This window comes from Lagopus muta, chromosome 7, assembly GCF_023343835.1.
Source record: "Lagopus muta isolate bLagMut1 chromosome 7, bLagMut1 primary, whole genome shotgun sequence".
NCBI lineage: Eukaryota > Metazoa > Chordata > Aves > Galliformes > Phasianidae > Lagopus > Lagopus muta.
The window spans coordinates 14,097,870-14,169,699 of NC_064439.1; the positions used below are offsets into that span (position 1 = coordinate 14,097,870).

General features: G+C 41.4%; 2 protein-coding genes across 3 annotated transcripts in view; both read left to right on the plus strand.

The window, feature by feature from the left end:
• Positions 1-5,943: 5,943 nt before the first annotated feature.
• On the plus strand, positions 5,944-47,563 carry ITGB1 (integrin subunit beta 1). Of its 2 annotated transcripts, XM_048952310.1 has the most exons (17): positions 5,944-6,196; positions 23,874-23,943; positions 24,179-24,264; positions 25,650-25,872; positions 27,808-27,978; positions 28,243-28,481; positions 29,387-29,542; positions 30,656-30,751; positions 31,615-31,704; positions 32,472-32,612; positions 32,734-32,936; positions 34,720-34,958; positions 36,345-36,567; positions 37,822-38,054; positions 39,596-39,762; positions 40,474-40,554; positions 46,355-47,563. In XM_048952310.1, exons 1-16 carry the CDS (start codon positions 6,188-6,190, stop codon positions 40,546-40,548), a joined length of 2,421 nt encoding a protein of 806 aa, XP_048808267.1. In that variant the 5' UTR covers positions 5,944-6,187; the 3' UTR covers positions 40,549-40,554; positions 46,355-47,563. The 2 variants fall into 2 exon arrangements, with proteins under 2 accessions (XP_048808267.1, XP_048808268.1); XM_048952311.1 differs by lacking the exon at positions 40,474-40,554 and having other exon boundaries at positions 5,946-6,196.
• A 24,013-nt stretch (positions 47,564-71,576) lies between these two features.
• EPC1 (enhancer of polycomb homolog 1) overlaps positions 71,577-71,830 on the plus strand; it is a 59,381-nt gene continuing 59,127 nt past the window's right edge. Inside the window, exon 1 of the mRNA XM_048952295.1 lies at positions 71,577-71,742. The gene's annotated coding sequence lies outside the window, so the exon portion shown is untranslated. The remainder of the gene's footprint in view (positions 71,743-71,830) is intronic.

Genomic DNA, 71,830 nt, shown 5'->3' on the forward strand with positions numbered 1-71,830 from the left:
TAGGAACAAGAAAATTTATAACATTTGTGCTAGAAAGAGAACAATATATGGAGATCTTTGAGGAGCACAAGTGAGAGATTCTGGCTGTGAATCATTGGTATGTTAGTCCAAACATCATTACTGCCAAAGTGTCTCAGATATGAGTCTAGGGAATAAAAAAACTAAAAAAAATAGTGGAAGAAATGATTTGAAGAAACATGGCCAGGAGAATCAGTCTGAGTGTGTAGGAATGGGGAGGATAAACACGGGATTTCAGAAGAATTTCAGAACAAGACTCGGTCTTCTACTTGACAAAAACAGTATTAGAAAAAGAATATTTTGGTCTGCCTTTTTTGCCATTGTTCTCTTCTAGAACAGCTGATCATCTTATACAATAGCGATTCTACTTGCCCACATCTCCTTTCCCAGAGGCAGCATTTTCATTTTTTTCCTCCGGACTGTTTCTTGCCTTCCAGTCTTTTTTAAAATCCTGTTTTCCATATAACTCCTCTTTCCCTTGTACAGCAATGAATACAAAATTTGTCTTTACTCCTTCTCTCATGCCACAGACTCTCACTGCTAGAAGGTTGTTATCCTCTCCTCCCTTTTCAGCAGCAGATATCAAAATTCTCCTCTCTTATTCCTATACCTTCTTCTACAAAAGTCTGAATTGCAGCTGTATTAAATTTAAAATGTTGGAGTATGTCCCCCATGGCAAAATTGAGAAAGGAAAATTCTATATAGGAAAATTCTCACAATCTTCCGTGCATGCTTTTTTGGTAGCGATGGAATTCAGTTTTTCCCCCAACGAACATAAGCTGCTTTTCCAAGCAGTGGGAATCCCCTGAGAAAGGGGAAACAGGATCTGCATGTGGCCTCAGAGCCCCATCCTCCCGCAGCACAGAACAAGAGCAGCACATGGTAAGAATTAAGCAACTGCTGAAACTGAGAAGGTTATTGTGCATTCAGAATTATCATCCCTTGGGCATATTTCTAATCTCCCATAGGCATCTTTTCTTGGGAAATTAAGCACTACAATATCTCCAAGCCTGAAGTTTTTAAATCAAATTCTCTACCAAACATGCTTTAGCTCCATCCTGAGCTGATGAAGAAACTCTCAGCCTGGTGTTATCATGATTGTAAGCATTTCCTTGGATCACAGATCTAGACATCTTTACTCTCTTTGCTTAATTCCTACTCACTTCCTTATTTTAGATCAAAAGAACAAACTGTGCTTCACATCTAAGCATGAAAAAAGATTCTTACTTTGTTTATGAGATTCAAAATATTTTATAGAATTTCAACATATAATAAATGGTCTTGGCAATGACAAAGGAGACACAGAAAACAGCCTTGGAAGTAATATATCCATGTGGCAAACAAGGGATGTGTGTGCTAATTACAGCAATGAAAATATAGGACTGCAGCAGAAGTAGCTCAGTTTATTCAAAAGTCATTTAATCATAGAAACATGGAATAATTTGAGTTGGAAGGGACCTTTAATGATCAACTAGTCCAACTCCCCTGCAATGATTAGGGACACCTACAGCTTGACCAGGTTTCTCAGACCTCTGTCTTTTTACCCTCACATTAGGTGCAAGCGGCTGATTAAACAGAACAGAGAGCTAAGCACTGATTATAAACCAGATGTTTATTTATCAAGCTTACTGCTGCTAGGAGCTGAGTGAGAACAGGAACAGGTCCAGCAGGGCATTCGGTACACTTCAGGGGAGAAAACCTTTGCTGCTAGACTACAACCTTCTGCAATATTGTGCTTCATGTATACGTGACTCATGCCACTACGGCCCTTGTACAGGAGGACCTGGCTCCAATACAAATGTACTGCTCCGTATAATGGGCACATTGTGTGTGGCTGCCAGGGCAGCACTCCACCTGTATCCCCAGCAGTGCTCCTGGCTGTTGGTGAGGAGGCAGAGGCCGTTATCAGAGCAATTACCACAACCGCTTAGCACCACCGCTTCCTGCACTCAGTGAGTCTATCTCCTAGTGACACGTGCACAATTAATCCCGTTGCCACATCTAAACTCCCCTCCATTCCGATTGCGGGAGGCCCAGCCCTTTGCTGAGCAGTCACAGCAGGGCCCCTCGCTCACTGCGCAACTCACTGCCACGCAGACAGGGCTGCAAGGCCTCAGTAACAGCCAGGGCCGCACGTACAGGGCCGCAGTGACCACCATGGTTGCAGCTACAGGGTCACAGTGATGGCTGTGGCAATGGGTACAGGGCAGAGAAGCCTGGGGCTCTCAGAATGGGTGCAGGTGCAACAGCCTGGTGGAGGTCAAAAAGGCTGCCTGCTGTTTCCAGCTCCTTTACTATCTGTGGAAAAATTGCCTTGGTGTTCTGTTTTCACTCCAATCTTCTATCTGCCTTTTGCATTTAGATTCTTATTTTTCACCTTGGGCTTATGGTGTGGTTGTTGGTTTGTTTTATTTTTAGTTTGGAAAGAAAAACAGTTGTTCTAGGTAGGGTTGGAGCATTTTGAAGAGGGATAGAAGGAGAAAAAGAGGGATAGAAGGAGAAAGAAAGTACTCATTACCAGTAACAAAGTGTATTGGGAAGAGAAGCAGTACTGATCAATGAACACTCAATGAGGCTGAGATTTCCAGTGTAGTGTGAACAAGGAACAGGGAAAGGATTTGTGTTAGGAAGAGATGAGATAATTAATAGGATGGAGTTGGGAAGCAGTGATGCTCCAGCCTGCTGGCCAGTGGGTTGGCATCAGAGGGCTGGTGTGCAGAACATCCCCAAGCTTAGGGGCATGCAGTTGGCAGGGGATGTTCACTCACAGCCCCAGCAGCAGCTCCACATCCCCCATTCATGCAGCCTTACACATGCAGTGCTGGAAGAAATCTAGCTTGGGATTCCTAGCTATTTCTGTAAAAGTCATAACAAAACATGTTATCTGCAAGGCAAGCTGTGGATACAGATGGAATACTCCACAAGACAACCTGATCATGTTGATAATATTATAATAATGAAAACATTTTTGCATACGTATAAAATGAGGCAGTGACAACTGGCCAGAGAATCTCCAACTACCACCTGCACAACAGCGGTGCTCCGCCAACCACTACTGCTGTTCTGTGACAGGAGGCTCTCTTTTGCCAATGGCTCTGATTAAAAGACAGCTAGACAGAATTAAAGCATAGTCCTTAATGGACTTTTATAGCCAAACTCCAGTAGGTATAAAAGATAACTCTATGTAATTAAATCAGTTGTATTGACCAAGTAATATAATTTTCTTAATACACTGTAAATAATTTGAAAGCAATAACTAAAATGTTAAAATATTTTTCTGATTATTTAGGTATGATTTTTTCAAGAAAATGATATGTGGATATTCATACAAGCAAACAGTATTTAACAAACTATTCTGTTGTTTCTGTTGCAATCTCTGGGGATATCACTTGGCTGGTTCTCCCGGGACTGTCTGTTCTACAGCACAGACATTTACTTCTTACATTGCTCACAGAAAATGAACATACATTACCCATAAAATGAAAGGCATCATTACCAAATGACAGTGCTTATTGTTTCCTAAGGACAACCCAACATGAAGAAATGAGGAAAAAATGAATATTATTTTAATATAATTAAGTCAATTATATCAAATTAATTTAAGCTAACTGAAGTAATACAATTCTGATATTTTCCAATTACTGTATTGGTTTGACGCGTGCAAGTACATGGAGAAGAATCAACAGCTTACATCCAAATCTTGTAACAAAGAACCACAGTGTCTCAGACTTACAGACAACAAAATAGCTAACACAACAACAAATCCAGCGATATCAAACTGATTGGTGCACACACTAAGGGAATACACATCATGTCATACTCGGTTCCCCAGCGTCACACAGCAGTGGTACCCAAGCCTAACAGTGACCCACACTCCTCTGACTGCTCTATCGAGCCTTTAAAATCTTTCTTTGCTTCATCCCTTCCATGCAGATATGTTCGCTCGCTCGCACAGATGTTGCATATACCACAATATGGTGATGCCACTTTAAATATTTTGACATCATCTGTGATCGTGTCTGTTGGCTCAGATACCTCCAGAACATTTTCTGACATCCTCAGTACTTCAGAAGTGTTGGAAAATAGCAAATGGTTTTCGTGCACACCTGCACTCTCTAAACAGAGTCCAGAAAGCAGCCAAATAATTCTTTTCAGCCATTTGGGAGGTTTCTCCTGACAGTTTCCTATTGCACAGTGCAGCCAGCCACTGGCAACCTGTTGCACAGATGTCTGAGCCGAGAGCTGTGGCAGGCTAGAAGCAGCTCACTGCACAGCTCTATTTACTCCTTGCAGACTTGGCAAGCCATGGCAGTGAGAATGGAGGACGTTTGCCACTGCTTGGCTGCAATACGTCACAGTGCACATGTACTTGCTATTTGCATATTCTGGCAAAATGGCCTTTAGTTCCCTTCAAGAAGGAGGTATGCCTTACCTAAAAGTCATTTCTCCCCAATGGTATTCAAATTTATTATATTTTTGGCAGATCACTATCCATCCTGCATTTACTTTTATTTCATGAAACATACCATTTTTAAGGTTTGATTTTATGGCAGCTTGTTTCTCTGCTCCTGGCAGTATTAATAATGTAACATAACTGCTGCAACATATGGCTTCTGGGCTCTTTATCACTGATTGTGCATGTTACTTATTTTCCACTTCATTTGCCCAGTGTTTGCTTTTGATGAAGCTGCTTCGAAAGCGGCCTAACATTTCCTTTTCATTTTCTAAGACCATTTAACCAGTTTTAAAATTACAGCTGTACCAGCATTAAGACCTGGCAGTTATGATAAGAGACTGCATCCTGGGCAGCTGTACTGCCTATAAGAACAACCACTAAAGAACAGGCTGTGCCTACATATGGCAGAAGTACTGTGTTTCTTTTTTAAGTGCTGCTAGTACAGGAAAAGGGGGGAAAAAATGATTATCGATTTGTAGTACCTTTAGTTAGAGACATCATGGCAGCCCACAGTTCCTTACAGGGAGCAGAAGGGCAGCGCTGAGCTCCGCTCTGTGTGACGGCGACAGCGCCCGAGGGAACGGCATGGAGGTGTGTGAAGGGAGGGGCAGCTGGGGGTCAGGGAAAGGGCGGTGGGCATGGAAGAGGCTGCACAGGGCTGTAGGCACGGCCCCGAGTGCTGGAGTTCGAGGAGCGTCTGGACACTGCTCTCGGACAATGCTCTGAGATAGGGTTTGGATTTGGGGTGGTCCTGTCCGGAGCCAGGAGCTCTACTCAATGATCTTTGTGGGTCCTTTCCAACTTGGGATATTCTATGACACCCAAAATGAGCAGCAGCAGTAGCAGGTTAGTTATAGAGGCACAGCAATTGACTGTGAGCTGTGACCACGTGGCTTACACCTCTTTGATATTTTGCCCCCCAAAACAGGAGTCCTTCAAGAACCTAAGTAGCACGTGAGCACGTGCTGAATACCAGCAAGCTGGAGCCACGGGACGCGGCAGTTGTACTTTTCCCGTGGCACGCGAAGTGACGCCGACCCCTCGCCGGTGCCTCCCACCCACTTGGGACGCAGCACACGGGCGAAGCGTGGGGACAAGCGGACCTCCAGCGCGGAGGTTGCGGGGCTGGGAGAGCCGCCGCCCCGACGGCAGAAGCTCCACCGGCGCGGGAGCAGGAGCGCTAATCGGACCCCACCAAATAAGGCGATGGCGGCTGCCACGAGGGGTGGCGGGGGGCAACGGGGACACGGGCGCTCCTCGTAGCGCTGCGCCAGGCGGAGCCTTTCCCGTCCCGCGGACGCGCACGGCGTGGTGCGGCACTACGTGAGCAGCGGAGCGTCGCAGCCGCCGCCAGCACAGGCTGCCGGGCCGGGTCCCCGCTGCCCCCGGAGCGCCCTTCCCTCGCTCCCTACCCCCAGCCGCAGCCCGGAGCGCTCCTCCCCGCCCAGGGCTTGACGGCAGCGGGGAGGAATGTATTTCCGGGGCGGGCAAAAAAGCGGCTGAACGCGGACCTTCCCCTCCCCTCCTTTTTCCACCGCCGCGCGCGCCGGGCTCCCCCCGCCCCCACCCCTGAGCGGCGCGGAGGTAGCGGGCGGTCCGCAGACGGGCGGAAGGACGCGGAGCGAGGCCACGCCGCGCCCAGCGCAGCTCCCGGGGTAGAGCCGGAGCCGGGCGGGCCGGAGCGCGCCCCCTGGCAGGAGCGGCGCCGCGGCCATGGCCGAGGTAGCGGGAGGACGGGGCGGGGGTTGGAGTGGGGAGCGAGCTGAGCGCTGCCCGCCTTGGCGCCGGGGCGGGAGAAGAGCGCGGTGCCTCGCGGTGCCGCCAGCCTCGTCCCGCCGCGGGTCGGCCTGCCTTGGGCTCGGGGGCCGGCGCTGCGGTCGGGCTGGAAGGTGGCGCGCCCGGCCCGCGGCTTCCTGTGGCGGCGGGACGGCGGGTCGGGCCTCCCGGGTCGGAACGGCCCTTTGTCCGCCCGGAGCCCGGCGGGGAAAGTTTAACGCCACTTCGGGTGCCGGGCTGCCGGGGCGACAGTGGGGCCCTGTGACGGCGTAGGGGCAAGGAGTTACGGGAATAGGGTCAGGAAGAGTGAGTCGGTGTAGGAAAGTGGATGTCTATCTTTAGGTTTTTGACCTGCACGGGGCTATCGAAACTGGCAGATGTTAGAAGGGCTGTGTGATCGTAATGCAGCGTTTCCACTTCTAGATACGCTCAACTTTGTGCGTATTTTGCTGTTAGTTGGCTGTGAGCATGGGCAGCCCTTTAGAAGCTTACCTCGGGATGAAGTGGGAATGTGAGGCCTCTGTGCACCGTCTGGTTCACGTGGTGATTTCTGAAGTGGCCTAAAACAACCGGAGCACCACGTTCTGTCTGGTGCGGCCCCCTGATGTGCAGATGATCGGATGGCAAGTTACTCCCTGACTCACTGGTTAGGTTGTGTTCAGACTCAATGTCAGATGTCTTTATCTAGTAGAACCTTGTCTGACCGCCTGTCAGACTCATCAGCTCAACTTGTGACTGCTTTTCTTTATGAAAAAAATCAAACATTTCTTCACTTCTGAGTTTGTCCGTGATATTATCCAACCCATTCATGCCAGCACACGTGCACATACCTGATGGGTGAAAATGTGGATTTTCTGTTTGATTTGCTTCTGGTGCTACAGTCCTGTTGTTGCCAACACACACAAACCTTGGGAGGAGGAATCATCTGCATTCAGGTCAGTGGAACCATGCTGGCTTAACTGCACGTGCTTAAGTGCAGAAATGGAGTTGGGCTTTACATAGGTGAGAGCAGTTTGGAGTCATCTGTGCTCCTGGCACATTAACCACCTGGTAGGTGAGGTAGGTGCGGGGGAAGGTTGGTTGTTGGTTTCCTACTGTGAAATGAGATGACTTGGTGGCAATTTATTTAAAAGAGCTGTTTTGCTTCTAGAAGGACTTAGATGAAGTCAAACAAGACTCACCATTGTGAAGACCTTTATTGTCTGCATCCATCGCAGTGATGAAACTGATGATTCATTGTCCTGTCGCTAAAAAATATTCTTTGCCTCTGGCAGATGATTAAGTAGCATTTTGCAAGCCTGCCTAGAGCTCTATTTTTCAGGGTTGCAAAAGCAATGAGCTGTTGGCAACACACAGGCAAGACAAGGCGTGTTCACCAGGAGAGCACCACCTTCAGCCATTGTCCTTTCCAAAAGTGTTTCATGTGGTGGAAGGCGCGCACCCAGCAGGCTGGTAGGGTGAGAGTATGCCTTAGTCAAAGCTGGTCTGGGAGTGCTGTGCCACCCGGGGGATAAATAAACTCATTTCAGCAGTGAAACTCAGAGTTACAAACCTGGTGTTCCTTCTAAGCGCAGCCAGGGAGACCTGCGCATGTATTTGTCTGATTCGGCATAGTGTTCCCAGTCATTTGAAGGATGAATTTGGAGGGACAGAAGTTTTTCTCTAGAGTATTCATGATGTTCTGATGTGAGCGCAGAATTCTAGTGTTGGTCTTGCTGAGCTTTAAGTGACTCAAGTGGTTAATGTTCTGCCACTTCCTTTGGGAAGTGATTCCCACAGCTGAACGCAAACTGTCCGGAAACTTTTCCTGCTGTTCTTTCTTTCTTGGTCTGTGTTTTCATCCCACTGCTCTCAGCCATCCTCCTGGTACTTCATGTAGGGGGTAGCTGCTTTCATGCCGTTCTAAAAAGAGCTCATCTCCTGGAACTGAGGAAGTGGATAGCTTGGGTAGCAAAAAGGCAAGCTCAGAGGGAACAGTGCTCTCCGGGGCTGGCACATGCTGTTTGCTGTGTTACCCTGAATACCATTTCCTCACTGCCTCTGGTATGAATGCTCTTCAGTTGTTTGTAAATAGTTGTCATGCCTCCCTTTTCCCTCTGGATTTGGCTGAGTGGTGTGCATGGACCCGCCTGTTGCAGGCTCCACGCTGTCCAGGTCTCAGCACTGTGGCCTTCAAAGGTTGTTCTGGCTGTGATAAGGATGGCTGGAGTACCTGTGCTACAGTGGGGCCGTTTTTGACTCCCCCTTCCTTCCCAGTGCTAGGAGGTTGGCTTCTTCAGTAGAAGCACTGCACACCCGTGCACAGTGCCTGGAGCAGCCGCTGCTCATTTCACCATCACAAGTAGGAGGCTGATTCACAGATTGTTGCGAGAGACCCACAGGAATCGTGGAGCCCAGCTCCTGGCTCCACACAGGACCACCTAACATTCAAACCACGTGTCTGGATGCCGAGCTGCACTGCCTTCAGTTCCATACAAGCTCAGGGAAAGTGCTGCACCCAACATGTGGTTTGGGGAATGGACATTAGTGGGACGAGCAGAGGCAGGATGGACCATTGCCAGTAATTGATATACCCTGCCTCCTCATCCTCACCATCCCTTTCCAGATGCGTTTTGTACTTCTTCCAAATGAGAGCTGCTGTTACAGACACTCAGACATTGCAGAATTACTGTTAAAATGACATTTTATTTATTTATTTATTTTTGTGTTAATTAAGTGTGGCAAGCTAGCTGGCATTGAGATCTATTGTGCCTTTTCACATGGCATTTGGAAGAGACAGTGGTTAGAGCCAGAAAAGAGGGAATCCAGGCTTGGCAGTAGTGGAGCCTATTCTGCTGTCATTCTCCCTTCTGGAATTTCGGATGATGTATGTGTGTATTTGCTTATTTACTTATTCATTTATTAGGTTGGCCATTCCTTTTGTCAAACTCTTTGTATTTAGGAGCTGTACTGATTCCTGGAATGTAGGGGAAAAAATTCACTGGTAGAGATCATAAAGCAATTACATAGATTTTTAAGAATTATTTGGTTAAGGCAATGTATAGATAGATGTTTTAAATTGTCGTTTTAGAAGTACTATAATGTACGTAACTATATATGTACTGTTGTCTTAGGTGTTTTCATGCCATCCACCACTTTCTGTGCCCCTGCTGAAATTGCCATCTCCCACTGGTAGAAAGCTCATAGTTGGGTCTGTTTTTTTCTGTCTCTCACTTCCCTGTGCTGACTGTGTGCTTGTCTCTACTCTGCCTTGATTTAAGACATTTCCTAGTGGTAGTGTTCTCATTAGTGGTTCTAACATTGCTGGTCCGGTGTTTATGTACTTCAGAGCCGTGTACATGAGCACGTGTATCTTAAGACTACTTAAAAAAGAGGCTGTAGCATAGGGGGCACAGAGCTGTTATTACTGCAGAGGGTATTTGTTATTTTTCAAAAGAATGTGAGAGACTCATGAAATTTCAGGAGGACAGTAGATGAACACTTTCTGCACTGTGGGCTTGTATTGGCAATATCTTTCCCAGATGTAGGACTCCTTTTGTGACAAAAGAGTTGAAGTTGGCCAGTTTGTTGTAATAGTAATTCATGACATCTCTTATTGGCCAGTATAATGTCACTTTTTTTCTGTGTAGTTGTTCTTCTCTCTGCCTTGCTCAGTTTTGTTCTGTATTCTGTTGCAAACTTTCTAGAGAAGGTAACCACAGCTGACCACAACATTGCCCAGTGCCTGTGAGTTGTCATGGTTATGGACATACTGGGGGTGGCCATACAGAGTCATTTGCTGTCCTCAGAAATGGGAAGTCAGCTCCTACTTCTTGTTGGTTGTAGTTTGTGGGGTTCTTTTCCTCCTCCAATTTCTCCTCCATAGGCATAGCCTGGCAACCTAAACTGCTGCAATCTTAAGTCCAGATGAATTTCCATTGAGACTTCTCTCTAAATGTGCTTTTTTCCTCCAGGGATGAGTAGTAGAAGTATCAGAAAAATGTATGTCCAGCTTCACTGTGAGAAAACAACGTGTTTTAGCTGTGTGAGTTTCTAGCCTGATGTAAAATGTGTATCAGCTTGCTTGCATTTATTTTGGAAATGTCATGCAGAGAAAATGAAAATTCTGACTTCTGTGAATGAAGAAGTGGCAGCAGGCGCCTCATTATGTATCACTAAATGATACCGCTGTGTTTTTCACTATTAAGAGTGTTCTCTGTAGAAAATTGTTACTAAACATACTGTATTTTTTTTAATAACCCCCTTCTCTTACTTTTCTGCTCTTAAAATAATTAGAATGATTTTGTGGGCTTTCTGGGGCTTTTTGTTCTCCTCTGAACAAACTTTTAGAAGAAAACAAATCTTTTAGATTGGGAGAGATGGGGGAGTCACTATTTGAGTACCAACTTTGCATAAAAGCAGGCAAGTGGCTTTGTGAGACTGTAATACTGATGCTTACTTTTAGGAAGGTAATAGGTTTCTATGTGACCTGTAATCGTCTTTGAGACAGAAGGACCTTTTTGTGTATTAGAGCAATCATTTTGTCTCTATCTTTTTCAGTTTACTAATTTACTAATGACTTCAAAAAGGCTTATGAAATATATTTTCTGTCTTAAAAGTGGTCTTTTTTCTTTTTTTTTTTTTTAGTCCAACAACAGCAGTGAGACATCATTAGTATTCTTGTGGTTTTTGTTAGTGGGAGAAGTTTTGAGTAGTAAAACAGGCAGGATTCTCAACTTTGTTATTGCTAGGAAGAGCTAAGAAGAGAGTGGTGTTTTCTCACAATCATTTTCATTCTTTTCTTTCTCCCTTAGAAAACATTGTGCTTATATTTGATAAATTAAAGCAGTTCTGCCAACAAATAATTCCTTTACTGTCTATAGTCATTTTCCCTATGCTTCTGATTAGTGAGACCCTGCTTAACTGCCGATTCTCCTCAAATGCACAAAATGCACGTAAGCTGTAGCACGCTCAATATAGCATTGCCCCCCTAAAAAAAATTAATGTAGTATTTGTAACGTGTTTATTTCATTCTGGGTTGGTACAGGATCGCTTATGCTTAACTTCGTCCTAGGTTTGTCTTAGCTTATTTTTAACTTCTGCTCACAATGGTATCTGGTATATAAACAGGAAGGCGAGCCATCGTTTGTATGGGCTCCTACTGCATTAAACTGCAAGGTTGTGTGTGGCATACATGCTGTGTTTGAGTACTCACATGTAGGTAATTTTCTACTGTGCCTGTTAACAAATGATTTTTTTTTTACCTGTAGAGCTGTGCAAATAATGGCACTTTTGATGTGGAAGTCAAACTGAAAAAGTGAAAGTATCTTCTTTTCTCATCCTTTGTGGTAAAATCAGAAACAATAATTATATATTGGGCTGAACTGAAACACTGAAATCATCCTCGTGTAAAAATGACTGATTTGTGGTTATTTAAAAAATGATGAAAAATAATTACATGAGCTCAATTTAGGAAGAGTTAGTATTTCATTTAGGAAATGGTGAGACTGTGAGTCAAAGGTAGCATCTTGGACAGTTTGTGCATCTTGCCCACAAGATCGTGGCTATGTAAAACAAAGCAGCAATGGCAATAGGGTGGTTTGGTCCATACAACCATGACTTTAAGGATTTGGAGCACCATTTGTGCAGAGGAGAGATGCTGTGTGATGCCATCCTGCCAAGCCATGCAGTAATGCAGGTGGTGGGAGGTCTGCAGGAGCCGTAGAAGGCGTTGGAAGGATCTGGTGTGGTGGCAGCTTGGCCAGCATCCCCTCTAGACTCAATTGCTCAAGTATTAAACTGGACAACATCCAGTCCCTGCCTAGACCTTCATCTGTCTGCTTCTAGCACTCTTTGGTACAGGCTGTGGTGTGAAGATAGTAGGGCTGAAAGGAAACCTATTTCTGAAGTGGAGGTAAATACAAAAGATTATAATCTTTGTGATGTTAAATAAAAAGAGCTTTCCGGGGAATGAGAGCTGACACATCTCGGTAGTTGGTTGTGATTAAATTTGCACTGCATTCTGCAGTGGGATGAGCTAGTATATTATCACAGCATTCAGTGCTGGAACAACTGAAGTCTTTGCACGTGTCCAGTCAGCAAGTGAAATACTCCTGATGATGATGGTAGAAAAGAGAACCAAGGAAGTTTTTATTAGCGCAATACACAAGATGTCAAGTGTAAGCAAGGTCAGTTATTTGCTGCCTTTGAAGCAGTGTGTTCTAGCTGCTTTTTTTCTTTTTTTGACTGAAGTTATGTTTTCCATTGTATTGAGAAATTAGTTTTGATGGGCCTGGGAGAAAGTCATGAATTTCCTTCTCTGAGGTTTCTCTGTTGTTTTTCATAGAATCATGGGATGGCTTGGATTGGAAGGGAGCTCAAAGATTTTGCAAGGCTGTATTTAGTGTATGTGCTCACTTGTCAGTGTGAGTCAAAGACTGTCCAGATACTGAGAGGAGTTCTGTAGCTCATCCATAAAACACGAAGCCTGAGCATTTTTTGAAATGTCAGTTTGCTGGTTTTGTGTTTTAAAAATCTATCCTTACTTATGCATGAATGTAACCTTCATGCAAAATATGTGTCACACTTACGGAGTTGCATCTTCTTTTACCATGCAGGTCAAAAATGGGGCATATTTTGTCTATGTTGTTTTTGTCAAATAAAAAACTGTGTGAGAAACAAGTTGTTAAGAATTTCATTTTCTTGGGTGTGGACTCAAGTGTTTTAAAAAACAAGGAAACAGCAAATTTCCTTTTTCGGAAGAATGTGCTGTCCGTACCAGCTATAGGTTGTTTAAGCGGCATCTTAAAATTGATAAACAATGATGAGCATTGTTTTTTCTCTGTGTATGTACCTCCCTGCACTGCAGATGCGGCTTACTTACATTTTCAAAGGCTGAAATGAAATGTTACATAGCTGTGTTGCTGACCTCAGCAGCTTCAGTGAAGGACTCTGCTTTAGCATTAAGGAGTAACTTTAGCATGTAGAATTGCTGCCAGCGCTTTACTTTTATCATGGCCAGCTGCCCCTTTGGGAGAGTGTCTACATGGCAATAAAAAGGCTTGCTCAGATAGTGGCTCTTTTTGGTGCATAATTCACAATGCAGTTTCACTTTCTAAATGAACAGTGTCAGTATTTAATATGATTAACATTTTCTTGTAGCTGGAAGGAGTTGTAATGCTGTAATGCAGAGTTTAAAGAGAAAAAAAGAGCACATTCATTAGAGAGAGCTCAAAACTGCGGTAGGCGAGTGGCTTCAAATTGAGCTGAATATGGTACTTCATAAAGTGTCCCAGTACCCACTGAACCACAAATTCAACTGATCATACATTTTATTTCCCTAAGAACATGGCCCTGCAGCACTTCACACCAATGCACGTCCTAATTCTTGTGATCACACTCTCCCTCCTGTCTGTAGCTTGTGGTCTTCATCGTAACTACATCAGCAGTGGAAGTCAGCCCAGCTGCTCCCATGTCTTGATTAAAAAATCAGTATTCAGTTAGATCAGCTTCTCTGGGGGGGGTGACCGCAATCATCACTAGTAACATTCTTTAGGTGAAGGGGAGGAATTGGAGAATGTGGCTAATGAGAAGAGTGTGAGACTGCAATGATCCACAGTTTAGTTGGCGTTAAGTGTTGTGGAGCCATCCACATCTGCTGGGTGGGATTGGCCACAAGTTAGGGATGAATGGTGCGAAGTCTGGAACTGGGACCTAAAGAAGCATCTCCATCAGCAGTGCTGGAGTGGGAGATCTGTTCAGATGTGTGAGAAACCTCCTCTGTTACTGCCCTTTGCTGTCCCCTCAGAAGGGGCCTGTGGGCTCCAAGCTTAATGTCCTGCTCTGGGAAGCAGCAAAAGTGTATTCTTAGACAAGGTATTCAGGCAAGGACTGCTTTTTATGAAGCATTTTATGATGGATCTCTTGTAAAAAAATAAATAAAACAAAAGTAGCCATTTTAGGATTGACGTAGTTTTTTTTCCTCAGATAGGTGAGCTTCTTGCCAGTGCTCAGGCTTCCAAATTGAAACGTAGGAGAAGTCCAGTGTTGCAGTGTGTGCTTATACCTAGCCAGATGTTGTTGTCTGTGTTCTAATCATGGTTGTTTTTGTTATCAGTAGGTAGGTATGTAGAATAGATACAGATCTACAAAACTGTATCTTGGTAGGATGACCTTTTTGTTGTTACGAATTCTTCATGTTCGCTTCCTTGACTATTTACCCAGTATTCAAAGTGTGTTGGGGATCAGAGTTGTTTCAGTACCAGCCTCATTGTAAATTGAGTTAGAATAGTGAATCTTTTTTAAAATTCACAATTTAAATGCTTAGATACTACATATAAACATTCTGCTAGGCACTTGTCATTAGAATTTTGAAGTGAAAAATAAACAGCACCCAAAAAGCTTGATGGGATTTCACTCTGACAACCGCTGTGACTTCACAGATGTTTTCTTCACTGTTCATCTGTCCACTTGGTCTGCTTTGGTCCACTGAAGCTTCCAGAAAGTCGGTCTTGCTGTGGAGGAGGAGTGGGCTGTCTCAAGGCACCCACCCCCAGCCTGCGCAGCTGAGGTGCTGGTGGGCGCTGGGACCTGGAGCGTGGGGTTCAGTTTTGGAGGTGGGGATGCAGCACTGTGGTTTCTTTTAGCAGCAGTTGGCTTTCATCTTGGTTTTAGTTGCCGAAACTGCATCAGAGTGTTAATGATGGTTACTGGCGGGTAACGCTGCCATGTAAAAGTGGAGTTTCCGTTGAGTTTGCACTCTGTGGTGTGCCAACCCATGGCTTCCTGTAGTACCTGCAGTGCAGCAAGCAGTACCCTGTATTAACTGACAGTTTCTTTCACTTCAGAATGTACTTGCCCCTCTTCTGCTTTCTGCTTAAAACAAAAACTTGGATTAAAGTGAATTTAGCCAGGCGTTAGGATGGCTGTGGAATATTGCTAAGGCACTGCAGCCTCAGAAGCATCAATTACAGTCAGCTTTGTTAAGTGTGATATTCCTATGTTTAACTAAACCTTTCCCTGTGTGTGGGTGAATGTGAGGCTTGAGTTGCACAAAATTAAATAGGCTCCTTATGGGAGTAGTAAGTGGTGCAGATTATGTAGGAATCTAATACTTCCACAAGGAACAAGCACCCGTGTTTTCTGCTAGAATAGCTTAAATCATTCGATAGCATTCCTGATTGTAACCTGAGCTGGAAATGCTAAACTTAGCTGAGAAGTGAGGTATGCTAGCAAAACCGATGCAAACAAGCTCAGTGCTGAATGCATCTGTCCCCACGCAAAAGTGTCACATTAAGCAAGAGGGAAAATTAAATTATTGTGGTAGAAATTGCTGGTGGGTCACAAAGCATATGAAATGTGACACAACAACAGATGTTTTGGTTTATTTTAATGCAATTGTGTTAAGAGGTGCTTGTATAATGAAAAACCTGTGTATTTCTTATGGAAGACTGGCTGCTGATAGCAGTACAGGCACAGTAAGGAGTCCTACGAAGCTGTGGAAGTGGTGTGCTTAGAGTTTGGGCTATTGGAAACTTCTCCTAACAACAGGTTGGGGAACATTTTTGTTAGTGAAGACTCGTGGAAAAAAAAAAAAAAAGTAAGTTTTGTTTCTTGAAACTTAGATGTTGCCATATAAAAGAGGAAGCTTTCAAGGTACACATCTATAGGAGCTGCTGTTAGAGAAAATATTAGTTTCAACCACAATATCTTTACACGTGGTCTTGCTCTTGGTGCTTCTGCAAGGCTGAGCATCTCGGTGATGTGTTTGCATGCTACCACAATCAGCATAATGAACAGGTTTTATTGTTTTGTGCTTGCTTGAAATTCAGGGATATTCATGATGTACTTGTAGGAATCGCAGCTTGATGCAGAGAGATTGCACTGATATGGCATTTATTAAAGAAAGAAAAATGGGGGGGTTTTTACATTTTTGGTTTTTTTTTATTCAGTATTTTTGTAAGCATCATAGTTTGAGAGGTGTAGAAAAACAAGAAGTTACAAGCTGGTCTTTCAGAACAAGGTGCACATGTTTCAGTTGAAGCTGGGAATACTGAAGATGTAGATAATAAACAGTAAAAGCATATTGCCGTTTTTTTTTAATTCAATTAGACATAGCTACAGGCTCTGCCTGCTCTGCTTGAGAATATAAGAAGCAGTGTTTCTCTTCTAATGTAATGTTGAACATTAAGCATAGTGTGCCTGTTTGTTTGTCATTTTCCAAAATACATCTTATTTTATAAACACTTACCTGTGGATAAGTCACTTGTAAAAATGTGTAAGTAAACATGTGAAAAAAAATAATATTCTCATGAGAAAGAGCACCTCGCTTGGCTCTTTATCTTTTTCTTATATGTGGTGATCGTGGGCAGGCTGCTTGTTATATGAGTCTAAGTACTACTTGCCTTACAAGCATCAAGATGCTTTCCAAAGGAACTCCTAGCTGTGAAACTTTGGCTTAAAACTATGTTTCAGCAGTTGAAGAAAATGTTACTCAAATACACTCTTTGCCTACGCCTTAATAAACACATACTGTTTGAAAAATATCCCTACTTCAAAAAATGATGCTTATGAACCAACATCTGTCCTGTCTGTACCACGGTACTTTCCAAAAGGCATCTCAACAAGGGCAAGAGATCCAGGTTGCTCTTGGTGTTTGCTGCCTCGACAGATGAAAGTTCTTTGTCACTGAGGTCTTCACATAGTCCCTGTACTCTCTTTTCTCCTCTCGTTCTGTTACTTTGTCACTGTCATCAGCATGGAATCTGGACTTGAGTCTCTTTTTCTTTTTGGAATATATTTCTACCTTCAAAAGGCAGAAGTAATCTATACAAGTTAGTGGAGTACTACACAACTTCTTGTCTGTATTCAGTTTAGTTTAGGATTGCAGCTGATTGCAAGGGTATTTTTGTTGTTCTTGGTTTTGCCTTAGTGCTATAAAATATCTGGGAACCACTAGCACCTCTTTGCTGTACTCTGCTACCAGTAAATATACCATGTCCTCTTGGTTTTGTCTTTCTTGGGTTGGAGAGATGTCATATAAAACCACTGTGGGTGATAAATATTCTTCTGAAACTTGTTCTGACAATAGCGGAAATCTGTGTGTTCTATCAAAAGAAGTCTCCATCCCCCCCCATCTCCGTACAGCCAGGCACCTAACTTGAGCAGATGTGTTTCCATTCAGAGATTCAAATCAAGACCAAAATGTATTCTTCAGAAATTTACTTAATCATTGTTCATTCCACTACTTAAAACTGCTATTGTGTTGAAGGCTCCCGTGAAATCTGGGAACAAATACTAGCAAGTACTGCATATAAAGGAATGCTGTGACCCAACTGTGTGTGCTTGTTGAGTTAGCCATTCTGTTTTAAAGTAGCGTCCTTAGTAAATTAACAATCAGAAACCACATCCTTTAAGCACACAAGCAGATATGATGTCCAGAGGTCCATGTCTGTTCCCAGAAGCTGTGGTCGCAATAAGCTGATGATGATAAGTGCTCAAATTCATGTATTCAGCTGAAGAAGCGAAGTGACACAAGCACATACTGGGTTTTTAGTAGTGGTTTAAAACCCATGGGTGTTTTTTGAAACCCAATGCCTGCTGGCATCCCTTTTTGGTGAATCTTGGGCCACTTAATCTCCTATGAACTTTTCTACTGCTGTAAGTACAGATTAACTATGGGCAGTTACGTGCTGTAAGATCTTAACGAGACTGAGCAAACCAGTTGTGTTACCAGGTGTGTTTGCCTACCTTACTACGCACAGAGGTGGATTCTCGCTCCCTTGCAGAAGCTGCAGAATTGTGATACATCTCCCCATGATTGTCACATTCAGAAATGTGTATTTTCATCTTTTTTTTTATTCCTAAATCTGCGGGGGATTTTCTGAACAAAACAGTGGCATGCGCTGTGTCAGATTAACCTCAGATAAACATGCTTGAGCGTTTGTTCTCCCTACCTGAGAAGAAAATTGGTTTCCGGTAGGTTTTTAACTCCTTGTAATTAAAATTTAAGCCCTAACTGGTGTATTATATGCGATATTATATACGCAGACCCTATTCTTATGGGTCTATATTATTTTAATAGGATGCACCACTGCAACCACATGGCTATGGAAGTACTTAACATGGATATTTGTTGAACATGCTTGTTGTATTCCATTAACCTAGAGATGATGACTGACAAAGAGAAATGAAGCCCAGCATGAGGCACTGCTGGTTTTTTATCCTGTAGTTTCGCAGCAGCTGAAGCCGTTGTGCTTAAAGCTCTTTCAGGACACAGTTTGAGTAAGCAGTCTCGATGTGATGATTTTTTGCGTAAAAACTGTTTCAGTACTGAAGAATTTGTTATTTTGCCTGTTGATCTGGGTTAATGTTCCATTCTTTCCGTGTTACTGAGGTTAATCTCTGTGAAGCTGCTGGGGAGTTGAGAGCATCCTGGGCTGGGTGATCCATCCGTCCATCCATGCAGCAGGTCACTGTGAGCAGGCCCGTGTCTGGTGTTCCCGCATGAGCTGTGGTGCTACCAGCTACCGGCTCCCGCTCCTAAGCCTGCACTTCTGAGTCCTCCGGGGCTGTCTGCATCCAGCTCCCTGCCCTGCCCCAGCTGCCCCTGCCTGCAGGCAGCCCAGCCTGCTGATCTCTTAGCTAAGGGCAGTGGCCGCCCTGTGGGAGCACGCCCTCACCACGCTGTGCAGCAGGCTGAGTCCATAGCTGGCGAACAAACAGCGCTGTGGGGCGAGTGAAGATTTTACTTCTTTGATTGAGATAGGCTGCTTTTCAGCTGTCAGTTCTGACCCCAAATCTCCACTTCATGTGGAGATTCGTGCGTCATGTTATTTCTTGTTGTGGTGGACCTAGGATTCGCTCTGGGTGTGCTCTGCAAGCAATGTGTTCTAGCTGGAATCAGTGTCACAGTGACATTTGACATAAGTAAGGTAGCTGCTGAGGTCTCAGATGAAGACCACCTATTGAAGACTTGAAGTTGGAGAATCCACAGTGCACCTTTGGATAAAAAGCCTAAGATTAAGTCCATGGTGCGAAACACTAATTTTTATACCTGTGTGTTTTGAAGTAATGTACCTTTCTGAAAATAGAGGAAGAGGACACCATTTTGCCACCATTTTTTTTTATAGTGATTTGAGGCTTGGCAATGAAGCACTACACAAGCAGAAGGTATTGTGCTTGCAGTCATTGCATACTGAGCAAATTTGGGTTTGCAGTGGATGACAGTGGCTGCAGGAGGTCTGGCTGGTTACCAGGAGTGCTGCTAGCAGTGCAGGTTGATGTTAGAGGTCTGTAGTACATGTTCTGTGTCACCAGGTTTGGTTGGTTCCTTCAGTTAAGAAAAATGCTGTGTCGTTTCCTTCCACGTCTTTCAGAATTGTGAATGGGATTTGTTCTGCCAGACTCTAAAAATCACACTGAAATGTTGGGCTTTTCTCTAAGGCCAGTTAGCCTTCTGGGGTGAGTGAAGAGAGAACTCTTTCAGCATCGTATCCATTGAGCCTGCATCGGGTGTCTCCAGAGAGTATTCAATTCTGCTTATTTTAGGAACGTGCCTCTTCCTGCTTCTTTTATAAACAGGCTGGGAGTGGGGGCTGACCTGCAGGCATTGGTCCTGCATGCAGCCCCGCGGTTTTCCTGCAGAGAGCTGTCCTCTGGCTTGTGCCAAGGCTCTGTTCCTCCATCCCCTTCTCATTGCTTCTGCCATGGCAGAGTGAGCATTTCTGCACCCAGAGGTTTAAACCATCTCCTTGCTTTGCTGGATTAATGGCTGTGTAAACATTGACTCACTTCCAAAAGAGATCAATTTTGTATAGCGTTTCACAATCAAAATTAAACCCATGAAAACACCCCATGCCACAGAGATGTCAGTCTTCACAAAGTGCAAACGCTAGTCCAAAAGTGCAAGTTGCTTATTAATTTCTAGATTTGTAGGTTTAGAGTGGTCTGTGGGGATGTGGCTGTCAGTGGGACAGGGTGTGTGGTTATTGCCTCAAAAAGGTGGCTTTTGCACAGCAACTTTGCTCTTGCCGGATATCTGACCTCGAGATACTTCCCTGGTGTTCTGAAGCGTGGCCACATGTTTCGGTGTAAAGCTGCACAGCGAGGCGTGACTCAGAGTGCCACAGAGGCTGATGCCTCAAAGTTTTTGGCTTTCCTTGATGGTGCATGTTAGCTCCACAGCCCACCTGGGCTCTGCTTACAGCATGGATCAGTGCTGCAGTGGCTGAGCATCTCAGCCATCAGTACTTGATTTCTCAAGAATTAGTGCTCCTATAATTTTCATCTGTTTTGTTGGTTTGTTTTTTTTTTCTTGATCCCATTTGCCCAGTTAATGCTCTAGATGCAATTCTGAAGCTGCAAAAGGCTTTCATCCTGTGGAGGAGATTTAATTTTTAAATGTGTGATGATTAGCAGAATAGAAAGGTGCTGATATTTGATTTGCAAATTCAGAATTAGTCTCACTACAGAGAAGTAATTCTCCTTTTCTCCCATTGCAACTTGATGAGTCTCTTGTTTGAAATTAGAAGCTGCAGGGATTTCCATAAATGTGTTGATATGTTTATTTATTTATTTATTTTCAGTGAAAAAGGTCTATTCAAGTGTAAGTGTTTGATGAGGCAGTTAGTGAAAAATCTTGGAAAGCGCATTAAAGATTTCAAGGTTATGTCCATGTTTGTCTTCCTACAATACTTAACAAAAATAGATTACCATTAGCAAACATACAGAAGTAATTTTAAGATCTCTTTCTCAGCAGCACATGATTTGCAGCCTATTAAACAGGCTCCAGCTGGTCATTTAGCTGTTAAATAGGGGGATGTTAGTTCCTGGCAAGCTTACCTTTTGAATGCTTCAAGCTGCTTTTTTTTTCCAGGGGGAACCTTTTTCAGGGGTTCTGTGATATTTTTCTAGGGTTTAATTTAAAAAACAAATGAGTGTAATAGGAAAATATATAGATCTTGTGCAAAATGTTTTTTTCTCTTAACAATGAGTTATATTCTGTTGCCATGTTCTGTGGTCAAATACTGACACGTGGTTTAGTTCCCACTCCACCACAGGTTTCCAAAGGTTCTTTTTAACCGTCTTGTGCATCCAGGCACCCTTCATTTTGCTGTATGTCCATCACATAAAGCCTGCAGCTCAGCAGTGCTAGGTACTGAGCAGTGACATGGACGTGCCCAGCTTGCTGGAGTAAGCCGGCATGTGGCTCTACTCACATTAATCCCGGCTGCACCCAAATCAGCAGCCCCGTCCTGAGGTTGTTCAGTCCCTGGGCAGATGGAAAAGCTGTTAAGTGGAAGATGAAGGAAGTGAGCCCTTATGGGAGGGCGGGCTGCTCAGTCGCAGCCTTATATGGGAAAGGACGTTTTCCTTGTTAGCTTTACGGGGAGCCGGTGCCCAGAACTGCATTCATCACGCAGATGCATTTCCACAGGAACATTTCTTTTCCAAATTGTCTTAGTCATAGTTTTAGCACTGTGTCACATCTTTGCTGGCTTATTTATATAGTCTGCGTGGGCTTGCTATACCACTGCTGGTCTGCCCTAAAAAGGTGAACTGTTTATAATTTTGGCCAACAAGGCAGTACTAAACCAATGCAGGCAGCTTCAGGCTTTATTCTTGCTGAAAAGACCTCCCCACTGTGGTCTGTACTTAAAGCCAAATGCAGGAGCAATTCTTCCCTTCACAGGGGGAAGTGAGGTTTGTTGAGTGCAGCATACAGTTGGTGAAACCCGGCAAGAAGGAACCTAAATCCTAGCACATCAGTAAGGCTTTCCCCTCAGGGCTGCTGGTCTGATGAGAGTGCTCATGTTCCTTGTGGCTGCTTCCCCTGCTGACCTCCATTCAGGCTGATTCTCAATCTTCTGCCTGCACTTCCTGGACCACAATAACCCTCCCATCCAGGTTTGCAGTTGCACATGTTTGATTTAGAAAGAGATTGCCTACAGAGGCCATTTCATAAAGAGTATTCCTGACTTACAAGTTTGCAAACGAAGGAATGCTCAAAAGTTATGTCACATGTAATTCACAGGTCGTTTTTTCTGTTCTATTTTGTTATTTGACTTTTTTCTTTTTTTTCTTCTAACCGAAAAATTTTGATGCTCATTTGCACGATATCCAGCAAAGTTATTCCACGCTGTGTTTCTCTCAGTGTCCAAACTTCCCTGACTCTCTGGCTGCAGGATCTGCTGAAGACACAAGTGGGCCAAAGTGATATGTCAGAAAAAATATGAAACACGTAATATTACTGTTGGATAAATTTTGTTTACACAGGGTTGGCTTCTGTTTGAAACCTTCTCCACCAGGTTTTAGAGCAGCTGTCCTAAGTTATGGGTCTGTGTGTGCAGAGTAACAATTATGAATGGCCCTAAATCAGTGTGCAAAAACCAAAACTCAACTGCTGTGCTAATTTAAGCATCGTTCTCTTTGCTGCTAATTCATATGAATAATGGTATGTCTTCCAGAAAATGGCAGGTTCATTTTAAAGGACTGCCAAGTTTCCTTTCCCTTGGCTAAATTACAAGATAGCTTTTAGAACAAAAACTTGTTGTGAATTTTGATATTTTTAGGATGCCTGAAAGCGCCACAGTCAGCAGCAACCTCTTAGGATTGCAAAGGAAATTGGCAGCCAGGATCCAAATTCACATTATTATAATGAGCAGAAGAGAAATTAAATTTAAAGTAACTTCAACTTTTCAAATGTATATAAAAGCTGTGAAGACAGACCCTGCCTACTATTGGAGTAGAAGAAAATCCAGGGGAAAAAAATGGTGCACGAAACTGATTTTTAGACCATAGTCCTGACTCTGGAATCCCGAGCTGACTCTGGTATATGAAGTCTCTGCACTAATTCCTGAACACAGCTGCTCAGTGACTGTAGGTTATACTTCATAAGCATTCAAATCTTGTTTCACAAGGCATATAGATTATACAGTTCGCATCTATTTATTGCTCTGGCAGGTTTTCATTGAGGTTTGTAGCTTTGGGAAAAGGGTAGAGTGTCTTTTCCTTAATAAGAAAGTTACCCATTAATTTTCTCTTGTGTAAAGGAAAAAAAAATAGCAGAGTGTTTATCAGTGATGCTTTAAGTAACATCCTTTGACAGGAGCTTGCTAGTTCGGAGTACAGGTGCCAGGCTGGGCTGTAACCTTTGAAGGTTCCTTGGAAAAGATTTTGAAAAGGGCATGGAAGATTTTCTTGCCTTAAGGCAGAGACTCGAATAAGGAAGCTCTGTTTCTCTCTCGTATTTCTCCAGTATCTTTATTTGGAAGATTCTCTCTGATGACATACAGAGCATCAGTATTTTTAAATAGGATGTTAATATGTTGTCAGGTTTTGGTTTTCACCCTGAGTTTGTCCAAATTCCTCATACCTTGATGGTTTACCTAGCAAGAGTATTTCATAAGAATGTAAGAAGCAGCTTCCTCGTTTGATGTCTCATAAATACAGGGTTTGTCCACAAATGTGGTTGTATCAGATGAAGACACATTCATCTGTCCAATTGATGTGGACAAGGACATGTGATCAGGTATTCTGTGTACCTAATGCCCCAGGGAAGCAACATACTTACACGTGTTCTTTGGTGCAGCTTTTTTTTGCTCACTAGTCACAGTAAATCACACAATCTGGTTTTGTATTTCAGACTAATTTAACATTGCTCACATGGGCTGGCATCCTCTGTTGCTTGATATGGAGTGGATCTGCTCAGCAAGGTAAATCACTTGACTTTACTGCTTACTGTTGCTTAAAAACTATTTAAATTTAGCATTTACTTAGGATGATTAATATGCTAGATGGGTTCCAATAGCAATATGTCACTCATGTCTCTTATTAATAACCTGTCTGTAGTTAGAACTTAGTTTATGGGACCAGTATGAAGCAAACTAAAATTATATTACTGTCAGCACTTCTTTATAAATAAAGTGTCCTGTCTGTGTTCTTTCATAGGTGGAAGTGACTGCATAAAAGCCAATGCAAAGTCATGTGGGGAATGTATACAGGCAGGGCCAAACTGTGGTTGGTGTAAAAAAACAGTAAGTATTGCACAATTCCTTTCATGGTTTGTTTTTCCCTTGGTTTCAAATTTAAATAAATACTTCAAATGTATAGAACTGTCTATTTTTGTCAGTTGTAGTTTCCTGTGGCTCTTCCTCGAATCCCTGTTTGTACTTAGAAATTCAGTACCCTGATTTTCCCAGTGTCCAGGGTTGAGTAGATCTTTTCACAACATGTTTACTTTTCTGTTTCTAAGTGTTAAGTGTTTGAAGATTTTACAGGCCATCTCGTAACTATTTAAAATCATTCCAGCATGCAGTCCATCTGGACATATTTAACTGTATTCTTTCAGTGACATTAGAATAAGAGGTAATTTAGGACAGACATGGCTGGAGTAGAGGAAGAATGCTGAAGTTTGCTTTTGGAAGGAAGATGTTCACATTTTTGTGTAGAGCTGGGGTTTGTGAGGATGGGTTTATTATGGTTGAGAACTGGGACACTTTCCTGTTTCATCTGTAAGATGATGTTGTGTATTTACCCACATGCAGTGTGTGCTGACTGTCCCTCCACTCAGTTTGTAAGCGTTAGGCACTTCAAGTAAACTGACCTGACTTTAGAATTTGGCCTTAAGCAGTCAGATTTATTGGAGGCTTTCATCAGCTTCTCATCAGTATCTGACAAGCTGTAAGATATATGTATTTACATGTATGCTTTGAGGAGAGGGAGAAATGAGATTGACTGTCCTCAGTTAGAAACCATATTTATTCGTGTTTCAGATTAGAGTGTTTTAGTATGTTTGAGGGAATGGTAATTTGTGCTCAGAGCAAGGCTGGGTGTGGTTTGGTTTAGAGGTTTTTGTTGTTGTTGCCTTTTTTTTCTTTTTCTTGCTAATGGATCTTACTTTTGGATTGAGTTTCCTCCAATATAAAAAGAATTGTTGCCTGTCTTTCCCCTGCTCTGTCAGTGTATCTCCTCTGTTATATTGTGGACTACTGAGATGCTCTTATATAAGCACTAATTAGAGCCTTTCAAAAAAAAAAGAAGGGAGGGCAGTTGGAAAGTAGGCTGTACGAGTAAGTTCACATAACTGTCAGCTGTGTGAAGATGTGAGCTTTTCCCATCAGCTGTAACTTCCAGAGTAGCTGATCTACAAAGATTCCCTGCTTCTGCCAGTGATGACATTGGAAATAAACCTATTTTCTTTCATCTTGCTGATATCTTTCACACAGTTTAATCTACGTAGATGCAAACTCCTGGATTAAGCTACTGTCACTGATGCATTGAGTAAAATATGAACTACTGTGTTTTATTATTGCATTTTTTTGAAGTATGGAATAATGGTTTAAAAAAAAAAAGTGTTGTGTGTGGAATATAACTGATTGCAGAGCTGTAAATGTAATGTTTATTCATCCATATTTTCTAGGACTTTCTGCAAGAAGGAGAACCAACATCTGCCCGATGTGATGACTTGGCAGCACTGAAGAGTAAAGGCTGTCCTGAGCAAGATATAGAAAATCCTAGGGGTAGCAAGCGGGTGCTTGAAGATAGAGAAGTAACAAATCGTAAGATAGGTGCTGCAGAGAAGCTGAAACCAGAGGCCATTACACAGATCCAGCCACAGAAATTAGTACTGCAACTAAGAGTCGGTAAGGACGGTTTCGTTCCAGTTCTTACATGATTTTCCTGCCACCACCACAACTGCACTTTGTGTATTGAATGTGTAGTCATTCTGTTTCAGAAATGATCACTGTTCAGGTTATATGAGTAATAGCAGAACTATTCAGGTTAACCCCAGGAGTTGAGGTACTTTGAATACTGACAGATTTTTATAAAAGATAAGGTAGTTTTTTATCTCTTGTTCCCAATAGATCTTCTGAGAAAACCGATACAGATGGTAAATATGTCCGCTTAGTTCTCTAGATGTATCAAAAAGATTAGATTCTCTTGTTTTCAGTAGTATGCAGTTGATTTTCTGCAGTGCCACTTCTTGAAATGGATGTGGAAGAGTGTGCAAAAGCCTGGAGAGGTTGTGAGAGCACATCCTATCCCTTGAATTATTCCAGTTGTCCAAAGTCTGCATGCCTGAGCTGAGTGGTTTTGCAGTGTGCAGCAACATTTTCAGTTTGCTGTATAAAATAGGTTCCAGAAGCTAAAGAAGTGGACACAGAACTGAATTAATGAAAACAGAGCAGTTACGTACCATTTCAAACCTGTAAAGATTTTATTCAAATGGATAGCAGGAAACAAGTCCTGTAGTTCACACAGTGCTTGAACACAGTGGAAACTGTTCTTAAGGAGAGTTCCTAGGTGCTGTAAAGATGTCCAGAAAATACCTTGCATTTACCTGGAAGAAGAGCCTATACATGGAGCTAGCTGCTTGTAGGGGGCTGCTGTAATAAATGCAAGGTGATCTGAGGCAGCTTAGCATAATGAGAAGGAAAGAAAAGGAAGGAGCAGAAGTCCTCTTGCAGTTTTGGTGTTTAGTTCTAATTATCCTTTCAGCTTCAAGAGGCTAAATTATCATCACCCTGTTGACACAGTGTTCAGCAGACACATGAGGGACCTGGGCGACCGAAACCTAATGACCCAAAAGCTCAGTGCTCCGTTTACAGGCAATTCCCTTGGTCACAAGTTCTCTGATTAGAGACTGTGCACACCCAGGAGATGTTTTCTGTGCTTTTAAGCAGTAGCTAAGGACTCTAAATTTTTTGTTTTGTTCTGCTTGTTTGTTTGTTTGTTTGTTTGTTTTTTAACAAAGCATGCTGCATAGCTGCCAGATCCATGTGTTCATCTCCTTTACCCATCTTATTTTCCTAATATTAACCAAATATTTGCTAACCATTGAGCAGACTTAATCAGCAGCAGAATCCCTATTTAGTGACGAAGGGATGGGGTGGAAAAAAAGACTTCTAATTCCATTCCTTATTTCATATACAATAGGCAAGAGAATTCTTTTCCATTTAACTTGAGGGCAATTCTGTGCTGTCTTCCAACACCAGAGCGGGACATGTGCTACTGTTGGCAAAGCTCAGGGCCTGGGCTTCCAGTTGCAACAGACAGTAACAAATTGTCTCACTGCTATTTCTATGTTCTCAGTCTATACTTGATGCGGAGTACCTTTAAATATTCTACCCAGAACTGTTGTGTTATAAACCTATTTTAACACTGTTATTCCTAAACTTAGAATTCCTGCAGTCATCTTGGATGCAAATAAATCTATGGAAATATGGAAAGTTTGTGTTACTAGATCTTACAGGAACCCTGTTAAAATTATTGCAAGCATCAAGATTTAAAATTGCAGGAAGTAAGGAAAGCTCGATTTTTGTCAGGCCAGTATCTTCTGTGGGGAGATAAAATGACTTAGATGTGTGGTGTTGGGCATCTGAAAGAAATGCTCTGAATTTTTTTCACTATAATTTCATGTTAATCATTTCAATTAACAGAAGAAAAAGTTCACCATTAATTAGTTCAAAACCTCCATCAATATCTGTAAGACTTGACTTTAAGAGGCATTTTTCCTGCCAGTGTGCTATTTGTGGAATTTGTAATGGCTTCTGTTTGTTGTTTAATCTGCGAAACAGGGGAACCACAAACATTTTCATTGAAGTTTAAGAGAGCTGAAGATTACCCTATTGACCTTTATTATCTCATGGACCTCTCCTATTCTATGAAGGATGATTTAGAGAATGTGAAAAGCCTTGGAACAGCTCTAATGCGTGAGATGGAAAAAATAACCTCAGATTTTCGAATTGGTAAGAAAGATTTGTTAATAAAATGTTTCCTTCCTGACATTCTTCACACAATTACGTATGGAGAGGGACTTTTTTAAAAACTAGCAGTATTGTGACTGAATAGAATCTGTTGAGAAATATGGAAACACGTGGTGGAGAAAGTAGAATGTAAACAAGTATGAGAAGCATTTCTAATGTCAGATCATCTATAATGAGTTTGCATTCTGTAAATAAGAGAGCTACATTCTTCAGCTCACAGAGTTTTTCTCTTTTTTTATTTCTTAGGATTTGGCTCTTTTGTGGAGAAAACTGTGATGCCATATATAAGTACAACACCAGCCAAACTCAGAAATCCTTGTACAGGTGACCAGAACTGTACGAGTCCATTTAGCTATAAAAATGTGCTCAGTCTTACTAGTGAAGGAAATAAGTTCAATGAGCTTGTAGGTAAACAGCACATTTCTGGGAATCTGGATTCTCCTGAAGGTGGATTTGATGCAATAATGCAAGTTGCTGTTTGTGGGGTAAGCGTGTATTGGTTTTCTTAAAGTGAACTGTTCTAACTGTTGCTTTAGATGAAGTATAGCAATAATACAGCTTAGTGTTCATGGTGGCTGGCCTGATGTTTCAGTTTGTCCCACTTTTGCTAGCAATGTAAGGTACGCTGGGCAGGCTGCATGAATACATTGACTTGTTTTGTGTAGACATGTATAGAATGGATGAAACCAGCACATGTGAAGCACATGGTCCCAGGTTGTGTTCACAGAAGATGAATGCATTCCAAAATTGATGTTTCTAAAGGTTTCTGTAAAAGAAAAGTCAAATTCTGCTCGCAAGTGTATGGAGTTGTGAATTGGCAGTTATGCTCCAATTATTTCATGTTATATGCTGCTTCTAGCTCAGGTTTCAGAGTAGCTTGATGAATTCCTACCAGCTTCTTAGACAGAAGTAGATCAAACAAGACTGTTGTATGTTTTTGGAGTTCTTATCCAGCTCACTGCTGCCTTTCATGTTTCTGATCTGACAGACAGTTCTATGTTCCTGTGCAATATGAACTCCCCAGAAGCGATACCTGAGGTTACTCTTTGTTACTGCACTGTTACGCTGTTGAGCAGTGTAAGGTGTCAGCACTTCCTGAAGCAATCCGGAGTCTTGTTTTAAAAGAGCAGATAGAATGTTCGTTACCTTTGGTGAAAATCCTGCAGCAAATGCTTTAGAGCACACAATGAAACATGAGCGCGTTTGAGTGAATTATATAATTTTCAGGATGATCCCTTCATCGTGTGGCTTCTCCTAAGTTTATCATGCACTCTCTATTTTTATTATGCACTTAACTCTTCAACATTGGTCCATATTGCTAAAAAAAAAAAAAAAAAAAAAAAAAAAGCAGTACAAAATACCTGAACTGGTTGTTGTTTTTTTTCCTAAGGACCAGATTGGATGGAGAAATGTTACAAGGCTATTGGTGTTCTCCACGGATGCTGGATTTCACTTTGCAGGGGATGGTAAACTTGGTGGAATTGTTTTACCAAATGATGGGAAATGTCACCTGGAAAATAATATGTACACAATGAGCCACTATTACGTAAGTCTTTATTTTGTCTTTAGGGAAATTAATATTTTTTGTGCTTAACTCAAAAAAAAAAAATCAATTCAGCCAAGTGGCACATTTTCTGAACACTACATCTTATGGAATTTACTTTTGCCTCTCTATTAAATCGGATGATTTCTACATGAGAAAAGCAAAACTGCAAGAGTTAATGTTGTAGTTGGAAAACTTCAGGAAATGTCAACTTTCATTTGTGGTGCTTAATAACTCTGCTCGTCCACTGGCAAACTCTGGTGCTGGCTCTATCCTACTATTTCATACTTCCACTATTTGTGCTCAGAAGTATTTCTACTTCTGCCCGGTTTTACGTAGCATCATACTTGGCTTCATTTACTTTGGGACCCAAATGATAGATTCACCTGTCTCTGTTCATGAGGGTTGGCTTTTTATTTCATTTCATTTCATTTTTAAGTCTGTTAGGCATTTGGAGTCATTTGAGCATGAGCTCTCACTGATTGAGTATGCTGCTCATAATTTTGCATTAATTGCTAATTGAGATTCTGTAGAATCCTAAGACTACTTGAAATCTTACAATACCAAATTTATGGTAAGTATGTTAGCAGCATGGCTGCTTTGGTTTATTGAGAGGTGAAGTAGGGGAAAGGTGAAAAGAAAAACATTTACTGAATAGGGTAAACACAGTAAGCTTTACCAAGTTTGCACGTTCATATGTTCCTAAATTTAAGATGGTGTTTCTCCAGTGACAACTTACATTTATTCTGGAACAGTACCAGAAGTGGTTTTAATGGTATTGAGTCAGATACCTTTTCACAAATGTGTGGAAAAATATTGAAGGTAACTGTGAGAATATTGAAATTAGGAATTGGAGGATTTCAGTGTCAGGGTGTGTGGCAGCATTTCTGTTGTCCCTTCCAAAACCAGCTCTCTTCCTGGGGCATACGTGGAATCTTTTGGATGGATATTGGTTTGCAGGGGTGGCTTTGATTTGGAGCTGTAAGATAAGCTGGCTAGTTGAAAGTCTTATGAATGCTTCTGAAATTCTTTTGTATTTACAACATCAAAATATTAACAGTTATTTTCTCTTGAGCATCGTAACTTTGATTTGCTTTATTTGTTTAATTTAAACAGGATTATCCCTCTATCGCTCATCTGGTACAGAAGCTTAGTGAGAACAATATTCAGACAATTTTTGCTGTTACTGAAGAGTTTCAGGCAGTTTATAAGGTAAGGATATATAATGCATTTTCAGGTCTCTGAACTTCTTTCCCCTGTAGAGACTGACAGCTAAGAGGCTGACTTAGATCTGGACTGAATTTATTAGAGCTGCTTGATATGAAATTAGAACAAGTAGAGATGGAAGTGATCACAGAGCCAGTATTTGGCTATTCATGCTTTTATTGTTAAGCTTTTCCCCTTTTCCCCACTTGTTCAAAGTGATGCTACGTGGTGTGTGTAATTTCCAAGGAGAAAATGGATCTTGTACTTCTTAAGAAAAGAATCCTCCTTGACTTTCTTAAATAAGTAAAAGGGGTTGGAGAACATATTTGTAATGCTACCTTTTCTGAATGGTTTTACAGCAAAATAGCTTAGGAAAGCATAGCCACTTATGAAGGAACACATTTTGTTCTTTGTGATCTGTTTATATTCCTCATGGTTAAAATTAACTGAACTGCTGCATACGATTATGAAATAGGAAATGATTGTGTGAAGGAGATGCATTTTTTTTTTTTCCTCCTTTCAAATTTTGATGGTTTTTTTTCTTCTGGAAATCATAAATTGTTTGCCTACCTCTACAAGTCTTGTGCTTCTTTTTTAAAATCATGAAGATTGGTGGCTAATTTTTGCAAGAAAATATCTTTACTTTATTCTGTTACAGTAACATGAATGCCTTTATTGTCAAAGTGCAGAAGAGAAAGGTGAATATTTGTTTATTCCAGCGGTTCTTGGTATGATCTCAAAAAGCTGACAACACTTCAGCCTTATTTTTTGAATAACACGCTATCACCACACACACATCTACAATGCAATTTATACTTGGATTGTTAGCAAGGCTGTAATTTTCCTTTTACTTTCGTAAATATTTACAGGAACTGAAAAACCTGATACCAAAATCAGCAGTGGGAACATTGTCTTCCAATTCCAGCAATGTCATTCAGTTGATCATTGATGCATACAATGTAAGTTCAAATCTTGTTTGCATGGTATTTGTTTTCCTTGCTTCTAAGTTATGAATTTTTCCAAGGTGGATTTTAAATTTCTCTACAAAATAGGAGGTTAGTATTGTGAAGGATAAATACAACACAAACCTGTTTCTTTAGAGCCTTCAGGTTTTCACCTGTCTTTCTTCCATTTAGAAAAGCAGAGGCCCCCTTTGCACTCTCTTGACTCCAAGAAAAATGTTTTCATCAGCATCAGTGGCTCCTACATTTGGACCCAGAATATTTTCCTCATAGCTGTGCTGTACCAAGAGGCACCATTTCCCCCTTTGGAGCACGCAGCACAAAGAAATGTCTCCCAATGCCTACATGTAGCAGGGCTGAGGTGTGATAAGGGGTTACCTGGCATGGCCATGAGCAGCTGTGAGCTGAGCTTTCTGGGCACCCCAGCACTGCCCAGCCCCAAGAGTGTCCCTCTGCTGGGCACAGGCAGACTCCACAGCATTTCCTGAGAGGGGTAGCATCATGCTTGGATTCTGTTGTGTTCAGAGCCAGAGACAGCTCATGTTCCCCCATGAGAGCCACTGGACACAACACACATCAGAACTGGGATCGAGTCCCCAGAGCCTCTTCTGCTCATTTTCCCACACATCCTGCACTTCCAAGTGTACGGATGGCTCTGCATCAGTACGAGGGTCAGAGAGCTACCTTGTGCGCACTGTCCTGGATTTTTCCATCAAAGTGCTTTTGCAACTCCATTCTAAGTTAGCTAATAACTACTGGTTTAGTCCCTTTCTTCAGAGGTGATCCTGGAAAACAGTAAGCTACCAAAAGGAGTGACAATCAGTTATAAATCATACTGCAAGAATGGAGTGAACGACACACAGGAAGATGGAAGAAAATGTTCCAACATTTCGATAGGAGATGAGGTAACCAACAATGCACGTCCTACTCTCAAATTTCACTTAAAATCTCTAGTGCTTAGTGTTTTCTTTACTTAGTACAAAGTTCCTTTTAATAATGTGAGACTTCATTTATTTTTGTTTGCAGGTTAGGTTTGAGATTAATGTAACAGCAAATGAATGTCCAAAGAAAGGACAAAATGAAACAATTAAAATTAAACCACTGGGATTCACTGAAGAAGTGGAAATCAATCTCCAGTTCATCTGTGATTGTCTGTGTCAAAGCGAAGGAGAACCGAATAGCCCTGCCTGCCACGACGGAAATGGGACATTTGAATGTGGAGCATGCAGGTAGATAAACAGACAGCTTGTTCATCTTTGCAAGAGGGAAAATATGAGCTATAGCTTTGTTTGCTTAATTGAAGTTGATTTGAGTTTAATAATTCTTTAGTGAAAGAACAAGAATTACTGTTACGGTCCTCTTTCCTGTAGGGCATTTTGACATACCTCATGTCTGCAAATAATCTGTGCTAGAAGTCATTAGACTGATACCGTTGTACAAGTCAGAATTAGAATTTGGCCTTGATTTAATCCTTTAAAGGATATAGGCCTTAAGGCTTTATTTTATTTCCCACATTTAATTTTAAAGTCTGTGTTTATGGCGGAGAAAATTAATGATTACTTTGTGATATTTTTGCAAATATTGATACTGATTTAATTTTATCTTTCTAATGTAAAGTCTGCTGATTTCAAGAGATTTAGAGGCTTTCTAGTTTGTGATAGGAGCTCCTACCCAGATTGGCACCAGTTGCTTCAAAGAAGGGAAAAATAAAGAGAGCAGCCTTTTATTTTGGATGACTTTTCCCCTCCTTGCTCCCTTTTCCTTGCTTTGTTTATAACTTTTGGGGGCCTTATTACAATATTTCTTCCAATTGCATTGTAAATGTCTGGGTATAGATCTAATCGTTTGTATAATTATGCTTTTGGAACTTCTATTTTTTCCCATTGTACTGGATTTTCTGCAGTTAAATGCCAGCAGGAGAGTAGTTGGATATCAGCTTGGTAAGTCAGGGTTTAAGCCATTTTTTCCCAAGAAACCAACAGCAAAAATGAAAAGCATTTCTTGTTGGAAACCCTTGAGACATGAATGGTAAAAGTTGAATGCAATTAAGTACTTCCCTAGGAAGATAGGATCCAGGACTTCAGGGAGCTGTACTAGGTGGTTCCTGCTCAATAGACTGCATCTATAAATAAATAAAAATATAAAAATGTTATAAATCTTGTTCTTAAAACTTTATGAGTATTTATTAAAAACAATGAAAAAACTATTGACTTCTAGCTTATGGGATTTTGAGTATAGGACAGTCTTCCTGGTGAGGCTGATGACAGTAGCTAATTGAGTGCTTGAAAGACTGAGTTATGAGTAACTCCTTAATATTAAGTAAGCTGAGGAATAAGCTACTTCAGGCCATATACAATAGATAAAGTGCTTAATTTTGCAGTTATTTTTTATGTTCTCTTTAAATAATGGAAGCAGCTTTTCCCATCCTTGTCTGTAAACAGAGTTACTAAACTTAGTATCACTGTTACTAGAGTCCCTGCGGTTTGTCGCAAGGGTAAAAACCTCCAGGTAAGAACAGCGTTTTTCTCTGGCAACAGCTGCAATTTTGTGATGAAAGCATTATTTCTGATTGTCTTTTTGACAATAGCTTGTTTGAGTTTGTCAATAGCTGAACAAGAATAACCTCCATTTCTTCATCAGTGTTTTAGCCTCGACAGTGAGAATGCTGAATCCCAAAGGTCCCAGTTGAATTTGCTGGTGCTCAGCAGCTCTGAAGATCAGTTACTCCCCTGCCTAATTGCTGTTCTTGGGAGATTTCTTTCAGTGAAGTTTGACAGCAGCTACATCGAGCAGTTATTGTCACTTAAAAGTAGCTGCTGTTCTGTCACACCAGAGAGGAATTAATAGTGGTTATGTAGCAGTCTAGCTAGGGGTGGTGACACTTCTTCTTACCTGGAAAAAGTTATCAATGTAAGATCATTTTCATCCAGCTAAATCCAGCAGCTTCAAGAGCTGTTTCATTTGCCCGCAGAGGTGGATTTTCACATTTTCAGTCATGTTCTTACTTTGCAGATGTAACGAAGGACGTATCGGAAGACTTTGTGAATGTAGCACAGATGAAGTAAATAGTGAGGATATGGATGCTTACTGCAGAAGGGAGAACAGTACAGAAATATGCAGCAACAATGGAGAGTGTATTTGTGGACAGTGTGTATGCAAGAAAAGAGAAAACACCAACGAAGTGTATTCTGGCAAATATTGTGAATGTGATAACTTCAACTGCGATCGATCAAACGGCTTGATTTGTGGAGGTGAGAAACTACTTCAGACTTCTCTGTAAGAAAACTGGCCAATAGTTTACAAATCTGTCAACTGTAGCCTGTAAAGTAGTTGTACTTAGCTTAAAAATACATAGCTACGTGATAACAGAGGCAACATGCAGATTTTCAGTGGTTGAAAATACTCATCTATTAATAAAACAACTCTTTGCAGTCATGAGCATAGAGTGTGTTTATGCACATTTCGTCTTCCTTGAATCACAGCTCCAAGAAGGATGTGAAGTGAATTTGGCTTCTGCTGTTTATTACAGAATTATGCTCAGATATTATAGTAAAGAATGCTAAGACAACTGTCTTAATGTTAGGAAGTTATATTGGCTCAGTGTAACCACTGCAGCAATAAAAAGAGATAATGACCTCACTTACAGCTTAGTGTTTGAATTGATGCTTGACAAGATACCAGGGAGATGCTATCTTGAGACTATTGTAGAGGTGAGTGAAGCTTAGAATGTGCAAGACCCAGGGAGATGTCTTCAGTGCTTGAAACAAGATTCTAAATGGCAGTTGATTCTGGAATCAAAAGAAATTTAGAAAATCCTTTAGCACCTACGGTTTAATTTAATGTTGATGCACATATTTTCGCCCTTTAACTTCCTTAGGATCCTTTGTATGTGGAAGTGTTCAATGGGTATATAACTACTGCTTCAGTTTTGACTGTGATCCAGAAGTAAAACAGAGAAGCCACTAAGAGTTAACTGAATTAAGAGAATACCTAGTCTGCCTGGTTCTTTCAGAATATGCCTGTTGCTCATCAGCTGTCCAAAGGATAGGAGCAATGGTGGTGTTGTCCTAAGATACATGGTGACAGATGAGCACTGAGCTAAACACTTGATTTTCCATGGAGATGGAGAGATGCAGTCCTAGGTCTTTCCATCCAAAATGCCCCATTGGGGATGCAAGTTGCAGCAGCTGAATGAGGTTTTAGGGAGCCAAAAGTCCTTCTTTTTTCTGTGATACAAGTCCAAGATCTTTTTAGATCTTACTTTATAGATTTATGTAAAGATAGGTTCAGAGACAGTAGTGATCGGTGCATCTACGAAATTTTCAGCCGAAGCAATACTGTGTTGCTCTCTGCCCATGAGTTACTGCCATGACCAGCTGTCCCAAATCTTGTTATTTCATTTATGAAAGGAAATCCAAATGTAAGAAATTGGGGAAAGGAGAGAAACCTCTGTAAGTAGAGTTTCTTTTAAGGAATTAAATCTGTAGCTCTTTTGCTTCATTACTGTCTTCATTTTTTGCCCACTGGGGTTCTCTTTTCCCTGTGTCTATCCTAAAGTGGCAAACATTTGTTTCTTACTGTCATAAATGTGTTTCACGTTAGACTTGATTACACTGAAATATCTTTTCAATGCGCAGGAAATGGTATCTGCAAATGCAGAGTGTGCGAGTGTTTCCCCAACTTCACTGGCAGTGCTTGTGATTGTTCTTTGGATACCACTCCCTGCCTGGCAGCGAACAAACAGATTTGCAATGGAAGGGGAACCTGTGAATGTGGTACTTGCAATTGTACAGATCCCAAATTCCAAGGCCCCACATGTGAGATGTGTCAGACGTGCGTTGGTGTCTGTGCAGAGCACAAGTAAGTAACTAGAAAGGCAAATCCCAGCTTATGTTTGTTTGGCTCTGTGATACATACTTATGCTGAATTTGAAAATGAGGCTCTTGATACTGTGCTCTGTCCTATCCTGAAATGTAGGAATATCATGTGATCCCTTTAGATAATGGAAGTTGTTGGATGAGGATCAAGAAATACAACACAAACAGTATTTTGATTGCTCCCAAGTAGACTATTTATCTCTTAAATTCTTTCCCTGCTGTTTTTTTGTTACGCACTGGAATGTGTGTGTTGTTCAGTCGGTTTTATCCATTCAGATTGATTTGATTGACTTGGACAGGTTACAGCTTTATGTATGATTACCAACAGCCAACATTCTGTAGAGCTGAAGAAAGTGTAGGCCTAAAGCAGCAGGCTGTGAAGTCCCATCATCTTGGCCTTTTGAAATTCACATAGCAAAAAATAAGCAGAAGTATGCTGCTGTTTCCAGAGGAGTTAAAATTTCAGCTAAGCACTTTCTAAAGACTTGTTTAATTTTAAGATGTTTAAAAAAAAAACTTACTGAAAGAACGCCATCATGTGTTATTATTTAATAGATATTAATTATTCTTGACAGGTAAAAACTAAACCTTGATGTGTGAGGGCCAATGAAATTTGCATCCCTGTCTTAGGAAATCCAGGTTTTTGGAAGTGAAGGATTTTCTGCGTACAAACTGTTGAAATAAATTTATGATTGGTGGCTGTGCTGATTCCTGGCATTAAGGATTCTCTCAGCTGCTGTAAAATTCCTGAGCAGTCTGCTTTTTTTCGGTGATGTATTCAGAGTGATAACTTATCATAAAATTCCTCAGCCAGTTTGTCCTTCTTAGCCCAGTACCTCAGGTAGTGTTTTATTGTAAACCTTCTGTTCCTACCCTTGTCTGAGGGTATTCATTTTCCTGGTGGAAACGTTGAAAAAGTTGTAGATATCATTCCTTTTAGACATTTAGTTCTTAGGGTTGGTTGGTTGGTTTTTTCCCCTCCCTGTCCTTGAAGCTTATGAGTCATTTAGTTAAACCAGGAATTTGGTAAAGCAGGTCTTTGTTAATCTAAAGGTACATCAGTGTTCTGACTGGTAAAAAGTCATCTTTTTTTTTTTTTTTTTTTTTTTTTTTGCTCTTATGTCCACGTTGGTGTTTTTTTTTTTCCTCTTTCTCCTTTATGTTTCTTTACATTAAATGCTAAAAAGCTTCTGTGAACATATGAGCAAGCATTGTTTCTGATCGTGTATTTCCACAGGGATTGTGTTCAGTGCAGAGCTTTCGATAAGGGAGAAAAAAAGGAAACATGTTCTCAGGAATGCATGCATTTTAACATGACACGGGTAGAAAGTCGAGACAAATTGCCGCAGCCCGGCCAGCCCGATCCGCTGTCTCACTGCAAAGAAAAGGACGTCGATGACTGCTGGTTCTACTTCACGTACTCCGTCAATTCAAATGGTGAAGCCAGTGTCCATGTGGTAGAGACACCAGGTATGAAACCTGATGTTGCCTTCTCTTCCTTCGCCTTAATTCTCACCGATGTCGTGTACTGTAAAGTAGCTCTGGTTGTTCTACCTGAGTTGCATTCACAAACAGTATCTGTTAGTTGCGTGAGAGCTGCAGATATTCAGAACTGAAGTGGCATTTTAAAAATTTAAGTCTCTCTAGACCTGTTTTTTCTAAGCTTTGGGCTGACAGAAACAAGTTTGGTTTTTTGTTTGTCTGTTTTTTAAATCAGTCAGAGATGTAAGTTTGTTTTTCGTGCATTTCGTGTTTCTGTTTGGTGACTTTGGGCTCGTATTAACTGTCCTGCAGCAACTTGTAGGTATCTGAATTTTGCTTTCTGTTTTTTGGCTTCTGTTTTCTTTCTGAGTAAAATAGTACTTCCAATTAAGAATGTTTTAAATTCTTTAGAAATGTTTTCTAAAGTATTGAAAGGAAGATCTTAAGCCCCATATTCTCTTAGGACAAGTCAATACCCACCCAGTATGTATGGAAACTGGCCTTTTCTTCCCATATAAATTTATGTTGCCCTTAGATAAGAGTGGAACCAAGGCTTCTGAAGAATTTGTATTCTGCAAGAGGATTTTGTATGATATGGGCACTAGAGGAGCAAGTTCTGCCTGGCAGAGTTGGGTTTGGTGGAGCAGATGTTCACTCCTTACTCATTCCCAAAGAATCCCTGCCCTATCTCTTCCTACTTCTCAACCCTACAGCAGCATCTGCCAAGATAAGGAGTCCACAGTTTGTGGAATCACTGTTCACATGGACATAGGAGTAACAGGAGTTCTCTTTGCTTGTGATACCTCCATTCAGTGCCTTGAACTCTACAGAAGCCCTTCATCAGTTTGTGACTATTGAGAATTGTTCTTTAACAGGGTTAATTTCGAGGTTATTTTTGCCCATTGGTTCCTGCATTTTTCAACTATGTTCTTAGTCTCAAACATTCCTTTATTTTGAAGGTGTGCAATATTTTTATCCAAAGATGTGGATTTTTTACCTTCGGCTGAGACCAATTCCCAAGATGAGAAAATATCCTGAAAACATTGTCCCATAGAAGCAAAGTGTTAATTGCTAAATACATAGAAATAAGTAATAGAGCTAATCTGAGATAAAAAAGAGGAACACTGTTCCCTTATAATGCTGTCTATAGAGGCCACTGACTGACTAACCAGACATTTGTCCCTCTGGCACCATCTTTGAGTTAGAGCTCCTGTATGTTTAGAATACAGTTACTAGTTATTTTGTCCGAGTTCTCTAAATGAATAGCTTGAGAGGTTACCAGTCTGTTGATTTCATCTTCAGAATAGTGATTATTCTGTTGCTAAGATTAAACAGAAAGATGGAAGGACAAATACCTGGAACATTCCAAAGATGTGCTGTTCCAAACTTCTGTAATTTGACATGAAAGTAGTATTAGCATTCCTCAGACATTTAAAATGATGGCTTCAGTACAAAATGTACATTTTTAAAAGCATTTGAACATCATTACCACTTTGTAAAGTCATGCTTCTCTTGTTTTTGTACCCTAGAATGCCCCAGTGGCCCTGACATCATACCCATTGTAGCTGGCGTGGTTGCTGGAATTGTTCTTATTGGACTTGCATTGTTATTGATTTGGAAACTACTAATGATCATTCATGACAGAAGAGAATTTGCTAAATTTGAAAAGGAGAAGATGAATGCCAAGTGGGATACGGTAAGCTGGGAGGCTTTTATCTCTTTAACAGCTATGGTAGTTGGTGAGGAATAGATTTCTTTTGTTCACATGCCCTTCATGTTTCCAATTTGTTTCTCCTTAGGACAGGAATTTCTCCCAATTCCTCCTTTTTGTTTCAGATTGTTTTTCCATAGGGCAGGAATACGCAAGTATCCTTATTTTCAGCTGACTTGAAACAAGTGTAATTTGTTATTGATAAAAGTAAATAAATAAATAAAACAGACCTCTTCAAGAAGTACATCTTGACTTAGAAAAGTGAGTAGTAACTTCAGTTGGAATGAAATTCCAGAGAGAAAATGTGATGGTGACAGAACAGTTCAGCAAGAGATTTCGTTAACAGTAACAGAACAATGGTTGCTACTGGTTTGGTGAAACCTTCTCAGCGTCTTGACAACAAAAAAAGAGTCAGAAACATAAGCCTTTGGTCTGTAGGCTTAGGCATGCTTTTGGGTTTCTGCTTTTGGGAAAATGCAGGCATCTGCTAGTTCCCATGTGCACTGGATGAGAAGAATTTTTTTAAAATCTCTTAGGAAACCTTTTTATTTAAGAAAATGAATTAGTTCTACATTGGGAAAAATGTTACTAACGCTTTTCTTTACATATATGTAGCATGATTTTTTGGGTGGTACTTGAGAATGTTACTTTTTTTCCTGTTGAATTATTTGAAATTGACCATTTCTTTTACTTCAGCAAGAAAACCCAATATACAAGAGTCCTATTAACAATTTCAAGAACCCAAACTATGGACGTAAAGCTGGTCTCTAAGTCTCAGTTTGTATCTTCTTTCATTTTCTTCCTTTTGTTTCCTTTGCATGTCACTTCAAACTCACTGTGTGTCACAGTCAGTTTATCACAGTTTGAGTCTTGCACAGTTATCTACTGCTGCTTTGGTTGTGGGGTTTTAAAGAATGCAATTTGAAAATCTAACTTGTTTTGACAGAAGGATTGCTTTCTTACTAATACCACCAGTACTGGCTTACAAAACTATTCTACAAGTGATTTATTTTCATGAACTACTTGTGGATAAATAAGTGGGTGCATAACAGAACAGTAGATAGGATTTATGAAGCTTTCTGGATTGTGTAGAAAAACAGAAGTTCAGGGAAGAATTTAGGGAAGAATCTTCTATTCCCTCAAATCAACAGTAAGTTTGCTTGAAGCTGGTATGTTTTCAAACCTAGTTTAGATGTTCCTGGGATATCCCAGCTTGTCAATATCACCGTTTTTTGTTTTTTGGTTGTTTTTTTTTATTATTATTATTATTATTAGAATAAGTCTGGAAACATTCAGGGTAGCCTCACAGAGTGGGTTTGTAACTGCTTTGGCTTATCAACATAGAACTGTCCCATATTTGTAGTGTGAAATGCATATTCTTTGCTGCTTTGGTAACTAAATATGCACCTAGTTCGTTCAGTTCCTATTTCTGTTACAACTGGTAGTATCAGCCCTTGTAGCTTAGTCAGTTTAGGGCCCTCCTTTGAAAAGAAATTCACACAAGAGCAGAACATTTCTTGTCCCCTCCGGATGTATTTTTCCTCAGTTTCTGAGTCCTGTTAAACTTTGTGAGAATCCCTAATTTCTGTTTGGAACTGCTAACTTCAGTTCTCTTCATACCTGACAAGAAACAGCAGCACCCCAAACAGCAAGATGGTAAACCAGAAGTGACAGATAACCTACACACACTTTGCTCTTGCACTTTCCTGAGTGCTTTAGTGTGTCTCCTCCTTCCCTGGGACGCCCAGTTGCTGGTGAAGAGGTGGGGATGATAGTGAGGCAGTGGGTGTCAGATGAATGTTGAGGGATAAGAAATAGGGAATAAAGGGAGGAGGAAGTAGAATCTGAGAAAGTAGGGAAGGCAATGCATCCCTATAAATATCAAAGGGTTCAGGAGCCAGTGGAAGAGAAGGAGCTGTCTGTAATTTCGGTCTTTCTGCTATCTCCCTTTCTCAGCATTGCACTTAAAAGATTTTGTAAAGAGAAAATGAGGGGAGAAAATCAGAATAGAAAGTATTTAAATTCTTGCCTGTGCTCACCGTGACAACATTTCCAAATAGTTTGCCTAGCATTCTGAGTTCTAGCCTCATAAATGTACTTGCCTTTTCTCTTTACAATCATTTCACTTTTCAGTGTGTCCCAAATTGGTGGTAAAAAACGTTTGTTATGCTTGCCACACCAACCACGTTCACCTTCCTTCCATTTTTCCTTCTCTGCGCTTTTTTGGAGAGGAAATTGAGTTGTTGCTCCTTTCTAACATTTCATGCAATCCATCTGTTTGAGTCTCCATTACCATCTTTTGTGCTGTTCACTGAGTTGTGTGTGTTCTGTTGCTTGCAGAACAAGCATGGAACAAACCGTGTGGTGTGTAACTTCCATTCTTTGGTCTCATTCTCTGCTCTGTGACTCTCCCAGGATATGATGTCCTCAGTGTTGCCATTTCTCCTCAAAATTTACTTATTGCTAAAAGCTTTCCCCTCCTTCCTTTGTTCATGGAAAGATTGAATTCTGCCTTTTTGTTTCACTCCCTTGTGAAGATAAAAAGGAATATGACAGTGTGTGGGTCTTCATGTATGATTTTATTTTTGCTCGTATTCATAGAAATAGCTGAACTCTGGAGAGAGAGTGAGAGAGAGAGAGGGAGGCATTTTCTGTTTTATCAAGCACCAGGAAAGCATTGGCGCAGTAGGTTGGCCTTAGGAAGAAAAAGGAGAAAATCCTCCTTTTCCCAATAACAGAGATTTTCTGAGGGTCTAAAATGGCCATTAACAGTGTTTTTTAATAGTATGCTAGTGGTTTTCTTCCACCAGTCACAGCGTAATGCCCTCTGCCATCTGCATTGCCCCTCAAGCGTGGCCCTTGCTTCACCCTCTGATTCAATTGCTGTATTTACAGATTGACAGATGCCTGTCTTAGATGCCTGTAAAATAATGAACAACAGTCATGTTGTAGAACATCATTATGAATTATAGTAAAACAAGTAAAAATATTTATGAGAGCTGAAAATAGTAAGAACCAGCTCTTGAGCACTGTATGTGGGGAAGTTTAAGCATTCTGGGCAGCAGTTCCTTAGAGTGACTTAGGACTTCAACCATTAGTAAGGTAGGTACTCCAGGTGACTGTTGAAACAGTAAATCCACGGAGAAGAATCCTATGTTGTAAGCTCATCTTCATTCAACACTGGGCTAAACTGTTTACCTCTGAACAGCCCAGCCTAGTTAAAAATGAGTACTGTTATAAGAATGTGGCACTTATTCTCTGCTAAAGGTACTTTTATAAATATCTCTATCTTTATTCCAACATACTTCACCATATTTTGTATATAGTTATTGTTTGTTGGTTTTTACTGTTCCATCTTGTTGTTGCATAAGTGTGCATGATGTTTTCATTTGTAAGGGCTCATGGCAGAAGCTTTTTTCCTAATGTCGCATGCTTAAATCAATGCATTTTCTGCATTGGCATAAAGGAAATGGGTTTGCTTAAAGAGCAGTAGCATTTGTCTAAGCAAGTTTGGTGTACCATATTCTAGTCACCAGTTACAAGTGCAGAGCGCTGCTAACCTCTGAAAGTTTGTTCTGTGTCCCAGCTGTGAAAGGGCCCAGGTGGGGTGAGGGTTGTGTTAGACTAGTGGGTGTTCATTTGCTACCTCCATCTCAGTTCTAATGAACAGCTCTAACTCGATCTCTGTAAGCTGGGGCTGAGATGCAGTGCCTGAGTGCAGCTGGCAAGGCCAGTGCTGTCAGTGCCTGCTTCGTGGAAGTATTTGGGTACCTCTGTTCTGGTTAAAGGCAGTAGAGCCACATAAGCTGCTCAGCTGATGAAGTGTAAGGTTGAGCTGAACAGTTTTGGCTGTGCTGACTGAATCTCCATTATTTGTAATGGGACCTGAGACACTTCAGCTGATAGGAGGAGGCACCTTGTTAAGTGCCTTATCCTGCGACCTAAATTTCACTGTGCATTTCCAAGAGTTCTTGCAAACACGAATGCAGGTATGCAGGAAGACAGTACAGCGTTTCATTTTCTTTGTAAAATCAGCCTTGTGCTAAAGAAAGAGCGCTTATACTTCATATCATAACTTCTCTTGAAAAAGCATTAGACTTACTGCATTTTGAACTGATTCCAAATTCAAATTAATTATAGCAACTACACCCTGCAAATTTCTAAGCATTACTGCTAAATTTTGGACTGACAACTGACTGAAGTTCTCTCTCTTTTGTAAGTAAAAAATGCAAACCTACACCTCACTGTATGTGAGCGTTGAAGGTTGAAAGCGTGGTGCAACAAATGTTATACCATGCCTTGCTCTGTAAAAGCTCTGTATGTATTTTCTAGTCTGCATATGATACAGCCTATTAAGCTTACAGATTTTCTGTGCATTATACATTTTACTTTTTATAGGGGAGGGGAGAAGTCTGTGTTAAAACTTATCTAGAAAGCAGTCAACATAACGTTGCCAAGCATTTAAACATGATGAAAGCTCTCATCCCTCGCAGTTGGATTCTTTTCTGCCTTCCAGTTTCATCTGCATGTTACTACTGCAAAATCTTAGCATAAAAATGTTCTGCAGGGGGCGAGCAAGAAATGTTGCCCTGGTAATTTATCTGGCTGAGAGTTAGCTGCAACACTATGTCCATGATAAATACTTTTCCTCCACCCCCTCATCTCTTTCTGAACTAGTAGAGGACAGGTTTTTAAATAAGAGAGCATTGCCTGGGATCTGATGGAAAAGTCTTTGCCATTACTGAGTTTAGCCTACACTGGACCCCTAGTTGCAGCTTCACCTCAAACCAGATGATGCTGACTCCCCTCTTGAGGAGCTAGCAAAGAATACAGATTTAAGGAAAAAGACACTGTGTAGCAGTCCAGTTTCTGGAGCTGAGAGATCAGGTTTGGTGACTCAGCCCTGGCAATACTGGATGTGCCTTTCTGTTCCTTACATGGAGAAAAGGCTACTTTAAGGAGAAATACTCTTTGTTGGAGAAGAACTGCGACGAAGGCAGAACCCCATCTCAATGGCCTTGCCCTAGCAGCAGCCACTGTTGCTTGGGTGCATCAGTCAGCTTGTCCTTTACTAGGTCTTGCACACAGAAGGTAACAGAATTTCCCAGGAGCAGTTATAGAAGTTTCAGCCCAAGTAGTTTTTTCCTCACCTCGTCACCTTGTGGCACATCCTGTGGTATTTGTAGTTGATGTTTCAGCTTTATAACCCTAAAAAAAAAAACCAAAAAAAACCCAGACATGTCTATTCTCTATAAATCACGTACGTTTATAGGTGCTTCAAGTTCCTTACAAATGAAAAGGTCATTCAGAGCAGCATCTCATGGCATGATGCGACCCATTTTATGTATGAATATTAATCGCTTGATTTTGAGACTTTACAGAACGCCTCCTCTATGCCATTTGATCTCAAGTGCTGTGTATAAAACAATAAAAATCTACTTGAAGATCTGCTTTATTAAAGCAATAAGTCTCCACCAGACACAATTTGTTCCACACCAAAAGCCAGACTATCAAAGATGAAAGAAAAAAAATGATATCCAGAAGTGGGGAACAGGGGGTAGGAGCAGGATTTCCTTTGATTGACTGTAGGAAAAAAAAAATTAACCTGAAATATTTTAAATGCTATGTAATTGAATAGCGTAGAATTGAATTATGATGTAATAAGACATCTTAGTTGAGAAGAATTTCAAAGGGAGAGATACTCCCCTACTGCTGATGAAGACCAGATATGGTTCTGGCCAGAGCTGTACTTAGGCTGACATCTGCTCTGTGCAGAACTTCCTCAGGAATTATTTGTACATGCACAGAAGAGTTTGATGATGGTAAACCACATTTATTTAGCTTGCAGCTCAGCTGTGGTAAGAGCACAGAACAGGAGATCTAGCCTGTGCTGGCAGAATTCCTGCAATAGCCTTTCCTCTAATGAGATTCATCTCTTCATTTAGATTTTAAGCTGTTCATCCTAGGTGTACAAGGATGTGCCATAAATGGAGTAAGACTTACTAAGATAAACGCGTTTGCATCACAGCAGCCATCTTTGAGATTTAACTGCGCGTTTTGTACGTACCAGGAGAGAGGAGGGAGCCTACAGGAATAGAAAGAGAATTACAAGTGCAGATGTTCAACACTGAATATTGAATATGTATTGTTAAGATGGTACAACCCTTTTGTCTGTGTTTCAAGAATTCAATTATAACATGAAATAAGCTATTTAATGTTAATTCTAGCAGGATGTGGTCATTGAACAGTCATAGTTTCAAATGATATTGTTGCAGTTCTGTTCTTTAAAAACCCCATTGGGCTCCAGACTTGAGCTGACTGCTCAGCCTGAGATAGGAGCGTATGAGGTTCAGCAGCTTTAAAAGAAATCTGATGTCAGCTGAGTAGGATCGTGCCTAACGCTTTGCTTTGTTAGCTGAGCATGCCTTTAAGTTGCTAGAGGGAAAACTAGCTTTACTTAAGCTGTTTGTGTACAAACAAAACATTGAGTAATTTCTTAAGCTAATGTTCATTCTTGTTAAAAACGCTGCTTTTTTCACATCTCTGAATGTTAATGCAAATATTTTTCTTTTTCTAGGGTGAAAATCCTATTTACAAGAGTGCAGTGACAACTGTGGTCAATCCTAAATATGAGGGAAAATGAACACTGCTTGTATAACTTCACAACACTGTATGCAGCATAGCAATTTTTGTAGTCACAGTAAGATAGATTTAGGGCAAACTGCAGTGATTTTACTAATTCATTACATATAGGTTTGTTTTCCTGTTCAGGTTTTGAGAATGTACCATATGTAATTTTTTTTATGTTTATTTTTAATTTCTTTTGCAAATAAAAATCAGTGCCAGGGGTCTGACAAAAAAACAAAAACTTGAGACTGTGTAGCCTAGTCAGCTAAGGTCACATGGTGCCTTTTTGACCTTTTCCACTCCCGTGCTGTGAATCTAGATCTTCTAGGGTGTGCTAGTGCTTTGACAAGACTGGGAGGGAACTGGTTAAAGCAATCAGCATGAGGGCTCTGCCTAGCCATTTAGCGTTACAATGTGTAGCTTTACAGGGAAATCAGGGCTTGAGTTTGCAGATTATTGAAACTCATGTAGCATGGAGCTGGTGAATTACAGGGCTTCTGCTTGCTAGACATATGATTAAGTAGATGGTAAGTTGAATGAGTTGGAAATGAGCAGTGTAAAAGGTGGAAAAAGTGTGAGCATACTTATTTTTAATTTTGTGATTGCTTATTGTCAGGGTATGGTTAAGATGAAAGGGTTTGGAAAGAATTCTCAGAAGGAAAAACATAGCTTTAAAACACGTGCCATTACTGAGAAAGTTGCTGACTGGTAACTTGCTTCATTTTTCTTTGTAAATTCAAGCCCTGGTTGGGCAGTATCATGAAGTGCTTTACCAAGACATCCTCAAAACACATAAGGGCCTTACATCACACTGTGTCTTTCTTGTTAATGTTTCTTTAGTCTGGTGCTTTGTCACACTCCTAATCTTTTTAACGTATTTGGTTGCGATTCTTTGTAATATTTTTGTATCAACACAAGAGTTTTTTTTCTTTCTGGGCAGTCTTAGCTGTAAATTTGCCTTTGCCCCGTAGCTAAGATTGCATAGTTTGTCATGTGACAAGTCACACATTTTTGCCATGTGCCATGTATATTTGCCTTTGACCATTCAAACTGCATTACAGTCATATCCTTGTTTTAAGTGCCTTTTTATTTTAACAGATGTTCACTTTTTACAGTGCTATTACTGAAGTTATTTATTAAATAAAAGTACCTTAAAATACTTGCATGTTGTCTCTTTATCTTGTAGAAGTAGATCTCATTTAGAACAAAAAGAAAAAGGAAAAAGAGAACTGTCTGATGGGCAAGAGATAATAAAAATTGTAGTAGTATAATGCATGGTATTTGGATCAAATCTGAGAAGAGGTGAGGTACAGCTGATCTTCAAGGTAAAAGGTAAGGTAAAAGAAGTTAGATGTACCAAGTGCACGAAGGCCAGGGTGCAGCACAGTGCTTATCATGTGGCATGACAACTGATGTGAAGCCACAGCTTGTGTGCTAAAGGATTTCTGTAAGTTAGGGCAGTTCTACCACACTACCACTGTTTGGTTAATATTGTTTCACAACACACAGCAAATGAGAATAACGCATTGTTTTAAGAAAAGAAAAGCTGATGAACAGGGCTCTGTTTTAAAAGTTGCTTTCACTGTTCTCGGGCTGAGGGCAGAAGCAGCCCAGTTTCCCTGCAATGTGTGTGGCTGAAGTGCCTCTCCCTTAGAGAGGCAGCTGGAGGTAGGAGCCAATTATCGGGCGGCCCTGGTTGTGTAAAGCCAGCAATTGGCAGGATTGTGTTGATGTTGGTGTCTTCAGGCGGTTCAGTCCGCACCCACAGCCGCAGCGGCACGTGCTCATGTGGCGCTGATGGAGGAGAGTGGAGGTGCGAGGGGCAAGGGACAGCGGCTGGGTAGACCGAGTGTCAGGGACGAGCACTGCATTCCTGTCCGTATTTCCCACTTCATTCTGCTTGGCCAGAAAGGGGAAGAGGGATGAGGCCGTTGGTTCTGTCTGTATTTCTGCGTGCTGGTTTTGGTGATGCTTTGTGTGTGTTTGTGCATGCGGTGTGTGCGTGTTCTCTGCATGCGCACACTTGGCAGGGAGTGTGCACTTAGGCTCACTATTAGTTGGGCCCGTGGACATGGAGCTGCAGCAACCTCGCTTCCCTTGGGCTGCTGGAGTTGGCAACAGGTATGTTTTTGCTGGGTGGTGCAAGCGAGAGCCAAGTCACAGATCGGAAGAAGCAGTAGTTGAGCCTGCTGTCATTCATAACAAAATCCACAGTACTGCTCTGAATTGCTTCTTGCTTTGTGAATGCTCTCTCTTGTATTGCCATTCCAAATAGCACATAAACAGTCTGAGAGTGGCGTTTAGTCTGACCAAAAATAAGGAAGAAGCGAATGCTGCACTGTCCGTACAATTTGTGTTATTTGATCTATATCCACTTTACAGAACTGCAGTTCAACTCTGGTCTCAAGGGATGAGATTTTATTTTGGACCTCTGAATACTTGTCTTCATTCTGCTTTGGTCATTTCCCCAACAAAAATGAATTTCTATAGCACCTTAACACCAAAATTAAGTGTATAAATCATGAAAAAAAAAGTACTTTTATTATCTCCTTTTCCAACACTGCCCCTCCAAATGTATGTTTAAGCCCTGCAAAACAGAGATTAACTTTTCACTTGTATCACAATGCAACTGATTATTATTCCAGTCTCTGGATCACATTATCCTATTTTCCCATCTGAAATGCTGCAAATAGCAAAAAGGAATTACGGTCAGATGTAGGACTGGGAATGACCCCAGTGAAAGCACTCACAAAATTCTTTTTAACTGGAGGCCACTGTAAGTCATTAAATAGTATGAACCACTTAGCTCTGTTATGATGCAGTTGAGTAACACGGGGAGAAGGCTGCATCAAGAAGAGCTGTGTGAGAACAAGCTCTAGGCCTCTTGAGAAGTTCTCTTCCTTGTTCTGGGAGCTGTGAAAGCCTTCAGGCCCTTGCCTGAGCTATACTGTAGGTATTCCTTCACCTGCCACCAGTGCCACTGATCTTGACCTGCTGACTTGGTTTCAGGCCTTGATTTTGGACTTGCTTTGCCATTACAGATTTGTCTGACAACCACCGGACTGCTGGCTGAAGCTGGTTGCTCTCACCAGCCCTGATTCTGACCAGGAGCTCGACTCCACCTCAGATCATTTCTCATCGTTTTAGACGTGTCTTGTGACTTGTTCAGTGATCCTGATAGCCATTACCAGACTGACTGCTCGCCTTGCTCACCTACTGCTGGGCTATGTTCCTCTGAAGGCACTGCCCTCGATGGTCTTACTGCCATCGTTATCTCCTGGATGGCCTTGCCTTGTGGATTAGTCTACCCTTGCTGTGCCCTGGCACATATTTCCACTGTTCTTCTCCTATGTTTTCTTCTTGCCTTTTTCCTATTTGTGATGCCATTGACTTTTCTTGCCTTCCTGACACTTTGTACCCACTAGGCTTGAAGATGGCTTTTGTTGTTCCAGCTCATTTCAAGACTCTTTTAGCTTTCATGAGTCTTTTTACTGTTTTCCCACTCTTGTTATTCCCCAGAGCAGCGTCCATAGCCTTTTGCTCATCTTACATGCTGTGTTTTCTCTATGCAATTTCATCAGCTGACACATCTCAGTTATTGTCTATGTATTACATATTAGTCATTATGATGACTAGTAAATCAAACTCAGCATCATTAATTGTTCATGTAATATTCCCCCCTCTGCCCTTCTCTTGAATTATGTCATTTCAAGGTGTTACCAGCTTTAAGAAGGTTTGTGAAAAAGAGCAATTTTTCTTTCAAAAAATGTCTGCATCTCTTTACTTTCAAAAAAGTCTTTCTGGATACTCAGGTACTTCATTTCAGTGTAGTTTTACAGTTTTCCTTCACATTATTTTTAAAGAAAAAGAAAAAAGGGGGAAAAAAAGGAGTGAAAATCTACTATTTTGGAATCTTGCTGTTTCCTCTTTTCAACATCTCTAGATTTCTTCTTTTTTCATTTATCTCCAATGCCTCAACTCAGTATCACAGAATCACAGAATGGTTTGGATTGGAAGGGACCTTGATGATCATTTAGTTCCACGTCCAGCTGTCCGTCCATCAGGACTCCCAAGTCCTTCTTGTTGGGTCTTCTCTCAAAGAGTCCATCTCTCAGTCTGTATTCACGTCTAGAATTGCCCCAGCCTTAGTGCAGCACCCTGCACTTTGTCTTACTAAACCTCACTAGTTTCTCACGGGCCCACTTTTCAAGTCTGTTCAGGTCCCTCTGGATGGCATCCCTTCCTGCTGTACTGACTGCACCACTCAGCAGACTTGCTCAGGGCGTGCTCAGTCCCAGTTTCAGATGAAGAGCACTGGTCCCAAGGCAGACCTTTTGGGGACGCCGCTCATGACCAGCTTCCAGCTGGGTGCAGATCCAACATTATTAACAACCCTCACGCTACAACCATTCAGCCAGTTCTTTAACACTGAAGACTCCACCCTTTAATCCATCTGGCAGTGCCAGTGGCCAGTGGCAATGAAAACTGAGCGAAGAACTCATGAAGTACCTCAGCCTTCTCCACATTCAAGGAGGCCAGTTTTCCCTTTTCATTTATCAGAGGGATGTGCCCTCCTTTGCTTGTCTCTTGTGACCAGTGTACCTGAAGAAACCGTTCTTGTTTCCCTGTTCAGACAAACATGAAGCTTTTCTACTGTCTTTATGAAAGGCTATAGAAAGGAACTCTTGAAAACTCTTCATTTGTTAGTGAGCCTTTGCCATGATGCTGTCCCATCCAAATTCTTCCACTAGCTCTCAGTTCTCTTTGAAACCATTCATGTTTTTCAGAGCTCATGTGACATGAATCTACTTCTTATGTAATATATATGTATAACTATAGTCAAAGCTTGCACTAGGTAGTCTACCTACTTACCAAATTGAAGAAGTACCTGAGCTGATCATAAACTAGCCACGTATCACAAGAAGTCAATTAACACTTGCCAAGTACCACCATCAATAGACTCATTTTAGAATCTGTGTTGAACGCGAAAAGCCATTTAGCAAGCACAAGATAAAGCTCACCACTGTGAGTGTACAAAGAAGTTGTCTCCTGTTATTGTTTCTGTTACATTTAGGAAGACAGAAATATGTTTCTGGGGGAAAAAAATAAAGAAGATTAGAAGGATTAAAACTTAGTAGTATTATTTGTGAGAAAACAAAGATCTGTTGAAAGCTAAGAACACAACCAGGACAATAATTTGCTTCATATTTGTAGCTTATATAAGCAGCTTCTATTAGAGTACCAGAAGCCAAAAGTGCAAAAGCAGACTGATAGAGCCAGTAACATTTTTGTTTTGTGCTATTAAGATTTGTGTGGAGCAGATGATTAGGAACAAAACAAACCAATGCACACCAAACAAACACACCACAGTAGTTAATGAATATTGTGTAAAAAAGGAAGGAGAACCAAGAAGGAAGGACACGAGTACAATCCCATTTCCTGCAGCAGCAGCGGCTGTTTCCTGCCATCATCAAGGTGTACCATGGGTGTCTAAGGGTAAGTGCTGCGACTGACTTAAATGCCTACTGCAGCCTCACAGGCAAATGCAGCAAAACTGTGCAGCAAAACTATTTCTAATCCATGCCATCAGGCTGAATCGCTTTCTTTGTCCGTCGGGTCGTGGACAAACCTCTTTGCTTTGATTTTGTTTTCATGCTGTCATGGAAAGATTCGAATATTTTTTCTGACTGGCTGAGAGCTATAGAAAACTAAAATGTTCATCTCCCCAGGCACAATTAAGGTCGGGCCAGGAGCTAATGATGGAAATTCTCTCATTCTCGAGAAGTGTCAATGTGATATTGCCTGTTTCTGGTAAGGAAAAGCAATAAAAACAGCATTGAAGAACAGACCCAGTTAACATCAGTACATCAGGCCAATATAAAAATAGTCCTTAGATGGGTTTTGTGCTAATGGATATATTGCTCACAAATGAATAAATGCATTCTTTCAAGCTCATTTTTCTTAATAACTCTCAGCACATTTTCCTCTTGCTTTAGGCCTCCCTAAACAATGCAGAGCCAGCCAGTATATCCCTTCCCCTTCTGGATCGTTTCTGGTATGAGGAAGACAGGCACAATAACTTCCTGTGTTTTCTTAAAGCTCAGACAGAAAGCTTTCACCATGCAGTTTCTCACTTGAATGAAGCAAGTCATGGAAAGCTGTAGGTTATTGCCATTAATACTGCTTCTTATGTACAATTTGTGTGTTTAAAAAAATGGAGGAAAAAAAAAAGTGTATGTCAAGTAAATGAGATAAGAATTTAGGTCAGAACTGGAACTGAAGAGATTAGGCCAACCTCTGCAGAAGAGTGAGCTCTAATTAATGGAGCTCGGGGAATTCACCAGAATGCCATTGTAAGTGCCATATGGGATGTAATCACATGCTGTAGTGTGATCACAGGAAGGCATCCTATGCTGAGTCTTCAGTAATAGCTGGCAGCACACAGCTGAGGAAGAGTGCAAGGCCGGTCCACGTGGAACTCATTCCGACACATATCTCCACCTCCTTGCAAGCCCCAACCAAAAACTGTACAGAAAACACTGCTGAGAAGTTAAATCCAGCTGTGTTACGCTGTTAAAGAGATCAAATCATTATGGGCAGTGTGGCACTGTGAAGTGGATTTTAAATGGCACAAAACTATGAAGAAAATAAGCAGGCAGGAAATGGTAGTGTTTACTTTTAAGAGTAGGCATTTTTGCTTTTGTAGTGACCGTGCATCTGCATAATTTGTACATACAAGATTTTATATATATATGTATGTATAAACAAAGCAGAGAGTACAGAATATCGTGTACTTAGGTTCAGAATAATTCTAAATCAGAATCTTCCTAAATAGAAAGTAATGTGATGACAATATTAAAAAGCGCTTAGTACATTTCAGGTTACAAACCTCCATAACCAAATCAAAACCTAGAAGCCCATACACAGCTCCAGAATAATCGGAAGCACAGTGTTGCAAGAGAATCCCATTCCCTGAAGTGGTAAAACTGTAAAAGCTCTCAGGCTTTTCTGACTGGGTTGGACAACTCTGACTTCAAGCTGCCTCTGAGCACCATGGAAAACACAGGAAAAGTATTCTAAGGCTTTCCTTTTGGGTTACGGCTTCTCAGCAAACTGCAAGTCTTTCCTATCTTAAGAAGAAATAAATAAATAAAGCTGAGTAATAATTACTTAGATGTTTTAAGTAAATCAAGATAATGGTCACAGTAAGTAAGTGATTATCTAACTTCTCAGAGCCTGCCTAGGCTATGTTTTTTTTAATCTAATCTAAATGTATTTATTATTGTGGTGACCACAGCACTGTGAAAATAATCTCCCTTCAACTATTCTGACAGGTATTTGTTTTGTTTGTGGCCGTGTGTTGCTCAGTTGTTTTGGTAGCACTTCAGCCATGCGTCAGTACAGGCAGTCCTGACACTTCCCTCATTTCTCAGGGCCTCTGTTATCTCTGACTGTGGGCACTTCCAGCAGTTGTTCTCCTAGCTGCCACAGAGCAAGTTTCATGCAGCACACCAAATGTACTCAGTCGTATTCCTGGGGGAACGAAAAACGTGCCTGTCCAGCTACACCAGCCTGTGTGCTTCAAGAACCACTACAGGTCTGAGGGAGGTCCCTACGTTGTACTGCCATCTGAAATCTGGGAAGGAAACTGACCCCAGTGTGGTTTTAGTAAGCGGCATTCCTTTATTTCTCACTCTATGTACCTGGTGACCTGACAAGCAAGCACACTCTTAGACAGTTCAGGTTCTTCATTTAAACAGTTAAGACATACATATGCAGTACATAGGCATACATATTCACTCTTCTTCAAGGACTCATTAATATATGCTAATGTCCCTTTGGCACTCTCAGTGGTATCTGCAGTGGTCGAGTGCCCACACAGTTCTTCCCCATTTTCCATCATCAGCTTCATCACCGTGAGCCCTGCCCAACTTCCAGCTGCTTCTCCCCAACTTGGAAAGCTTCCATTGCTTATTAGGCCATAGTGAGCAACTTTTAAAACAGTCTTTGTGGAATGAGGAAGATGTCCTTGAACTTACTGAGACAAAAGATAGAAGCATGCTATTACGATTCTAGTGCTTCTCGTGAGGCAAAATCTTTGAGACAAAGATGAAAGTATTCTATTATGTCCTCAGTGCAAAATTATTGAGGAAAACAAGACTATACACCCATTAAAGGTGAAATGGAAAGTTTTCGAACCATCACCCACGGATTCCTTTTGCCAAACTAATATACTGGTTCTTGAATGTACTAATCTCCACTGTTAAACCGGCCAACCTATATCAGTACCACGCTGGATGCTGAGTGTCGCGGCGGCCCTTCGGGTCAATCCGTCACAGCGCAGGGAAGCCGGGAGGGGCGGCCCGGAGGCGCTTTGAGAGACGCCTGGCAGGGCGCACGGGCTGAGCGCAGATGTTGCGGCTGCCACGGGAGCAGCTCTCGGCTTCTCCCTGCAGTGATTTCCTCCGCAGCTCCGCCGCTCAGACAGCCCTACATCTGTCTCTGTGCCGGGAGCGCGCACCTCCCCTGTCGGCAGGCGGCCGCGGGCGCTGAGGCGGCGCTCCAACGGCTCGGGCGGGCGCGAGCGCAAGGGCCGCCACCTGGCGGGCCCTGAGGGGAAACAAGGAGTCGAGTTCCTTCCACTGCACCTGACCTGGAGGGTCGGCCCCGGGGAGAAACCTCTGCTAAAGTGCAGAGGACGGGGAGAGCGCTAAGCGTAACTTCTGTAACGGAATGTTCTCCCGTTACGACCTGCTTAGATCAAGTGTAAACTCCAGATTCGAGGAGAAGCTTGAGACACAACAGTAGAGTGCATTTTAGCTGAAGCAAAATTTAATGAGAGCTCCTTGGGGTACACATAACGTTCTCACTGAGAGCGTTCTGCTCCACTGAGGAGGAATCATCCCTGAGAAAACAAACAGAAAGCCCATCCCTGCCATGAGGGCCGTGACAAACTGGAGCAGCGCTTGCACAGCAGACTGAGGAAAGCGAGAGCAAATGCTAGGGGTTAATGTTCTGAAATGCAGATAAACACCTGCAGCTGCGTATGGTCACTATAGCATATATTTTCTAAGGCATAACCCACAAAACCAGATGAATTTGATCACTTGTTAGAAGGGTACTGACACTGAACCACTTGTGAAAGCACACTGATGGCGTGTTTGTATTTCACAGTGAGGAGATAATCGTTAGCAGACTGCTAGACTGGACTACTGTGTAAGCAATGAGCTTGCATGTAAACTGTATGTAAATATGTACTGTTGTATGACCAGGTCTTTGTGGGTTAGGAAATACCATAAATAAATGTGCTTGCTAAATGTTAATTCCTGCTAATTATCTGTGCTTTACACATCCTAACGTCTCATAGAAAAACTAATATCAAGTACCTGGAAATTAACAAGATGGGAAACCCTCAACCAGCAGCTACGAGTAGCTTCATTCTGTGTTGATACACATTCATGTAATGTTGTATGTATATTACACAACTTTGGAAATGGATTATTAATTCCTCATGACTTTTTCCTCTTTACAGTGCAAGTCACCACCATGAGTACTTGTGAAATGACATGTTTTCTAAGATGCTTCGGATGATGGGTGAGGTCATGGTGTTATTTTATACATGAGCATAAAGAGACACAAGTCAGAAGTGCTGACCTGTTTTGAGGTTTAGCATGAGCTAGCAAAGCTTTAATTTTTCTGATGTTAGCATTTGGTGTGCTCCAAACAGGATTCCCACTGTCTTCATATGCACATAGGAATGTTACACTGTCTTCATATGCACATAGGAATGTTAACTCACACTGCAAATCATGACATTTCCAAATTGTACCTTACACCAGTTTTCCAAGTTTTGTTGGGATAACAGGGCCAGCATGGTACAGGAGGTGAGAATTTGAGTCCTACTTGCAGATTATTCAGCTGCCTTAATCCTTTCATTTTCTTCTCTGTTGTTTTTCTTTTGCTTTGATATGAACAGACCTCTCCAAACGTTTTGTAAAAAGGATGGAGATAGAGATGTGCACTCTGCTCACTGCCTCCTCCCTGCAGACATTTAATCAGTGCAAATGTTTTACCCTATGCAGATTCTGAACAGCACTCGCGTGTTCAGTCTGGCCGTACAGACGGCTGTCCCTGAACTTGTTGCTGTTTTCTACCCACAGGAACCAGAAGAGAGGTCACATATCTTTTCAAATGTTTTCACGTCTATTTGATAGCAAATGCATATAGTGACTCCAACAATTACAGATTCATTCCAGGCTCTCAGAGAAACTTTTCCTTCCTTCTTAGTCACTGTATTTGTTTTTCTCCTCCTGATCAAGTTCTCTTTGTCTTCTCTAACACACAGCTGCCCAGCAGATATGCATTCCAGTCAGACTGCACCTGCATGCCCTCCGCACATTGGTTCTTGAACACTGAGAGTCTCAAACATTATCCACAATCTTAGTTTTAGCACTACAGTAACTTTTAATACCATTAACAGAAATGTTAGAAGTTCTGCTGAGCTCTAAGCCCTCTGAATAAACTGCCATTTTGTTAGCCAGCAGAGCTATAGAAACAGCTGTTCTAAGGGTCTGATGGCTGCAGTACGTACAAGAGGCAGTAGAATAAGTGTCTAATTAATATGTGGTATGTAGGAGCTGCGTGGAAATGAAGAATTCTGCATATAGATACAATTTTCCTAAAATTAATAAGCCATAGAAGAATATAATGTGGAGGTGAAGGCAATCAAATTGGGCAGTGTATAGGTAGAAGTACGAGACACCTAGTGGATTTTATTGAACAGATGGGAATTGTTTTTTTCAGGAGCTTATTTTGCCAAAATCTGATGGCTGTCATAAAAACAGCAAATTCACTTCATTACATCGGAGAAGTTCTGCTGCCAAATTCCAAGTCCCTCCTTCAAAATGTGGTGATACTAGAGCTTAGAGTTCTAAAATCCCAGTACCGGGGAGATTAATGAGAAAAATGTGGTATATATAGTGGGATCTGTAAGCCACTAAGGCTGACCTTTGTACTGGGAATAGTGGTAGAAAGTATTATAATATCACGTGACTGGTGGATAAATAAGGTGTATGTGGGGAAAAGTCATCATCACCTCTCTAGCTGGAAAATTACGCTCATTGGAAAATAGATGCAATTACATATATATGGAGTCACTATTAAAGCTTCCTTCCTCTCCTGAAACAAGGAAGACATGGACATCACTGTGGGTAGTTCTCCAAGGAGAACCAACTCTTAGCACTAGGTAAATAATGTAAAAAACTGTTGGAAAATGGAAATAAGAATAATCAGAAAAAAACAGGCAAAGAAAACTCAAATTCAGCAGGAAACATCTTGCTGTATGCATGGGTGGCACGGCCACATCTTGACTGCTATACTTTTGGTACTCCTATCTCTTATTAAAAAAAAATATAAGTGCAAAAAAAGGTGACAAAGATAAAAACAGGCATTACAAACTTGCTTCTAGTAGATCAGAATCCTTCTTCTCCAACAGATACAACAATGGTATAGAGCTATGAATGACTGGAGGAGTTAAAAATTGTTATTTGTCATTTATGAAATCGAAGAAATGGAGCAAAATGTTTGATCAATCAATCATTTACAATAAAGGCTAACTGGAAATTCTTAGATATTACAGAAATGAAAAAATATTAGTGGCTTTTAAACATACAGCACAAGTTTATCGCATTTATTTACAGTTACTAATAAGCAGTGCAAGCCCTGTGCAAACACAAGCTCTGGAAATCTGTTTCTTGCCACCTGTCAGAGCTGGGCACACACACCACCACAAGGATCGCCCTACACTTGCCCTGTTTCCTGCACTCTTCCCTGCTGTCATTAGCAGCACCAGCAGCCTGACGTCATGTCACTTTCTTGCTGTTCTTGTGTTCTTGTGATACTAAGCAATATTTGCATAGCAAGACTATGCCAAATAAACAAGAAAAGCATTCACCAATCTGCATGTGGCCTAGATTCCTGTGCTTTCTTCAGTCCGCACTAATTGTATGTTTGCTAGGCTTTCACATCAAAGAAAATATTTCACTGATACACTGAAAGCTCTTCTGCTCCCTTCCACACAGAATTACCTATTTATGGAAGCACCTTGCTCTCCAAGCTTCAAATTCTAGTTTCTTCTTCTATGTTACTTATAATTAGTGGAAATAGTAAGCTTGTTTGCCACAAAACACATTTAACTTCTTAAAGTAGATGGAACCAAGCCTCTGAACTTTCCAATTCTACGCATGTGAGAAAGCATTCATTTTATGTGAACCCATGAATAGCTCACAGTGTGATCCCAACCAGGCAAATGAACTGTGATAAGGCCAGAAAAAACCTAATCCTAAAACTGATGGCATTTTGATAGAAAGTAATGTCAGTAATAAAAATTCTTAAAAATCCAAAAGCAACAAAAGGATGGTAGCCTGTTCTTCACTACTGAACTATTTTTTGCACAATTATTTTTCTTCAGCATGGGTGTTAAAACGATGTCTCTGTCTTAATGAAATTAGTAAGAGTTGAATACAATTAAATGCTTGGACTGTAGGAGCTCACAAAACTCTGACTGAAGTTCGACATTAATTACGCATTACCACAGCAAACTGACAAATAGGTTTGAAACTGGATGGCAGGTTCAAAAATGAATGTACAAAACTAATTTCCCTGTGAAACCTGCTACAAAGTCCTCTGAGAACTTTGAGAGGAGAGCTATACAGAGCTCTGGACCCTACTGTAATGGAAATGAGGGTAGGGAATGAAAAGATAGTGTTAGCCATGTGAAGAGAGAAGCCTCAGAAATACTGAAGGGAACGACTTACTCTGCAGGAGATCTCAAGGTGACATTACTCTGAATGGGAAAGACATCTTGCTGAAATAACACATTTCTGAAATTCAGAAGCACCAAATACTGTGCTCATTTAGCAAGCAACATGTATAGTGATGTTTGAAATGGATGTCAGATGCTGTCCAAGTAGCAGTCTTCCTCAAAACAGAAGGCCTCTGCATGCACAGACGTATAAAAAAAGCTCAAAAATGAGGTCTGTCATTTACTTTTAGCCATTTAGTAAAGATACTTGAACTCATTTGTATACTGAATTAGAACTCTCAAGTTTGATATTCTTTATCAATTTCATACGAAAAATAATGAGGTCCTTCATTTCTGTACTGTTCAGAATAACTGCAAAGAAGCTGACAAACTGCTCTTTATTTTTCAGTATTATTAAATAATTTTTCTTTTATATTATATTTTCCCTCTGTGCTCAGCTATGGTAAGTCTGCACCTTGAGTTCTGTGTTCAGTCCAAAGTAGGGCAACAAAGCCAAGGGGGGTCTGCAGGACAAGTCTTATGAGGAGCAGCTGAATTGGGATCGTTTAGTTTGGAGAGGAGGAGGCTCAGGGGAGACCTGGCTGCTCTCTACAACTACTTGAAAATTGTAGGAAGGTGGTGTTGGTCTCTTCTCCCAGGTAACAGCGATAGGGTGAGAGGGAATGGCCTCAAGTTGTGCCAAGGGAGATTCAGGCTGGATTTTAGGAAAAATTTCTTCTCAGAAAGAGCGGGGAGGCATTGGCACAAGCTGCCCTGGGAGGTGGTAGAATCAGCATCCCTGGAACCGTTCAAGGAAAGGGTAGATGGATGTGGCACTGAGTGACATGGGCCAGAGCACTCACAGGCATGGCTTGATGGTTGGCCTAGATGATCTCAGTGGCCTTTCCAACCTTAATGATTTTATGATTCTATTGTATCATTAGAGAAAAAAATATATATTTTCTTGGCAATTAACAGTACAGTAAATAATAGTAATAAAATACATCAATGAGAAAACAGGCATAAATTATATATTTGAATGTAGGATTATGCCAGTTTGATCTACAGTTCCTTGATTTTCCTCATTATTTACTGAACTTGTTGCTGCAAAAATCCTGTGATGAAAAATGGTGTTGACTTAACGTGCTGAAATTACGAGTATTGAAATTACAAATTAGAAAGTTATACACAATTCATGGAATACTTTTAGCTTAAATATTGTTAATAATTCATGAATTATATAAATGTAAAATGTATGCATTACAATCTAATATTATACTTACACTAAGCACTCAACCTGAACTCTTCCAAGGCAACTGTAGAGAATAAAAGTGCTAATGAACTCCTGAGCATTATTACTCTGAAGAATGAGGAAGAAGAAACAAATTAGTCTACAAGCAAGTTCACAAGACTAGAGAGCTCCAATAGTAGAACTGCACCAAAAAATAATAACGTTTTTTATCATATTAAATCTTATCTAATACCTTCCAAGAGGTGCTAACACTTTTAGGATGGGTTTTAAGGCTGATAAGATAAAATATTCTTATTTTTAAAGCTGGTAAAATAGAATATTCTTAAGATTTCCTTCAGCAAGTAGTACTTCGCTTGAGAAAGCAAATCCTTTACTCACAGACTTTCTAAAATATCTCTTTTTTTTTCCATTTCTCAATCAGACCCAGGAGAATTCTTGCTACAAAACTTCATTCCTTTTTGCTTTCTTTAAAGACGTTAAGCTGTTAACACTGCAGCAATAAAGTTCATTTGATTTTATGTAGGTTCAGTGGTGCCCCAAGTCTACTTGCCGTGTTGTTTGATAAGTGAGGAAATTCACTGTGGTGTCAATAGATTAACCAGCAATTGATCAAATGATCCCCAGTAAGTAATGAGAAAGATGTGTCAAGAGTGAGAAGAATGACTTTGGGCTCAGAAAACTAAATTAAAGTAAAATGAAATAAACCCAGGTCAGATGCTTTTTTGCATTGGGACAAACATTTTTAACTATGCTCTGACAAGTGCCTTAAGTCTACCTAAAATAAAGGTCTACGCTAAAGCTTGATAAAAAGCTTGATGGAAGAGCTGTCTTGTGTAAAAACAACTGAGCTCAGTTCCACTGTGAGTTCATAGCTCTTGTGAAGCTCTTTTCATGCATGAAAGTATTACCAGTCTTATAAAGTATTTCTAAGCTAAATGAATTATCTTTGTTCATAGTCCATTTTAATACTTCCCAATAATTTTGAGGACATATAAATGCTGGTGAAGCTACCTAATATTTTTGCAAAGCTTCACCAGCAGTTTCTTCATGTTGGAACAGAAAATGCTGCATGTCAACTTGCATGAATTCATTTAACTTAGCTTACAGCTGACTAAAGACTCCCTGCTTGTTCTCCCAGTGCCTCTCCTATAAATTCTCTCTCTGTACTGAAGTGCTTTGGTTATTCCTAGATATCCCACACAACAAATGTTCAGTAGGTACTTCTTCAGTAGGTACTTCAGTAGGTACTGGTTTTTTAACATTCTGTTTTCATATCTGTAGTGCACACCTGGGTATCACCATCCGCTTCCACACAGCTCTTTTCTTGCATGAAGGCTCTCATATGGAAGTTTTTTTTTATCACTCGTGTCTGAATTAATGCTTCTGTGTGCTGCTAAATACAGGAGGAAGGACATCAGGACCCACATTAGAATCAGAATGATGGGATGAGAAAGCTCAGGTCCAGTTACAACAGTCAATACTTCGGTGCAAGAATTAGGGAAAAAACTGTGGAACAGGCCTGGAGAATGGCATTTTCAAAGCTGCTACTGCGTGGTTCACACTATTGCACCAGGCAATAGTAGCACAGGAGATGAGCTGCAGAGCTCTTCACATCTTCAGTAAGCCTGTGGTTGCCATCATGTACATGAAAAGGATACAGAATTTCACTTGGAAGAGAGTAGGTCACTAATTAAGACTGGAATTAAGACTGGAAAGTCTGAGGTATAATTTCATTACAGTTTGAGTCAGAAGTCAGTTTTTTGGGACAAGAAAGCATGCCCATTCCCTATGAAGTAAGACCATGTTCTAAGCACTCCAGCCACCTAGCACCTCTAGGACATTCACTAGCTGGCCTCAACACCAAACTGCAAACTGTCTTTCATCAGCTGTAGTTATTATCAGTGTCAAACCAAACTATTGAACCAACACAAAATCAGTGGTGCATGGATGGACAAGAACCTGATGTTTTATTAACAATCAAGGATACATGAAACGATAATTTCAGCAATCATGCATGAGGGCAAAACCCACTGTATTATAGGTTAAAAGACATTTAACAGTCACAATTTCATTGTATTTTGGATTAACAAGATATTATATAATTATAGTAAAGTAGAGGTTCTTTTAATTACTTTTTTTTTTACAGGAATGATACTAAAAATAATCTGAATATCTGAAGTCAGTGCTTGCCAGTGCTTGACACTCTACAGCCATACATAGAGGGGATAATTAAAGCTGCTAGGCATCAAATAGCTTCAAGCACATGCAATGCCTTACTTATGGTTCACAAAGAATCATCATGAGCCTTTGGGTTAAATCCAAAGCTTGATGAGATGCACACACTGATAACAATTCTCCAGGTGGATTTCTGACATTGCATCACACACTTTTGCATATCTACACACACGGGAGAATTCTCAGCTGCTTCTCCTGCAACCCAGTAGCATGAACACATTCTTCTTTCCTTTAAATAAGGAAGTCACAAAGACAAATGTTGTTCCTTAGATTAACTCATTTACCTTCAAGGCTTGGTGCAGCTGTGAAAAGCAAGTAAGCACCCGGAGGATCTCTTTGAAAGAGCGAGCCCCGAGAAAAGTTACAACACATAATGACAGAACTTCCAAACTAAAGACATTAAAATTTGGTTCTTTCTGAGTAGCTCTGAGAGTAAGACTGAAGGTGGAGGGAGGGCAGAGCTCTGTTGCCGTGGGATGAGGGTTGTGGTGATGCTGCTGTGCCTCCTAGGGATGGTGGCCGTGCAGCACCCCGGGGCGCGCTGCAGCAGGGACAGCCAGTGCTGGCTTCTGTGTCTCCTTCAGCCTCCTTTATTTTGAGGGTGACTCTAATCAGCAGTCACATTTACCTTCCCTCCTCCTGCTCACACATAGCAAAAGGAAGGAGAATGGACCAAGACTGTTCAAAAATGTATTTAGGAGACATCAATAGCTGTTTGGGAGCTGTGATCTCTGCATGCGAGAGCAAATGAGAATTCTTAGTCAGCCTAAAGGAGCACACTGCTACTCCCCCATCCTCCTGTAACTGTAAGCCCTGAGCATAACATTATTCTACACTTCAAGTATGCTGATCTGCCAAGTAATTTAAAATTCTAAGAGCCTGTAAGCCTTATCTTCTAGGCAGAAGAAGAAGAAATAACAGTGCCAAAGATATAAAATTTGGAAACATAGTGTTGCAAATGGAAAGAAAGGGAAAACTCAGATGGGAAAAGAACAGCAGACAGTGACTGTGAAACGGGGAGAAAGAGAAGTGAAGGTCGCAACAGGAGAAATAAAATAGAAAGTCATGCAAGAGATGAAAAAAAGTGGCTGAGCCTTATACAGGAGCATGCAGCAGCCCTGAGAAGGACTGACAGCACTCAGGGTATCTGGCTGGTGACAGAAGGATGTTGGGCACTGCATAGGGCAGTGAGGGGCACCCACATCATCTGGTGGATAACAGGTGGAGAAACAGTTGCCAAAGAGCCTGGGTCTTCCTGCCTGGCGTGGTCAGGAAGATTCTTTGTAAATATGGATCTGCCCTGAGTGAGGATTGAAAAGGTGCAGTCAGTGCTCTGCGCATGCCCTGGATACGCTGGCCAGCTGACAGCAGCTTAACCATAAGTGGAGATGGGATCAAAAAAACAGTGGATGAATCAGTCCAGAGAGCAAGATATGTATTCTGTGAATGTATTCTGTGACAAGACCAGAAGTCAGAAAGGAAAGCATTCACTAAGTACAGCAGAGGAGAAGGCCAGGACAGACAGAAGCACCAGGAATGAAACCTTGGGAGCACCTGATAGCACAGGAGTACACTGAGCAGTGAAGGACAGTTGTTATCCTAACACTAACACAGCCTGGCAGTAGGCTACAGAAAATCAGTGGCCAAGGCTTAGGCCCTTACCCACAGTATCACAGAATCATAGAATCAAGGTTGGAAAGACCACTAAGATCATCTAGTCCAGTCGTCAGCCCATGCCTGTGACCGCTCTAGACCACGTCACTCAGTGCCGCGTCCATCTAGCTTTTTCTTGAATACCTCCAAGGACTCCAGTTGACTGCACCACCTCTCCAGGCAGCTTGTGTCCATACCTCCCCTTCTGGGAATAATTTTATTCTTAATATCCAACCTGAATCTCCCTTGGCACAACTTGAGGCCACTACCTGTTGCTGTTACCTGGGAGAAGAGACCAACACCCACCTCCCTACATCTTTCCTTCAGACAGTTGTAGCATGCAGTGAGGCCTCCCATGAATTTCCTCTTCTCCAAACTGAACCATCCCAGTTTCCTCAGCTGTCTCTAATAAGACTTCTGCTCCAGACCTCTCACAGCTTCATTCTCCTTACTGAAGAGACAGGATGCAACTGGACTTTGTGCAGGTTTTGCCCAGCCGAAAGAAAATTAGCCAGCCTCATCGTAATGGTCTGTATTTCAATGCATGCTCTATAAAAGATTTAGCTGAACTGGCAATCTATTTAAATTTTATATTGAGTTTAATAGTTGAATGACAAAAATAGGAATGAACAGGAATTTCTTTTCCTAAGGAACACATACTAGAATACACGCTTTTGCTGGACAGCCAATATCTTGTTATTTGCTCCCTTTAAAAACAAACTAACTAACAAAAAAAATAGTCATAAGACAGCAAATATGGCTGCAAATAACTTGCATTATAAATGATTGAAATGATTTGGTTTGCTAAAAATAATAAATTTGAAGCTAAATAATTCAAGGGAAAGCTACATCAGGAGAAAAGTTGGTGGGTATTCATAAGGTAAATGTCGCAGTTCTATGATGACAAAAGAAATTCTGTGCTAGTTCTGGAAACAAAGAGACATTTGACATGAGAAAGAAATGCACAGCTAAGTAGATAAAGCATATATTTACAAGCTGTTAAGTTGTCCTTTCTTCCATTTTAAGACTGATAACATACCTCTTTTAATTTGACCTTTGAGTGTAAGACAGATCTAAAGGATTTTCCTGCTTTATACCAGAGAATGAATCAGATTTCTGTACTGCTTAATGGCCAGTGTTACATGTGTAGTTCATCACTTGCAAGTGTGCCATCTACAAACCACAGAGAAGCATCGACACTGAGATCTCTGTGTAACAGCTTTGGATGCTGTGCACATTCTCTGTCTTTGTTAGGATCAAAAGGGCTCTGGCAACATTTCTTGGAAATTCACTTTGTAAATGGGTGTTGTGACCCAGCTGGCAATACATGTACACGATCTACTCTGTATAATCTTTCTTTCTGGTCTGATATTTTTTTATTTGTGGAAAATATGGAGCAGTTTTTTGACAGAGCACAAAGATTTCTTGCCCCTTGCTAAGAGATGCTGCTACAATTAAGGCCAGTATGGGTGGAAGAAGCAGAGCAAGAATCACATTTCGTGTACATGAGCAGAGCAGGAATGAAAGTCTCTGTCATCACTGTAGCAAATGTAGGAGGGTGGGGAGGATGGGGAGGGTTCATAGTTTTGCTGAATCTGGGATTGTAAAAGACATCATTTCAGCCACCTCAGACAGAACTACCTTAGCTGTAGTTTTTCTTTAATTTGCCTCAATACACTCTTCCTGTGCTAATGAAGCTTTTGCTGACAAAGTCACCATCCATTCAGTGTGTCACTGTCGTCAGGACATTTCAAAAAGGAAAACTGAATTGTGACAGTGTTGTCTTTGTTGCACAGATGATGCATTCGTTTCCAGCAGCAGTGAAAGTGAACGCTGTGAGTAACTCCAAACATTTCTGAGATGTTTCCCACAGTGGCCCTTTATTCTAAACGACAAACGTGAATTCAGGAAAGAACAGATAAAATCTGCTGAGCACATGGAGCAGTCAACAGGGAAATCAGCTGAACACAGAGGGTATGAAGCTGCCTTTCACCTCCTCTGAATCCACGGCGTTTCTGCTGAAATTTCGTAGGTATAAAAAATTACACTGGGGAAATTGTCTCCAATAGTGTAATGAAAATGTCTTAATAAAATCTGTAAGGGATCCCTTTAATTATCAGAAGACTGCATTTAATAAAGCAGATGCATCACTTGCACGTTTCCTCATTTTGGCATAACACACTGTAAGTACTTCGACAACAGAAGCAACTGCTGTGCTCACTTGAGAACCACTGTAGACATAAAAGAAATGCGTGCAAGTCAACAAAGGATGTTTTAACTATCACTTCTGCTTGTAACAATCTCAGTGAATTTTTCTTGAGCTTCAGTTTCAACACAAGGATGAGGAATGGGTCATTTGCACCTTAATGGATTCAAAAGCACTGAATAACCTTCAGCCTGGAATAACAACACGAAGGCTGATGTAACTCTTCCAAATATCAGCACATAACAAGGAAAGTATGCAGAACAATCCCAGGCAAGCAGTTGCCAAAGTTTTTACAGGAAAGGAGATAAAACAGAAAAGAAAGGTTTTACAGTGGGATTCATTTTTTTTTCTGACTTGATTCTGAACTCATACCCGAAGTTTTCCCCATCAAATTAAATGCAGACAACTAAAAGACAGGAACTTTCTGAAATACATCTGAGTTAACATGGTGCAGCAGCAGTAATCTTTTTATAAGCATACTATCACACAGGACTTCCACGTGAACACAGATTTAACTCTCAAAGGATGGAACAATGTGATTCCTCCAGCAACACTTTCCAAGCGTGGTGAAAATTGTTAATGCTATGAGCAAGCCACTCTGTGCAGTGGATCTGAGAAGAGAATTTCAGACCACCATAAAAGATGTAACACAAAATCACAGAATTGCTGAGAATCACAGAGTTGTAGGGGTTGGAGGGGACCTCCAGAGGTCATCAGGTCCAACCCCCTAAAGCAGGCTTCCTACAGCAGGTAGGAGTTCACAGGTAGGAGTCCAGGCAGGCCTTGAATATCTCCATAGAAGGAGAATCCACAACCTTCCTGGGCAGCCTGTTCCAGTGCTCCACCACACTTAGTGTGAAGAAGTTCCTTCGCATATTGGTGCTCCAGTTTATGGCTGTTTCCCCTTGTCCTGTTCCCATAGACAGCTGAAAAGAGGTTGGCCATGTTTCTTTGGCTCCCATATTTCAGATATTTATTAACATTAGTAAGACCAACTCTGTGTCTTCCTTTCTTAAGGCTGAACAGACCCAGGTCTCTCATCCTTTCCTCATAGCGGAGGTGCTCCAGGCCCTTTATCATCTTTGTGGCACAAACAAAAGGAAAAAAAAAGAAGCTGTGTGCTTTGTGTGACACAGTCTGGCAATGACCAGCAACAGATGTTTTGGAGGTTTATTTCTGTGGGGTTTTTTGTTCTGCTTTGTTTTGTTTCCAGAAGACTCCCATGCATTTTGTAGCTAATTGATTGCTCTTCCAGGAACTCTGATGTGAAAAAGGTGAACGACGTGTATACCTGTGATCATAGTGTTATTTAGATCTAGCTAGTCTAATGAAAAAGTATTTGAAAATGAGGCCCCAGCACAAAGAGGTGTTCCCCTCCTTCAGCAGGTGGCAAACAGTGCGCCTGCTGCCTGCGTCATACACCTGCTTCTCGCGTGCATGACTCATGAAGCATGATGGCTGCTGACAAACTGGGGAGCAACACTACAGCCGTGTAACTTCCAGAGCAAGGAGGAACATGCTGCTGTGTGAGAATGTGCACAAGGAGAGATGGAAAGGAGTGGTTTCATTGGTTACAAGGCCTGTACCTTAAATGTTGAGGGAGTTAAGCAATCACTGTAAGAATTTAGCAAATACTGTGATGGTTTATTTATCACTATGTATTTTCAGTCAAGATAGGATGGCTTTTAAAAATATCTGGCCTGGCTCAAAGAAGAATCAAGCAGGGAAGTCTGATGTCCTCTTTTATGCAGTCAGGCATCAGTGATCCATTCTTATGTTATAATTTACGAATTTTCCAAATTACAGCAAATCAGTTCCTTAAACTCCTCAGGAGCAATTATGCAGCTACGTGAACCTTATCTACTGAATGACAAGGCAAAATATTTATGCATTTGGTGATCTTTCAAGTGAGAAACGTTCAATGCCATTTTTATGAAAAGAAATTGTAATTTGCATAGCAGTGGTAAAAGCACTCAGAAATCCTCCAGCTACTGCTGCCTACCTAATGACTTACTTACCAAGCAGAATCGATCATTTACTTTGTAAAGACATCAAGAGAAATACTGTCAGAAGATTAGAGTAATTTGTTTATTACAAGTGTAGAGACAGAGGCCTACTTGGAAATATGGCAGCAGAGTTAAATCTTTATGGGTAAGATAAAGATTAATGGAAATGAAAGATAAAAAGCAATAAAGACAATTATGCAACAAACAGACTGTAAACAATAGCTCTACTAAGTTGAGTAAGAAAATGTTACGTGAATGCTATTCGTTTTAGCCACTTTTTTGTGTTAGAGTACAGCTAATTTCTTTATTGCTCCTATACAAATGTCCCATTTGCCCCTTTTGAGTAAGATCTCACACCTAACATCAGACAACACAAAGTGTGGAATGGAGTGGTGCTCTCAGTAGCAGGAAATCTGGGAAATCTTGACACTGAATCAAATGAGGGCCATTCCTAAAACATAAGAATGTACTGTTCCACTTTTCTTGCAACTCTTAATCAGATTTAAAAACCTAACCCCAAATGACAAAGAATTTATAGAGGAGTATGAGCTGTAGACCATGGCCCTCTAAGCCATACTGTGGTCCTCCTGGTGCAGCTCCTCTACCAACAGAGCTGCAGCCTTTCCCTCACTGCTCCATTTAGGGCACAGGGCCAATGAGACCTGTAATGTTTTAGGACAGAGACTGGTGACCATTTAAGATACGGAGAATTGCAAGAAGGCTGCAGTTTCCTCAGAACAGGTGCCAGGAGAAGGATCTTTTCCAGTGCTTGTGGTGGTTCTGGTCCCAACCAGCTGTGTGCCAAGTGTGAAGGACACTTTGGAGAGCAGTACATCAAGCACTGCCTGTAGCAGCACCACGTGCACAGTCACCACGTACAGGGAGGGAAGTTCAGATGAGCAAGCTATAGCCCTCAACTCATGGTTTGAAAACACTTTTATTGTTATTAAAAAATGCTGAGGGTTTTTTGTTGTTGTTGTTGTTTTTTAATGAATTGATCTCAGCAGATACATCTCTTCACACCTGTCTAAGTCAAACCACTGTAAATCTTTATTTCTAGGACTTGTTGACTGCTTCCAGGTCTGGTTTGTGCATTTTTTCATGTCACAAAACATGTAGAATACTCCGTTGCCTCTCCTTTCTATATCAAATCTAAGCTCTGTGCCTGTGTTCTCAATGCTAACATGGCTAACTCCACCCTTTATCCATGTTGTGCTATCATAAACAAAATAATGCCATTATATTGGAATTCTGTAGTTCATCCACTGCTTTCTCATAGGAATGTCTTCACACTTTCTTCCACGCTGCCCTTGTTGTTGGAGAAGTCCTTTCTAAATGACCACAAGAACAATTATTTTTCTTCTTTCAGTTCCACACTGTCTTCTTTGCTGTGATGTGTGCACAGGACAGGAGTTGGGCTGACAGTGTGCGGCACGTCCGCCTGATCGATACCGTCATTGTTCCTCAGCTGCCCGGAGCCATCTGCTGCCTTTTGTCTCACACTTTGGAGCTCCTCAGGGCAGGAATTATCTTTTTGCCCTACATTTCAAGATGGTGTATTATTGTAATCATCTGTCAGGATTAGGGCTGCTAGATATCATGATAGTGCAAAAAACAATTATGACAAAATTTGCTTTCTGTTCTTTTGACGATATATATATATTTAAATTGAAGACCTGGAAATATGAGGTGTTTCAGGAACAAACCCACCAATTACACTGGTGGTTTTTGGTTTTCTTTCTTTTTTTTTTTTTTTTCAGAGCCTCTGACAAAGATTTAGAACAGCAGTGGATGGGAAGGCTAATTCCAGGCTTTACATCAGTGCAGGATCAGGCTCAGCAGGTCTGGCAGCGTCTGCACTGCAACTCCCACTGAGGGCAATCGCAAGGCTCTCGTGGGGATGAATCAGGCCCCATGGAGCCCAGGGAGCAGTGCGCAGGGGCTGTGCTATGGCCCAGAAGGATGCTGGCTCAGGAGGGCATACTCTGATGTTCTTATCAGTGAATCGTAGAATTGCTTGAGTTGGAAGAGAGGCCATCTAGTCCAACTCCCGTGCAATGAACAGGGACACCTACAGCTAGACCAGGGTGCCCAGAGCCTGATCCAGCCTGGCTTTGAATTTTCCTATGTATTTATTTATTTTTAGGGTGAATATCAAAGTTAAAGGTTGTAGCACTATACATGGTGACAGTAAGAGAAAATCCAAGAGGACTTCCACAGGAACCACCATTCCTGCAGGTTACTGTGATCCACATATGCAAAACCATAAATGTAACAAAATGGGTACTTATACGCAAGAGGCCCAAATGTTGGTTCCTTTCTGGGCACACTCACTCCCATGCCATGTCCCCACATCCATGCCTACGTGCTCACTGGCAGTGCCAGCACATGGGATGGGGTGACGTCACATCGTGCTGAGCCCTGCTGTTAGGGCAAGGTTCTCGTTAGCTCAGGTCACATACAAAAATTTCTCCTCTGAAAGAGTGGTGATGCGTGTGAACAGGGAAGTGGTGCAGTCATTGTCCCCGGAGGTGTTCAAGAAACGTGAAGATGAGGCATTCCGGGACGTGGCTTAGCGGGCACAGTGGGGACGGGTCACAGCTGGACTTGATCCTGGCAGTCCTTTCCACGCTTACCTATTCCACGAGTCTCTGATTGTAAGATTCCGTGTGGCCGTGGCCGTGTGTTGGCAGCGCGACTCCGGCAGCGCCTGACTCAGCGCGCAAAGTAGACGCGCAGCATCCAATTTCCCAACCCACTTCATCTGAAAGCGGGCCAAGATAGGTGAAAGCCCTTATAAATATGTAAAGCAGGAAGTTCGGATTACGCCGTGATGTACGAACCCAGTGATTGATGCCCTCCGAAAAACAATAAAAATCCTCGAGAAAAGTGCTCCGTGGGTGCCTGCGCCCCGTGCCCGCGGGGCCGGGCGGGGTTGGGACGCGGCGCGGCACTTTCGGTGCTGATTTTATTTCGGATTTCCAGCACTTCCTGGAGGCCGGGGGGAGGCACGGTGGGAGGAACCACCAAACTCGGTGCCACAGCCATTTTGTTTGTGGGCAGCATGGTAGCATTCTGTCAGTCAGTATGAGGAGGGGTTTTTAAACCCGTATTTATGGAAAAACTATTCCTGCCATAACGGACGTATCTGTTGAATTTAGCGTTAATTTAGCCCTTTCGCAAGGTACGTATTTCTAGCTGTAAAATGGAGCGCTTGGTGGGATTCAGCCGCCCCCCTCCCCGTCCCCCCCTCCCCTCAGGATCGCGGCTGT

What these genes read in the sequence shown, in the direction of transcription:
- ITGB1 (XM_048952310.1), top strand. An exon ending in AGTACTGCAACTAAGAGTCG is followed by an intron (nt 25,873 to 27,807) that starts GTAAGGACGGTT and finishes TCTGCGAAACAG; the next exon opens with GGGAACCACAAACATTTTCA. An exon ending in AACCTCAGATTTTCGAATTG is followed by an intron (nt 27,979 to 28,242) that starts GTAAGAAAGATT and finishes TTTATTTCTTAG; the next exon opens with GATTTGGCTCTTTTGTGGAG.